Source organism: Pinus tabuliformis, chromosome 1_1, assembly GCF_031772625.1.
Source record: "Pinus tabuliformis cultivar Carrire ecotype Pingquan chromosome 1_1, CPIR1, whole genome shotgun sequence".
NCBI lineage: Eukaryota > Viridiplantae > Streptophyta > Pinopsida > Pinales > Pinaceae > Pinus > Pinus tabuliformis.
The window spans coordinates 234,352,421-234,424,509 of record NC_142297.1 but is presented as its reverse complement, the minus strand read 5'-3'; positions in this window follow the sequence as shown (position 1 = coordinate 234,424,509).

Sequence of the window (72,089 nt, the reverse complement as noted above, 5' to 3'; positions counted from 1 at the left end):
AACATGTTTTATTTTATGAGATTATCAAGTGCTATTTAATCGTTTGATTGTTAGTGAATGCAGGTTTCAAAGTGAAGTAGGAGCTCATCCGGATCAGCGAGGCTGGACTACTACAACAGCGTTGGATTACAGGTAGGATCTAAATACTTGATTTCTTATATAGTAAATGCATGTTTAGAGAAGGATTGATCTCGTTTGTCTTGTTTGTCACTAGAGAGTCTTCGGCTCCTAGGGAGGTTGGTTGTGTCCGCACTATCGACTCTTTCCGCCTGACAAAATGGCGACTCCGCTGGGGACTCCATGAAGGTGTTTGAGTTCTTTTTGATTTGATATTTTGGTCTGAGAAAAATTGCTTGTTTTCTGATTTTTGGTTGTCTAGCTGTGTATTTGGGTGGGTTAGCTTAGAGTCAATTTAGTTTTTTATTTTTCTTAGCTTTGCCAGCAGTACGCAGTCTCTGGGTTTGACACAGTGCGTGCTTGTATGCACTGCGTCTTTGTGCACAGTGCGTACCCGCGCCTGTGTAAACGGATGACTTGCGTACCCCTGTCAATTTTGAGAAAATTTCAAATTTCGCCTTTTTGCTCTTTAGATTTTGTTTTTAATTTGTTTTTACTGCCCAGATCCACTGGTTACCTGCCATAAATCTTCACCTAAGCTTGTTTCATTGGCATCCCTGCTTTAAGCTTTCATCAATTGGGTGTTTTGAGCCTCTTTTTTGAGAAATTATTGATTTGATTTCCTTTGGTCATTACTTGGAGGTTTGTCTCAGTCCTTTCACAATTTTGCATCTTTTTGCTTTCGTTTTTGCAAAAAAAATTCCCCCTCATTCGCCGTCGGGGGCTAAATTGTGTATGAGTATTAATCGCCTTTGAGTGTTTTTATGTTTTGATCTTTGGAACTCTCACCCAATTTTCTTGACTTGCACTTGATTGGTTCTTAGATTACATTAGAATCATCTTGTGTTTGGGAATTCTCTTGCATAGATCACATTTGCATAATTAGAATTCTCATTTTCAGAATATGAATGGAAAATGTGCATAGATTACATTTGCATACTTTTCAAGTGAATTGTGCATAGATTACAATTGCATAGTTTACATTCTGAAAAAATCAATCGTAGATTTAGATCAGTTTTCTTTGATTTGAATTTACACAAAAATAAAAATAAAAAAATGGTTTGGAATTGATTTGCATTAGTTTTTCTTGATATAATTAGTGCATTAGAGAATTTGTTATATTTTCTCTTAGTGATCAATTTTTTGCATTGTTGGAAGTGAATGGAAGCTCTCTCCTTACTTTAGTTAGGATTCATCGAATTGAAAAGATTACATTATCATATTCAATTGCATTCAGTTGAGTCGGGTCATAACACCATTGGTTTCATATCCATTTACCCATTTGAGTAATAACAGCCTTAATAACATAGCGCTTAATTAAAATTCATCTAGTAATTTTTACATTTCTAGGGCTCTGAAACACCAACATAGATCAGGCTAGTGTCTTGGAGTAGGAGAGTAATTAACTCTCCAAGACAGCAAAACCAAACAAGTAGCTCATCTCGTGGTAGGATAAATCCAACTGTTACATTTATGCTCTGGGAAAGCTCCTCTTAAAGGAGAAGCACGAGACCGTGTCTGAACCAGTGAGGGGATCAATCCTCCTTCATTGGGAAAGACGCCAGATACGCACGTACTACAAATGGTAAACCTCGGATTATTGTCGAGGAGCCTGGGGTCACTTGTCGGTAAACCTTGGATTATTGTCAAGGAGCCGACAAGGGGATTGAGCTTGTTACTCTGCCCTTGCGTGCTATCGGGTCGTAGACTGTTCCCCCAGGTGTATTTGTTGTTGTTGGTGACCTTAGTGACCATTATCTTTAGGGTTCTACCCAAGGTGACGGTGGAGAGAAGATCCCACTGTACCTGGAGGAGACGTCGGCTAGACTCACTTGGATTTTCTGGGGGGTTCACTTCACTCGAGACGGTTAAAGTGGAGGAAATTGGTCCAGTCTATTCATTAAGCAGGTTGCCGGGGTAACTGTTCCACCCACCACTTCTGTACTGAATTCAGCGATGTTGGGCTTCATCACCAACTAGTGTTTTCAGTCCGGAAGGCTACTGTTTGTGTATGGTTTGACTCCTAGATTTGATAGCGCGTGTTAATTTGTTTGTTTTTACTTTTAGAGACCATAGGTGTGAATTGTGAATTGTTAATTTTAGTTATAAATTGTTAATAAAATTCACTGAAGTTGAATATAATGGCAAACGTTCCGGAATTTACCAACCTAGGAACCCCTCCTAACGAGAATCCTAGTACTTTTCCTTACTTTGGAAATGTTGGTCCTCCTTATATGGCTACTTTGTCATTACCTGGATTTACAATAGGATTACCAATATGGTTATTTTCAACTTCGTTGGCCCAAAGTACTCCAATTGTTCCATCTCAACCGGATGCTTCACCTCAACAGAGTTCACCATCTCAACATCACCAACCTTCTGTTGACCCTTTACCTTCTTCGCCTAATTTTTCTTCCTCCATTTCTTCCTCTTCGCCTGGTAAAAGCCTTGCTACTAGTAACCAGGAGGCTAAGAAGAAGAAGAAAGGGAAGAAGAAGAAGAAGAAGAAGAAGAAGCAAGATAAGAAAGAAGTCAACCAACCAACCGTGGCTATAAGTGTTAGTTGTGTTGAGGAAAACTCCAACATGCATCGTAAACCCAAATACCCTTGCAGGCTTTGTAAGGGTGACCACTTCCTTGTCAATTGTCCTGGTATTCCAAAGGTCTTGGAAGTATGGTCAGAAAAATCTCATCAACTTTCCATTGATCCATCAACCAGTGATAGTCAGGTTCCTGGGAAAAAGGGTAAAGTTAGGTTTCCTTGTAAGTTATGCAAAGGGAGTCATCAAACTCACATTTGCCCTCACATGGATGAAGCCTCAACATTGTTGGAAAAACTTACTGTTCCACAACAAGAATTTCCAACTAGTTACCGTAAACTTTCTCCCAACCTACCGTCAACTGACGGAGTGATTGATCTAAATTCAAGTACAGTCGATCACACTCTCCCATTGGAGAGTGAAACTCATGTCACTCAGGTTGATGATCCATTAGTTGATCAAGTGGTCGATTCAATTTCACATTCGGTCGATCCCACTTTCCCTTTAGAGAGTGAAATTCATACCGCTCAGGTTCTTCTTGTTACATCAGATTCTTCTATGCCGGGGGGCATTTTACCTGTTTCTACAGAACCCCCTCCAAGTACTGAGGTCTTTTCCTTTGATTGGAATAGACTGACAGAACCTCGTCTTCCTTCCTCCATCCCTTTCCAAATCATTGTCAAGGCTGGTGGTAGGGACATACATCGTACTCAGGTAGATGAAGGTGCTTCTGTCAATATTTTATCCTCAACTGTTTGGAAAGCTTTGGGTTCCCCTCAGCTTGCGCCTATTACGCAGAATCTGAAAGCTTTTAACAGAACCATTAGTGAACCTTTAGGGATCCTTCCTAATTTTTCTATTACCTTGGAAGGTAAAACTGTCTGTATTGATCTTATGGTAGTTCGAGGTCCCTTGGATTTCAATTTACTCCTTGGGTGAGACTATGTTTATGCAATGAAAGTTGTCATATCGACACTCTTTCGCGTGATGTCTTTCCCTCACAATGGCAGTATTGCGACTGTAGATCAGCTTTCATTCCCTAGTCTTGTTTCAACTACCAATAATATGACACCCCTAAATGTTCCTGATTCTGAAGTGGTATCTACCCTGCCACGGGTTAATTATGTGGCAACTGGTCCCATGTTTTCAGTTACCGATGTAAGTGAGCCTCTCACTATTTCCTCATCTTCCTTTGATTTAGATCTGGTAATTGACATGGAAAACTCTATGGGATTACTTGAACACGATGTTCTAATCCCTTTTGAGTCCCTTGACATGTGTTCCTTCCAGAGAACAATTCTTCCTTCTGATGAAGACCTCTTGGAAGCCATGATCAAGGTGTGTCCATTGACATGTCTTTCTTCCAGTTGGAAGCCATGATCAGTGCTTGAGGAAAGTTCCTTTTACTGTGTCAACCTCGTTAAAAAATGAATCAGTGTGTAATGAGGATAGTTCCTTTTACTGTGTCAACCTCATTAAAAAATGAATCAGTATGTGCGAGGACAGTTTTGTCCCTATGTCAACCTCGTTAAAAAATGAAATAGGGTGTACGAGGATAGTTTTTTCCTGTACCAACCTCGGTTAAAAATGAAATAGGCTAGCATGAGGATAGTTCTTTTACTGAGTCAACCTCATTAAAAAATGAATCAGGTAGATTTTAGGATATGTAGGTAGATTGTAGAAAGTAGGGTTTGAGGATAGTTCCAGTTACTGAGTCAACCTCGTTAAAAAATGAATCAAGTATGAGGATAGTTCTTTTCTTGTGTCAACCTCCTTAAAAATGAAACAACTCCCTTTTCAAGTTAAATATTGAAAGTAAACCTTCATTCCATCCATCTGGTTGAATGCAATGAAACCTGGGGGGCATGTACCTCGCTTTGCATCATTATCGTGAGGGCATGCGAACTTCTTGAGCATAGTTCCTTGTCTTGTGTCAAGCTCGTTAAAAAATGAAACAAGGGTAGGTTAAGTAGGTAGATTGTAGAGCGTAGTCATGAGCATAGTTCCTTGTCTTGTGTCAAGCTCATTAAAAAATGAATCAAGGATTTTAGAGCACAGTTCCTTGTCTTGTGTCAAGCTCGTTAAAAAATGAATCAAGGTTTTTAGAGTAGAGTTTTTTGTTAGGTAGATTGTAGAGAGTAGTTATGAGCATAGTTCCTTATCTTGTGTCAAACTCGTTTAAAAAATGAAACAAGGGTTGTGAGGAAAGTTCCTTTTACTGTGTCAACCTCGTTAAAAAATGAATCAGTGAGTACGAGGAAAGTTCCTTTTACTGAGTCAACCTCATTAAAAAATGAATCAGCTAGATTTTAGGATATGTAGGTAGATTGTAGAAAGTAGGTTATGAGGATAGTTCCTATTACTGAGTCAACCTCGTTAAAAAATGAATCAGGTACGAGGATAGTTTTTTCCTGTATCAACCTCGTTAAAAAATGAAATAGGCTGTAGCGAGGATAGTTTTGTTCCTATCTCAACCTCGTTAAAAAATGAAACAAGGTGTTAGAGGATAGTTCCTGTTACTGAGTCAACCTCGTTAAAATATGAATCAGGTATGAGGATAGTTCTTTTCTTGTGTCAACCTCCTTAAAAATGAAACAACTCCCTTTTCAAGTTAAATATTGAAAGTAAACCTTCATTCCATCCGTCTGGTTGAATGCAATAAAGTTTGGGGGGCATGTACCTCGTTTTGCGTCATTATGCTGGGGACATGTGAACTTATAACAAGCATAGTTTTTCGTTTCAAGCTTGCGTAAACATGAAACCGAATCCGAGCATAGTTCTTTTCCTGTGTCGAGCTCGTTAAAAAATGAAACAAATCCTCCTCTATTTGAGTCGAGAGTTTGACTAGATCTCATAGATGTTAAGTTGTATTTTGAGGTTAGTTATTTCCGTTTTTTGCATAGTTTTCTTACAGTTTTAGGTCAAGTCTTTCAATGATCTCGTAACTCAGCCTTCATTTCATTCAACTGGTTGAATGGAATGAAGCTGGGGGGGCATGCGCTCTAGCAGTTATGCTTAGGGGCCATCAAGCACAGTTTTCTCTCTGTTTCAATCTTGTGTAAAAATGAAACTACTTTGAAGCATAGTTTTTCTCCGTTTCAAGCTTTTGTAAAAATGAAACCTATCTCGAGTCAATTTCAGTTATTTTCAAGACTCATTAAACTCATGAAAATCCCGAGATTATTTTGCTATCTTTCATTCTCGTAAAACAAATGAAAATGCCGAGTTCTTTCCGTCTTTTCTTGCTTGTAAATTAAATTGAAAGTCGGCCATATGAGTACATTTTTATCATTTTTTCAAACTCATTAAAACTTACGAAAAAGTGAAAACCATGAGTACATTTTATCCCTTTTTCGAACTCGTTAAAACTTACGAAAAAGTGAAACCTCAGAGTCATCTTTTAAGCCCTTTTCTGACTCCTAACACATGAAAAGATTGCCGAGCGTTTCTGACCGTAAAAACAGGAAAAGATTGCCGGGTTTTTGTCGTTTCAAACTCGATATGGAAATAAAACGACGTGTCCTTGATCGCTTTTTACTTTTCAAGTCAGAGACTCTAATCATGAAAGTACTCCTTGGTCGCAAGATCAAGCAGTTCTCCCAGGTATTATTTTATACTTTTTCGGGCTTGGGGGACACAAATTTATGAAAAAGTTCAACCTGGAGTCTTCTTAAGTTTTTCAGACTCTCTAAAATTGAAAAACGCCGAGTTTCTCCTATACTGGGCTCGTTAAAATTTCACAGTAAAGGACCTGTTCAATTACAAACAGGAACGAACCACTCCTTCCTAGGGTTCGAATCAAAACTAGGTTGGACTCGTCCGAAGGATGAGCTTATAATCAAGCATATGTTATCCTCCTCAAGCTTGTTAAAAATAAAGAGGTACTTGCCAGAAATGGTGGGGGAAAAAAGAGAAGAATGAGCCTATTTGTTATCCTTTGTCTCAGAAGAAACCTTATTACCACTCTTGAACACGACACTTTTCATTCACCTGGGTTGGGAAATCCTTTACCTCACAGTTGATCAAACCACATTGAAAGTCTTCAGCCGGGTTCCGGGGATTAACTTTGAGTCGTTTATCACCAAGCCATCTGTTGTGTCGTTATGTGTTCAAGAGGTCTGCAAGCAAAACTTTCATCTGCAAAATACTTGTCATCCATTTGACCATCCCTGAGTCAGTCCTGACAGCAACATTTCTTCAACTTGAACAATGATTTCGTGTTGTGGGCTTTCCTGAAACGGGTCGCTTTCTATCGACATCAGCACATTATCTAGAGAGATGACTTAGAAATCGTCAGTACCTTGAAGTCTGCATGCATCAATGGCAGGTTTCTCGCCTTTGACGACAGTTTACATCATTGACTTTCGATCAAAGGATTCCGTGAAATGTTCGACATCAACTCATTCATTCACATCTCATGGATTGTACTGGGTACTTTGAGAACCATTGACATTACTGGTGGTTTCTCTCACACTTGTTAACAGTTTACATCATCGACTGGTAATCAAGTGGTTTCTACCATGTTCGACATCAACTCATTTATTCGCATGGCTAGAATCGTACCAATTCGGGAAGCAGAAATGAAGACCCTAGATCTAGTTTCCACCATCCAGGCTACGAGGAGTTTTGTATTCATTATCTAAGTAGACGAATCATAAACAGATGGTTGTGCCCATACTGTGTCTACAAAAGTCTATAATTATGATGTACTGCAAGATCATTCCTGTATCAGAGTAGTTAGTCTGTTAGTTAAAGTTTTGATCTAAGCATGGGAATGCCTACCTCAGTGATGATATAATCTTATACATGTATTTTGTGTTGAAAATTGTAGGTTCTGACCAGGCTCTCCACGAGATAATCCTTGAAATGATAAAGCGCTTCACCCTTCCTAGATAATACAAAACCCTAATCTACTACAGGCTTCACACTTTAGGGGGCAATCTGTTACACTAAAAAATGTCACCATGACTATTTACAGTTTGTATGACTCTATCAACAGTCATGCTATCCTCCTGGGCAAGTCTTATGCCTCTGCTCTCCATGTCAAACTCCAAAAAGAGAGAAAGTCTTTATAAATGTATTTATCTCTGGGTACGCAGGTTCTCTCAACCTTACCTGTGGATACGCACCTAATGTTCACCAAAGCTGCGTACTTGTACGCTCTGTATGTAAAGGGGCAGGTGCGTACCCCTGTAAAGGTAAAAATGCGCAAGTTTCATCTTTAAAAAGTTACTTGTGGTCATTTCTAGAGCATTCTAGAAGGTTGTTCGACGTGTAATGAGCGCCTCCAGATGGTTCATGTACCCCTACCAAAGAGGAACTTATCCCATCAATAAGGGAGCTATCCCATCCAAAGAGGGGATTATCCTATTGATGGTGGACCTGAATAACTTCCTCTAGACCACTATAAATACAAGCATTGGGCCAGAAGGAGGGGAGGTTGGAAGCTAAACATTTCTAAGGGTAGATGTTGCTGGAATTAGGACTCCCATTTAGAAGCTTGTGAGGAGAGATTGCCATCTTTGCTTGTTCTATTTGGAAGTGGGTGAGCTTTGTCAAAGTAAAGGAGAACTCTTGATGGACCCTGGGAGGGACTTGCAAAACACCAAGGCTCAGGTTGTAATTGTTCCTTTTGTTTCCTATTAATGCAAATGAGTCCATTCTTCTCAATAACTTGTTATTTATGAGTTATTTCATGTACTCCTTGGTCTATGTGTTAAACATGTTTTATTTTATGAGATTATCAAGTGCTATTTAATCGTTTGATTGTTAGTGAATGCAGGTTTCAAAGTGAAGGAGGAGCTCATCCGGATCAGCGAGGTTGGACTACTACAACAGCGTTGGATTACAGGTAGGATCTAAATACTTGATTTCTTATATAGTAAATGCATGTTTAGAGAAGGATTGCTCTCGTTTGTCTTGTTTGTCACTAGAGAGTCTTCGGCTCCTAGGGAGGTTGGTTGTGTCCGCACTATCGACTCTTTCCGCCTGACAGTATACCCGCATATATGTCTTAAAACACTTAAAAAAAATTAATCTCCTTAATTTCGGGCAGAGATCACGGGTTTTACCTGTTGATCACCTGTTAGTGCCCGTGGCCCAACTGTTCCCAACGAATTCCCAACTAAAAAACTACTTTGGGAGAAGTATAAAAAGGCTTCAATGGGAAGGCCTAAAGGAGGAGAGAAGAGAGAGAAAGGTTATTATGCTGAGATTTCCCTGACCAAGTCTGAAGATCCTTGTGCCTCCTGCACTTCCCCCATTTTTACAGGAAACCCTTGTTTCCTTGTGTGATGATGTCCATTTGCTACTTGTGATATCATGGAGTAAGTCATGGAAGGAGTTTGTTAAAGGCTTGAGACTGGATGAATCCGGAGGACAGTTCCGCTTGGAGCCTGCGAAAGGATGACTCAGGTGAAATTATTCCTTTCTGTACTTTATTTGTCTATAATAAAAGAAACACATGTCTTTGTTCCTGATATAAATCTTCTTCATGTTTATGATATTCATGTTAGAATTCATATGTGAATGGTTGTTTAATTGCATAACTAACTACCTTTCTTTATAATATGAAGATGGTTTCTTTATAATGTTTAGTCCATATACTGTTGTACTTTCTTGAATTGGTTGTTTTGCAGGTCAAAGGAGCAAAACGAACTCCAAGAAGGGTTTGGACCCTATAAGGACCTTCTCAAATGTAGGACCTCAGGTACACCCCTTATCGTAGAGTTTGCTTATATTAGCATTATGGCTGTGTGGAATGTGTGTTTCTCTGCATACACAACTTTCAGTCTGCTAGGGTATCAGCCCAAGACCCTAGGGGAACTTTTCCCTTAACAATTACTCCCAAACTCTTTCATCAACTCATCAATCGGTATGAGAGTGGGAGGTTGATTCTAAAGGATATGGTCAATGAGATCATCTTCATCAGGTTGCCACCCTCCTATAATAATGTCCAGAGTGAATATTGGGTGGGGGGTGGTGTGATATGGTTCATCTTCTTCCTCCTATTCTAACCATAATGGTAACTCATGCTCAATAGAAGGTTGAGTAGGAGGATACAATCTCAACTGTTTAGAAAAAATTTCATTCTTAATGGTCATATTCTGAGCCCTACAACTAATGTAAGAATCATCAGTGGCTAACCATGGCCTTCCTAACATGAGAGGATATCCATTAAAATTGGTTTTGGTCTAGAGAACTAGGAAATCAGTAGGATACTCCCAATAGTCAACGGAGACCATAACATCTTCAACAACTCCCTCAAGAGCTATTGTGGATTTGTCTACAAGATGCAACACTCTGGTGGTATTTCTCAACACCCCTTGGAGGTTTAGCTTTAGCATGGTTTCCTTATTCATCAAATTGATTGCAACCCGAAGATCAATCAGGGTGTTAAGGACTATAAGGCCATCAATGTGCACATCTACTACAGGGCTTCCAGGGTCTAGATATTTGGGGAAGATCACCCTCCCAAGCATCAAATCAAATAATTACCCAACAGAATTTATGGTGGGGTATCCCTTTTACTTATCCCTAGATTTTTGAAACATTTCTCCTTGATGAGATTATTAGATATGGGAACTCTTTAATAGCCTAGATAAGGCATATTTTAATACACAAATTGTTCAATTCTCCCAGAAGTTCAACCGAGTCTTCTGGGGTGTGTTTGCTAGGGTGGATCAAGCTCTCAGGAAAAGGAGGTGGATTGACTTGAGGAAAACTCTCTTCCTTATCTTCTTCAAGTTGTTTAGGGGGATACAGTGGGTTTTTATTTGGAAGCACTCTCCCAGACCAAAGGTTGATCTCCTATATTTCCATAACATAAGTAGGATAAGATGTCTCTCCCTTATAGATCTGTTGTGCTTGCTTGTTGTTCGGGTTAGAATTTAGTTGAGCAGGAATTCGATATTTCTTAGGTTGAGTAGTATGAGTGAATTGTGGTTGAGGTTGAGATGGAGGTAGTAAAGGAGGAGGTTCGTTAAGTTGAGGCCTATACCCTTGTGATGGGTTGCCCCATTGAGAAGATTGGGGTGGATATGGTTGAAAAGTATGGTTGACATATTGAGGAGGATATAGAGGAGCATAAGGCCAAGAAGGAGGTCTCGACCAAGATGGGTGAGTGGAAGAGTGCGAAGGTTGCATGGGTGCATTCTGAATTGGATTATAATAAGAGTAGTGTGCACCTTGCATGCCTTGTTGATATGGTCGAGGTCCTTGGGGTCTTCTTTGATTGATGAAACAAAGTTTCTCTCACCCCCCTTCTTCTCCTTGATATAAAAATTTTAGTCCTCGCAAAGAAGGGAACTTGTCTGCTGCATGATTTTCTTCACGGACTATGCATACCTTTATGACATTCAATGGGCACTCCTTCCTAGGATGTCTTTTGGTGCATCTAGGGTAGAAAATACCTAGTTACCTTTCTACTTCCACCTGCTTCCTTTTGATTTGCATGGTATCCATTTGCAGTGCAAAGGTATGTAGCATTTCACTCTTGAAATCCTCCAACATATTACCTATCTCATTATTAATGGATGTTGGGGAGGGAGAGGAACTGGCGAAGCCTTGACTAGCCCCACCCTTCTTCCTAGAAGCCCTAGAGTGATTCTTAAACATAGTTTTAATGTCATCATTGGATAACTAATAGATATCTCCTCTAGGCAACATGTTGAGAGTTTCCAACATATCTTCCCTAATCCCTCGAAGAAGAACTAGTTTGAGTGATTCAGGATCAAGGGTGCAACTAGCCCTCCTATAACTGAGTTTAAATCTCTCCTCATAGTCTTCTAGGGATTCATCAAGTCCAAGAGTCATCCTGAATATTTCTTCATTGGTTTCCTTGGACCTACAGTAGTCCATATACTTTCTATTGAAGGCATGTTGCATTTGGGCACAGGTAGTGATGCTACCCCTAGGAAAATCCATAAATCATTGCAAGGCTACATCTTTAAGGGTAGAGGGGAATAACTTCAGCTTCTGATCATCATAGCATAGCCATAGGTCGTACAGACAACAACAAATTCAAACATGAAGGTATCAAGATCCTTAGAGGTTAAGCCATGGAATTTCAGATGGGCAGTAGGATTATGTTCTTCATTCTAGCCTCTCCATTGGTCTCTCTGATAGGGAAAACCTCATTGTCTGTTTTTTAAGTGATGGTTTGGGTAGGTGAAGTGGGTTCTTCTTCTTCCCCAATAGATTCTTCAAAATTTTTAGGTTTCTCACCTATAGGGTCTTGTAACTCCCCTGTAGTCATAGAGGGAAGCTCACTGATGGGCCTCTAAATTAGACATAAATTAAGGCTCATACCTCTAAATTAAACAATAATTTAAGGCCTATGACCATCCTTTGGCACATTAAACCTCTCTTTCTACATTAGATCATTTATTTTTAATTTTAATATATTCATTAGGAAGGTTTATGAATAATTGGATATTTGTGCCTAATATTATTTTTTTTGTGGAATATTATGAGAATATTGGGAAAATTATGAAGATTTGGAGGAGGAGATAATTTAGGGACTTGTTCCCTACTATAGGAGGATCAATAATAAATAATAAATCAACAGTATATTATGTAATTATGGCACAAATTGTGGAACTCCAATGATTGAGAAAATCTAGGAATGTGTTCCACTAATCAAGGGACCAGATCCACCAATCAAGGGACCAGGTCCACTAATCAAGGGATTTTGGTAGGGAAAGCTTCCTCCATTTATGGGGAGTGATTCCTAATCATTTTTTATAAGTACCAAGTCGAATTTTCCTCTAGGCATGGATTTTTATTAGTGTTATTGTGGAGAGAACTCGTATTTTTGCATCTCCATTGTATTTTCTTGCAGTGACGTCATTGTATTGATGAAAATAATGAAGATTGGTGTCATATTCAGCTTCTAAATCTTGTTCCCCTCCATAGATCTCTGAGTTTCCTTGGTTTTGTCCATCCCAGGAGCCTCAGATCCCTTTTGTATCATTTTCTTTCCTTCTTTTCAGTGCTTATTCACATGCATATCTTGTTTTTATCTCTTTCTATTTCTGCATTTAGTATTAATGATTTTTTGCTGTAGGATTGAGTTAAATGGTTGATGTAAAATATTTTGCAGGATCACTAAAATTATTTCATCCTTAGAAAAGCTTTGGAATTTCATACTAATCATTGAGCTGCTTGGATTAGTCTTCTTATTCCCAAATCTAGATTGTTGGAAGTCCTTTTTATCAAAGAACAATAAATTTCTGCTATTTTTTAGAGCATGCTAACAAGCTTCAATCAAGTTGGTTCCACTTTCATTAGATCACAAAAATATTCTAGTCCGTAAAATAAATTACTCCATTGCTTTTGCACTTGATTTGGTTAGGTATTTTTTTCATTTACTAGCTCACTAGTTCTCGAATTTCTAGATTTTCGACTAGTAATGTTTTTTTTTTTTTTTTTTTTTTGCATAGGTTAACAGAGGCCTTTTTTAGTGATTCGACTTAGAATAGGGACCGAAGACATCCTAGTTAATAAAAAAAATTGTCCCATCCAATTTGGATTTGATTTTCTTGGTCATTAAACCCTTGCCAATTGCATCATTTGAAAATGAAACTTCTCCAAGATTTTTGAGCAAATCTATCCATCTCCCAACTTTGGTTTTGAGTTCTGAAGTGATCCTAGGCACTCCCTTGACTCATTCCATCCACCAACCACCTTACCTAAGCTTTCCATCACCTTCAACATCCATTCTTTTTCTCTCAGCTATATCATGTAGGTTTTCAGGGGATCATGTAGGCTTTTAGTACATCCTGTAGGCTTTCCTATAGTGGCCTGTTTTGAGGCCGAATTGAGGGAAAACCTCCAGGAAACCACACAAGGTCACCTAAGGGTCTCCCAAGCCTTCCAACCATCCACCATCATCTCCAAGCCACTTGCCACATCACCAAAAGAGATTAGCTTTCACACTTGTTTTTCCATAAAAAGAATAAAAAGAAAAAAACAGATTTATTTCAGTCCTTTACATGCACAATAGTGATGTTTGATGTTTTGAATCTGCATGCTTAGGACAGTAGGATTGCATACATGTTAACTTAGCATTATTTTGAAGCAAATCCTCTTAGCAGTTAGTTAGAAAATGGTGTGTTTTATCATTTGATTTCAGTCTCTTTCCTAGTACTTTCTTTCTTGAAATAGGTTAAGGTTCCATTTCGAACATTTCATTTTCTGCAATTAGTTTAGGATTTGACTTCAGTACATGCACTCCATTACATCATGACAGCAAAGGAAGGACACACTGTATGCCACACATATAGTTCCGGTACCTCTTAAGTTTGTAAGAACCCCAAGTTGATAATTAAAGTCGGTAGCCTTGGGAGTTGCAACATTCTTGTTGCAATAACGAGGCTCATCACTTTTTGGCACCGTTTCCAGGGAGGTGTCAAAGTATGCATTTTTTTCTTCCCCAGTTGATTCATGTCTTTTCACTTTTTGCAAAAACAAAATATTTTCATTAAGAATATTTAATTTCAAAAGTAGAAAATTGCATTGTATTATAGTTTTGATTCGGTCATAAAAACAAAAACAAAATTTCTCCAACACCAACCCACCCCCCCCATTCGATCACGTGGTGTAGTAAGAGCCACATCACCATTCAGTTTTGCAGGTAGAAGAATAAGATGACAAAGAATGTAGAAGAAATGGATTGAGATGATGACAATGAAGAAGATCCTCTCGGATTTCCCATTCAAGATACTGATGGTAGTGTGCACATGAAGAAAATCCCTCCATTTTTTCTTTCAAAATTTCATGGTCTAAGGTTAGAGGATCCAGAAACCTTTCTCTTTGAATTTGAGATTATTTGTAGATCTTATGGTTACTTATTAAAAACTTAAAAACTGAGTTTGTTTTCGGAAAATTTGAAGGATAGAGCTCTTAAATGGTTCATGAGTTTAGGGACTAATTCAATAAGATCATGGAATGATATGCAAAAGATATTTATAGAAAAATATAAAGATCATGATCTTAAAGAAGAAATCTTTAGAATGAATCAAAGAGAAGATGAGAGCCTTGAGGATCTAATAGAGAGGTTCATGTACAATGTTAATAGGGGAAAACTACATCATTTAGGATCCGACACACTAAAAATTCTCTTACTTAGAACAATTAGGGATGAATGGATTGATATCCTTAATATCATGAGTAGAGGTGATGTATATCAATTATCATTTGAGGAAATTTGTGAAACATGCAAACACATATCAAGAGGAAAAGCAAGAGTAGGTAAATCAGCATCAAAATCGGTAAGTCACGCTAAACTTGGAAATTTGTTTGATGACTTTAAAACAAAAATTCATAGCAATCTAACCGAACGTAAGAATACAAAATGAGAAAAAAGAAGATGTTTGTGTTGTCTATGAAGAATAACATGATGTTAAATATTGCTCCTCATTACCAAGGTTTAAGGAAGTTCACCAGGAGGACAATGGAACAAGTCGATTGCCAATGTAGCTATGTTATGTAGCTCCAAGAGGACCATGGTAGCCTTTTCGGCCTGATATGATGCAAGAGCCTAATTCACAATTTCAAGGTTATGCATATCCACATCAATGTAATTGGAACACACCCTTTCCTTGGCAAAATTGGCCATCACAACCCCAAAACCAATCTTGGAAACAAGGTTGGAAAGGAACTTATGGGAGCCATCCACAATATCCTCAGTGTTTTCCTCAATATCCTCCATACCAAACTCCATGTTATCCTTACCATTCACCTCCACCACAACCACAACCCCATCCACATCCATCTCAAATATACACTCCCACTCAACTACCTGTACCACCATTTCCAAACCCACACATTGAAGTACCTCAACCCACTTACAATTCTGAGGTACAACACTTCCAAACATCTCCTCTTGAGATCGATGGTATTCGCCATAGATCAGGAAGAGTATTGCAAAAAAGAGATTGTCTTGATATCATTAAAGGACCACATCCAAAAGAAGAATATTCAAATGTGAAGACCACAGAACCATGGGCTGTGCTTGATGAAGATCAGACATCAAAATCAAAGATCGAGAGAGCTCCCTCATGGTTACCATCAAATCCTCCATGTATTCAAGAGAACAATCAAAAAAAAGAGGAGGATTTGAAGGGCATGGTAGAAGAATACATGAAGAATGATCCAGATCAGCAAAAGGACCAAGGACATCACAACTATATTGAAATATGGTTCCAGACAGTCACTAAGTTGCAGCATCACTCTCTTCCTCAACTATGCTTGATCCTTTCAAAGTCAAATCATTTGGTCTTTGAAATCTAGGTACATGTCAAATCATACATTTCAAGCCTACACATCATTTTGTCTGTCATCTTGATGTGCACATGGCTCCATTGGAAGTATTCTTATACTTGAAAGTGATTTTTTTTTCAAGTAGAGTAGGGTAGAAAAAAAATAAAAATTGAAAAATAAGATAAAATAAAAATCTCAGGTGAAAATCTCTTTTGAGGCGCCTCAAATTGGCTCATTGATTGAAAACCTCCATGAGGTGGTCAATGGGTTGGGAAAAAGGAAAAAAGATGAAAAAAGAAAAGATCCTAGGTGAAAACCTCCTTTGAGGCGCCTAGGTAGACCTACTAGTTGAAAACCTCCTTGAGGCGGCTAGTAGGCCTAGAAGAAAAGAAGAAAAAAAAAAAAAATCTTTGCTTCATGTATCTCTCTGATGAATGCATGTACTCTCCAACATCTGCAAGCAACAAAAACAAGTTGGTACCAAAAGGAAAATTGGTCAAGCCTAGTCAAAAGAAGTCAAATTTTGACTTTCTCCTCCTTTTCTCAAATGCTCCAACAAGGCCAAGGCCATGCCAATCCATCACCCTCATCTATTTTCACCATCCACCCATCATTCTCAAGCTTCTACCATTCAATTTGCTTGTTGTCCTAAAAAACTACAGGATGCTCTGTTTTACTACAGGATACAAAAATACATAGAGAAGAAATTTGTTTTTTCCATAACTTGAAAACCATGCATCCATTTTCCAAGTTGTTTCAGGGGGAGATGCATATGGATGATGGTAACATGCTCAAGAAATTTCAGCAAATTCTAGTGCACAGTTTTCAAGAAATCAGCCTCCATCACCTACAACCATTTTTGTATTTTCTCGATATCCGTGCATCCATTTAAAAATTTGTTTCATGGGGAGATGCATATGGATGATGGTAACATTCCCAAGCAATTTCAACAAATTATAGTGCACATCTTCCAAGAAATCAGCCTCCATCACCTTTAGCCATTTTTAGTTTTTCTTAAGATTCGTGCATCCATTGACCAAAATGTTTTTATGGGGAGGTGCATAATGATGATGGAAACATGCTCAAAAAGTTTCAGGTCAATCCATTCTACCATTTGGCAGATATGGACAAAAGAATTAGTTGTCCTGAAAACCTATAGGATTCCCTGAGATCCTGTTATCACTCAGGTTGTCCTTAAGCTCCTAAAAGGATACGGCCGAGGTAACCAAAAACCAACTTTGGACTGCAGGTTCTAGCCCACCTGCAGTCAGAGAGGGCTCTCTCTTTCTGATTTAGCTTTGTTGACAATGATTTTATGCTAGTTATTGGGTTCAAGGGGTTTTGTTTGTGTTCTGGTGGGAAGGATAATGTTTTCAAGTAGAGAGGCAAAGCATAGAGTAAAGGTTTCAAACCATTGGGCATGGAGTCAAAGAGTAGGACTGCTGGTGCGTTTTCTTGGTCACAAGACAAACATGGAGCAAGATAACTGCATATGAAGCAATCTTTCAAGCTAAAAGGATGGAGTGAGAGCTAAGGCATGAGAGGCAATAAAGAATCTCTCAAACAGGTTTAGCAGAGGGAAGATGAATGAGCTCTGCCTAGGAGCAATTAAGAATTCCTAGTTAACAGTCATTCATATGTGAAATAGGTTAAACATGAGCCATAAAGGAATTCATATTCATGCCTAAATCAAGAGGAAAACATTAAGAAACCACAAAAACTGAGCATAGAGTGCAGATATGCAAATTCTAAACCAATCCTTCGTTCTGTGATTTGAGCATATATGAAATGGAAATAACAGAGATAAGGAACACTTATTGATTCATACAACAGCGCAAGAATTCCACATTCACGTCTTCAAACCATTAAACACAGTGCAAACAATCATTCCTCCAAGCTTTTTAGCAGTCTTTGATTATAGAAAATATTCAGGTATACAGTGCGAGTCTCTCATGAGTACATTAACCAACCAACCCTTTAAACAATACAGAGGGTGGTATATATAGGGAAATTTTTTCAAAAAATATCTATTACAGCTGCCTAACAGGTCTGAAGGAAATGATGTTTTTTAACCTAATCTTATCCCAAAATATATGCATAAAAATATCTAAGAGTTGTGCTGAGGGCAGCTGTATCAAAAGGAGTTAATGTCTATCCTGGTGGCTCTATGCTGTTCATCTAGCCATAACTGTGCCTTGGTCTCCGCACCATTACTGTTCGGCGGCATTAAATGTTTTAGCTGAGATTTGAAAGCTTTAAATGGCCTGTCGTATCTTTCTTTGACTTTGTTGGGAGGCTCATCAATTTTTAGCTGCTTTCGAGCCCCTAAAAACTTCACTGATACTCTTTGCCGCTTCTTCGATGTGCTGTGTGTCCAATCAAACTTTAATGGCCACTGTTCGGCCCTCTGTTTCCTTTAGAACTGCTTTCTGCCCCTTCCTGAATGCTTCGCGAAGAAAAATGGGTCAATCTGCGCCTTTCGGGCTTGCCGGGTGCTGCGCGATGAGGGGCTTTCCATTTTGGCCCATTTCCCGTAGCATGAAAAACTGCCTCAGAATTTGAATTTGGGCTTCCAGAGTCGCGATTTTGCCTTTCGCGGCAAAAATTGATGATGACATCAGCATGACATCAGCGGGTGGGACCCAGTACGGCAGATTACATTAGCATGATGACGTCAGCATGGTGATGTCAGCATGTACGATGGGTGACGTGGAAGATGACATGGTGGCAGATGATGTGGCAAGGTAACTTGGTAGGAGGCTGACGCAGGCAGATGACGTGGCAGATGACATCAGCGGGCGGAACAGTGGTAAGTGGTTTCGAGCGCACCGCCTTTGAGCAGGGGCGGTTTTGGGGGAGGGGGCTCCGCCACAGCCGAGAAGGTGACGCGTGGCAGGAGTACGGCGGCAATACTGCCCATCTCCCGGACGCTAACCTTCGGCGTGTTGGATTGGGAAAGGGCCCGCCCACCGTTGATCTAGGCGATGGAGGATCGGATGGCTGGCGGCAAGGGTAAGGCGGTGGAGGAATAAGGACGAGGATGCGGGAATATTCGAAATTTAATATCGCGCATCGGGGGGGTTTAGACTTAGGAAATGCGGGTTTTGTAGGTTTAGGGTTAAGGGAAAGTTTATTAGTTTGACCAGGCGTCAAACTAACTCCTGTTAGGACTTGGATGGGCTAAAAACAGCCCCAGATGGCCTGCTTTTTCCCGGACTTTTAGAAGAGATATTGTTATAGTGCCAGGGAGGGGATATTTAATATTCTTAGGGGATTTATATATTTTTCAGAATAGGGGATAAGGGAAAAGACTAGGGAGTTAGATAATAGAGTTAGGAGTAAATATGGAGATGATAAGAAAGCGCTAAGGTAGGAAACCTTAGGCTATTTTGGGGGAACAATGACTCATAGAGGAGAAATGAAGGATCCTTGGGTGAAGCTGATTTTCACCAAGGCAATTGATATGGAAAATGATGAAACTAAGAGGTGTCAAGCAGGTCTTGACCTCTTCAAGGAAGTTAGTAAGTGCTTTGGGAAATAAAAAGAAAGGGGAGTTAGTGATGACCAGCTTGAGCTCCTCCAAATGGAAACTTCTTCATGACTGTGATCTGAAAATATATGCAATTTTGCAATACAAAATTGATCACAACTCAACATTCTGCAACCACACAACTACCTACCCTGCCTACCTTCCTAACATTTTTTCTTGTTTTTGGTGGGTGCACTTGGACTTACAGACCCAGCTTTACAATTTTTTCTTTTTTCTATTTTCCTATCTATATCTACACTTATTTCTGCCAAGGGCCCAGATTAAGCAGTTGCGCTCCTTTGATTCTCTACCTATCTACAAATCTACCAAGTTTAAGCTGTTTGGATATACAATGATTCTCTATATTCTAAAGCAAGTAATTTAAACCTAAGGAAACCAAGCTTAAGCTGTTTGGCTTTCCTTTAACTGAGAAACCTTTCAAAAATGGAACTTTTGCAGCCTGAAAAAGATGAACATTTTTGGTACTTCCACTGTCAATCATGAAATATGAAACCTGTTGCAATAGGAGGCTAACAGTGGCTCCACTTGGGGATGGCTTTTCCTTGTGAAAAGCCAAGAACAGTAGGCCAGACTGCCTTAATCTTCAATAATTTGTTGTGTTAAAAAACTTTCCCTTCGCTGGCTGCTTTATTGTATGTACATGGCAGCATACTTGAGGAGCTTAGGGCCTTCACTTCAGGCTTCAACTACAATAAGCTGCTATCCAAACAAAAAACTGAAATCCTACCTACCTACCCTAATCAGCACTTATTTGCTGGTTACGTAAAATGAAACAACCAGTGCAACCATTTAAGCACTTGTAGAAAGAACAAACTGTCTGACTGACAGTTGGTGAGATCAGAAACATTGTTTGGTCATGTGCTCCCATAATCACAATTTTGATACATAAAGGCCACTGTTGATATACTTGGTCTGCATGGAGAAAACATGTTACAAATTTTTATTTTAGAAGGGTCTCCATGTAATCTGCTACAGGATCAACAAAAGCATCATGTGGGATAGTTTCTTCTGAATTTTCTTTGTCTGATGGAACAGCTGCATCCTCAATAACAAACTCTTCAATCAAAACTTCAGTCTTTGCCTTGAAATCAAGTTTATCCTCAATCTGTAGGTTAGAGGATAGTACTATTTCCCCATGACTTGGAGAAGGGAGTGCTTGGAAAAAAAAAATTGGATCTTGAAAATCATATGACTGGATTTGAGAATGCAAAAGTTCAATCTCATTCTCATGTTCTTCCACAACTAAATCAAGAAGACACATTTTGATTTGAGGCTGTTGTATTGCATTGATCTTAATCAACAACAGTCTAAAAAGATTTTCATCAAGCTCATATTCTGATAACAACTTTCTGAATTCATTTACAGCTTGATCAACTTCATCTTCCACACAGCCGGTCATTCTGTCTAACTATTTACAGTTTGAAATAGGATTATTTGGTTGCAGAACTTATTCAAAATCTCTGAAACTTTCTCTTTCAGGTTCGCTCCTCCAGTGGAGTCTTGATTGTGAAGATGATGTGGATTCGCCAGGTGAATGATCAGCTTTAGAGTGCCTGATCTTTGTCCACCATTAAAGATCAGAACTAGACTTGTAAAAACGGTTGTGAAGGTCAGTTTCTTTCTTAGTAGAGCTTTCCAACTTGATCTATGAAATTATCTGAGGATTGTCCCCAGTGGAGTCACCATTATGTTATCACTCAGGTTGTCCTTAAGCTCCTGAAAGGATACGGCCGAGGTAACCACAAACCAACTTTGGACTGCAGGTTCTAGCCCACCTGCAGTCAGAGAGGGCTCTCTCTTTCTGATTTAGCTTTGTTGACAATGATTTTAGGCTATTTATTGGGTTCAAGGGGTTTTGTTTGTGTTCTGGTGGGAGGGATAATGTTTTCAAGTAGAGAGGCAAAGCATAGAGTAAAGGTTTCAAACCATTGGGCATGGAGTCAAAGAGTAGGACTGCTGGTGCGTTTTCTTGGTCACAAGACCAACATGGGGCAAGATAACTGCATGTGAAGCAATCTTTCAAGCATAAAGGATGGAGTGAAAGCTAAGGCATGAGAGGCAATAAAGAATCTCTCAAACAGGTTTAGTAGAGGGAAGATGAATGAGCTCTACCTAGGAGCAATTAAGAATTCCTAGTTAACAGTCGTTCATATGTGAAATAGGTTAAACATGAGCCATAAAGGAATTCATATTCATGCCTAAATCAAGAGGAAAACATTAAGAAACCACAGAAACTGAGCATAGAGTGCAAATATGCAAATTCTAAACCAATCCTTCGTTCTGTGATTTGATCATATATGAAATGGAAATAACAGAGATAAGGAACACTTATTGATTCATACAGCAGCGCAAGAATTCCACATTCACGTCTTCAAACCATTAAACACAGTGCAAACAGTCATTCCTCCAAGCTTTTTAGCAGTCTTTGATTATAGAAAATATTCAGGTATACAGTGCGAGTCTCTCATGTGTACATTAACCAACCAACCCTTTAAACAATACAGTGGGTGGTACATATAGGGAAATTTTTTCAAAAAATATCTATTACAGCCGACCTAACAGGTCTAAAGGAAATGATATTTTTTAACCTAACTTATCCCAAAATATATGCATAAAAATATCTAAGAGCTGTGCTGAGGGCGGCTATATCAAAAGGAGTTAATGTCTGTCCTGGTGGCTCTGTGCTGTTCATCTAGCCATAACTGCGCCTTCGTCTCCACACCATTACTGTTCGGCGACATTAAATGTTTTAGCTGAGATTTGAAAGCTTTAAATGGCCTGCCGTATCTTCCTTTGACTTTGCTGGGAGGCTCATCAATTTTCAGCTGCCTTCGAGCCCCTAAAAACTTCACTAATACTCTTTGTCGCTTCTTCGATGTGCTGTGTGTCCAATCAAAATTTAATGGTCGTTGTTCGGTCCTCTATTTCCTTTAGAACTGCTTTCTGCCCCTTCCTAAATGCTTCGCGAAGAAAAATGGGTCAATCTGCACCTTTCGGGCTTGCTGGATGCTACGCGATGAGGGGCTTTCCATTTTGGCCCATTTCCCGTAGCATGAAAAACTGCCTCATAATTTGAATCCGGGCTTCCAAAGTCGCGATTTCGCCTTTCGCGCCAAAAATTGATGATGACGTCAGCGGGTGGGACCCAGTACGGTGGATTATGTCAGCATGATGACGTCAGCATATACAGTGGGTGACGTGGCAGATGAGGTGGCAGGGTAACTTGGCAGGAGGATGACGTGGCAGATGACGTCAGCAGGCAGAACGGTGGTAAGTGGTTTCGAGCGCACCGCCTTTGAGCAGGGGCGGTTTTGGGGGAGGGCGCTCCGCCAGAGCCGAGAAGGTGATGCATGGCGGGAGTACGGCGGCAATACCGCCCCTCTCCTGGACGCTAACCTTCGGCGTGTTGGAGTGGTTAAGGGCCCACCCACCGTTGATCTAGGCGATGGAGGATCAGACGACCGGCGGCAAGGGTAAGGCGGCGGAGGAATAAGGACGGGGGCGCGGGAATATTCGAAATTTAATATCGCGCATCGGGGGGGTTTAGACTTAGGAAATGCAGGTTTTGTAGGTTTAGGGTTATGGGAAAGGTTATTAGTTTGACCAGGTATCAAACTAACTCCTGTTAGGACTCAGATGGGCTAAAAACAGCCCCAGATGGCCTGCTTTTTCCCAGACTTTTAGAAGAAATATTGCTATAGTGCCAGGGAGGGGATATTTAATATTCTTAGGGGATTTATATATTTTGCAGAATAGGGGATAAGGGAAAAGACTAGGGAGTTAGATAATAGAGTTAGGAGTAAATATGGAGATGACAAGAAAGCGCTAAGGTAGGAAACCTTAGGCTATTTTGGGGGAACAATGACTCATAGAGGAGAAATGAAGGATCCTTGGGTGAAGCTGATTTTCACCAAGGCAATTGATATGGAAAATGATGAAACTAAGAGGTGTCAAGCAGGTCTTAACCTCTTCAAGGAAGTTAGTAAGTGCTTTGGGAAATAAAAATAAAGGGGAGTTAGTGATGACCAGCTTGAGCTCCTCCAAATGGAAACTGCTTCATGATTGTGATCTGAAAATATATGCAATTTTGCAATACAAAATTGATCACAACTCAACATTCTGCAACCACACAGCTACCTACCCTGCCTACCTTCCTAACATTTTTTCTTGTTTTTGGTGGGTGCACTTGGACTTGCAGACCCAGCTTTACAATTTTTTCTTTTTTCTGTTTTCCTATCTAGATCTACACTTATTTCTGCCAAGGGCCCAGATTAAGCAGTTGGGCTCCTTTGATTCTCTACCTATCTACAAATCTGCCAAGTTTAAGCTGTTTGGATAGACAATGATTCTCTATATTCTAAAGCAAGTAATTTAAACCTAAGGAAACCAAGCTTAAGCTGTTTGGCTTTCCTTTAACTGAGAAACCTTTCAAAAATGGAACTTTTGCAGCCTAAAAAAGATGAACATTTTTGGTACTTCCACTGTCAATCATGAAATATGAAACCTGTTGCAACAGGAGGCTAACAGATCCTACAAGATACAGAACATCACCTACAGGATTGGCAGTGAGTAGTGTTAATGGGAAAAACCAGAGGTTGGCTTAATCAAACAATGATAAGGAGACATATACAACCCTCCACATCCATCAGAGAAACATGACAAGGGGATTTAACAAGAGGGAACCCACCAGCATAGTGAGGATTTATCACCATCACCATCCAGTACCTGCACATCAAGGAACAAAATCAAAGGAAAAAAAAATAGGAAAACACATGCAGCAAATACAAGCAAGGATTTCACTCTCCAACAAACAACATCTACAGGAAGGCCATCAGGTAGGTACAGGTATGCAATATTCTTGACCTCTTCTCTTGAGCATATTATAGTTAGAAATTTATTGTCAATGCATGAGAGATGAGGTTTTATAAGCTAAGGATGGGTCAGCAGTCTCAGCCGCCTTCAACTAGTTAATTGTAGCTCACTCCTTCACTCATGCAAGGTTGAGAAGTCAAATTATGAAGGGTGATGATTTCAAGGAATGAGGACAACAGTTAAAAGAAGAAATTTTTGTAAAGGCCAAATCACCACAACACTCCAAACCATCCATCCACTTCATAATCACTATCTATTCATCATTCATCCATCCCATTTCATTCTTGAAAAAAAAACAAACAACTCATCCTCTCCATTTTCACAAACCTACACTACTCCCTTTCAGCCCTAGCATCATCATCCAATCCCTATTCATCGTTTCTCATCACTCCCATATAGTTAGAAGACCCTAAAAGAGGAGGAATGACTACTACAGGAAGGAAGATTGTTGCTACAAGAAGGAAGAAATGAAAAAATTATGCTAAAACCCAAGATGGCAGAGATTTTTCAGAGAACTCCAAGGCCATTAGGCAGTCATATAGGCCACAAGAGAGAAGAAGAAGGCAACAAAAGGAAATGCGGCATTCAAGATCAAAACAAAACTCAAACTGTAGTGATGAAAAGATGCTTTCCAAGAGGTCTCCAATCTCTTTCTAGCTTTTGTCCAAGGCCTAAAACTGGGAAAAATGAAAGGGAGTCAAGTTGAGGGCCTGTCCTGGGCTCAAACTATCATTTATGCTAAAAAAGGTTATCATGTAGTTTTAACAGGGTTGCCTGTAGGTTTCCTATAGTTTTGACAAGAATTACTACAAGATGTCCTAGTTCTCATCTAAAGGCAGTTTGAAGGTTTTAGAGGTGTCCAAATGGCGGAAGAAGGTAGAAGAAGGTTGATAAGGGTGTGGAAGACCTTGCAAAACTAAAAAAGATTCAAGAACCCATCTTGAATAAGGGGAATAAGGCAAGATAATGGTCTCACAAAACAATGATTTTTCTTTGCACAAATATGTTTTTGGCCTTGTCCTTGCAAACGTTCCAACCAATATTCTTAATGCACAAGAGAGAGGCCACCAGGGCCATGGATGAGGCACAGTGAGGTCACTAAGTTGCTTATAGGATGAGCAACACTTTCAGCAGGGGGGTATGATGGGCCTCTAAATTAGACATAAATTAAGGCTCATACCTCTAAATTAAATAATAATTTAAGGCCTATGACCATCCTTCAGCACATTAAACCTCTCTTTCTACATTAGGTAACTTATTTTTAACTTTAATATATTCATTAGGAAGGTTTATGAATAATTGGATATTTGTGCCTAATATTATTTATTTTTGTGGAATATTACGAGAATATTGGGCAAATTATGAAGATTTGGAGGAGGAGATAATTCAGGGACTTTTCCCTACTACAGGAGGATCAATAATAAATAATAAATCAACAAGATATTATGGAATTATGGCACAGATTGTGGAACTCCAATGATTGAGAAAATCTAGGAATGTGTTCCACTAATCAAGGGACCAGATCCACCAAACAAGAGACCAGATCCACTAATCAAGGGATTTTGGTGGGGGAAGCTTCCTCCATTCATGGGGAATGATTCCTAATCATTTTGTATAAGTACCAAGATGAATTTGCCTCTAGGAATGGATTTTTATTAGTGTTCTTGTGCAGAGAACTCGTATTTTTGCATCTCCATTGTATTTTCTTGTAGGGATGTCATTGTATTCATGAGAATAATGAATATTGGTGTTGTATTCAGCTTCTAAATCTTATTCTCCTCCATAGGTCTCTGAGTTTCCTTGGGTTTGGCCATCCCAAGAGCCTTAGAGCCCTTTTGTATCATTTTATTTTCTTCTTTTCATTGCTTATTCACATGCATATCTTGTTTTTTGTCAGGCCTGGTAGTAACTCCACAGATTAATTCATATTTTATTCCTTCAAGTTGGTCTTTATTATATACATGAGGGAGAGACTGTTCACTTCATCTCCTGATGACTGTTCATATTTCTTATTATTTATTTACATTAATTACATTCACCCAATCCTGATGATTAGGTGTCAACATTCCCCCCCTTAATCTGAAGGGAGTCCAAGCATCATTCTGAATCGTTCAAGCTTTTCTCTTCCAAGCGCTTTGGTGAAGATGTCTGCAATATGCTCATTAGTAGAACAACGATGGAGATGGATTGTTTTGGCCTCAACATGATGTCAAATAAGATGATATTTAGTATTGATGTGCTTTGTTCGATCATGGAACTTTGGGTTCTTGGCCAACTTTATTGTAGAGGTATTGTCGATCATGAGTGGAGTTGATTGTATTTGTTTTACCTGCAAATATTCAAGAATTTTCCTGAGCCACACAATTTCTTTTGTTGCCTCAGTCGCTGCCATGTATTCTGCTTCTGTTGTGGAATCTGCTAGAACTGATTGTTTGCGTGATCTCCAGGAGACAACTCCTTATCCAAGACTCATAGCATATCCTAAAGTAGATGCCCCAGTTTCTTTGTCTCCATCGAAGTCTGAATCAGAGTATCCAATCAAGCTGAAGTTGTCCACCCGTGTATACTTGATTCCAAAGTCTTGAGTTACCTTCAAGTACCTTAGAACTCTTTTTGCAACAGACCAATGTCCCTCACAAGGCTTTTTCATAAACTTGGAGAGGATTCCAACAGCAAATGAAATGTCTGGTTTGGTAGTAGTTAGGTAGTTGAGACTTCCTTCAAGCTGTCTATACTTTGTTGCATCCTCAAATTCTTTTCCTTCAATAGATGTGAGCTTTAGGTTTTGTTCCATTGGGTAGTAAGAGGATTGCATTTTGTCATGCCAAACTTGTTCAACAGATCTCCAATGTACTTCTTTTGAGAAAGAAATATGGACTTTGGATGTTGAGTTACTTCAATACCAAGGTAGTAATGAACATAGCCCAAAACAGTCATTTCAAAACTTTTCCCCAATTCCTTCTTTATGGATGCAATGTAGCTTTCATTGTTCCCTGTTGGTTGAAGGGAAAGTACCCCTAGGGTCCTTTGGGCTAAGACTCTACCAGACTGAAAATTGCTTATTCAAAGAAACCCACACACACAGCCATCATTTTTACTTTTAAGCAAATTCTAATGTTTAGGGCACATACCTAAGGTCCTACGTTCGAGAAGACCGTTAGGGTGCAAACCCTTCTTGGAGTTCCCTTCTTCTTTCTTTGACCTGCAAGACAAACAAATCAAAGAACACAACAGTACCTGTACAAATACTTATGTATAAATCATCTTCATGCTATAAAGTTAGTTATAAAAGATCTTTAAGTAACCACTTTCATAAGAATTCAACACAAGAATTTCATAAGCATAAAGAAAGATTATTCGGGAACAAAGACGTGTTTCTTTATAAATAAAGGCAAATAAAGTACATATATCGGAAAGATATCACCTGAACACCTTCAGCAGGCTCCAAGCAAGCTTCCTCCCAGATTCGTTCCAGCCTCAAGCCTCCGACAAGAGCTCCTTCCAAGTCCTACTCCAATGATGGTATCAAGGATGAATGATCACCAATACACATGGAAACAAGGGTTTCCTATGCAAGATGGGGGAAGTACAGAAAGCACCAAGGACTTCAGACCTGGTCTAAGGGGAAAATCTCAGCATAATAATCTTGCTCTCCTTTCTCTCTCCCCTTGGCCTTCCCATTGATGTCTTTTTATACCCTCTCCAAAGTAGTTTTTTAGTTAGGAGTTAGTTGGGAACAGTTGGGCCACGGGCACTAACAGGTGATCCAGCAGGTAAACCCGCGACCACCGCCCGAAAAAGAGGAAATTATGTTTTTTTAAGTGTTTTAATAGATACACGCGGGTTGGGTATGACAGACCCGCGTGTACACGCGTTTAACTCAGGGCAATGTCGCGTATAGGGAATAAAACACTGTTTTTTAAATTTTTGGACCAGGTATGGAAGGAGGGGTTGCCCTAGGCCATGAGTGCAGCATCACAAACCATAAGAGTGAGATTTGGAGCTATAACAGATGCCCCCTAATGTATGAGGTCAGAAGGGGAACATGATGGCCGAAATATATTAAGTAAGTACAAGGAAAGGAACTCTGCCGAAAAACCGAGGAGGACTTCACCAGAATTCAGCCTGCCAAGCCACCGAAAGGAGATCAAAAAGAAACACCGTCTGAGGCGGGCATACCCATGCTCAAGAAAAGTAAAGCATGTCCGCATATCAAGTACAAGCGGATCCACTAAGTATACAAGTATAAATGACTGGAAAATACATAATGGATCATCTGATCATAATGAGTAAGTACATGTCTGAATATCACATATAAGACTGTCAATGATGCTGAAAGATGCAACGGATCACTGATATCAAAGACTGATCCCAAAAATGGTACCAACTGAACATGATGGAATAGGATGGTACTACACTGCAAACTCAGGTGCCAGCATATAGGATGTCGCCGTGACTGACTGCAACATATAAGGTGGAGTGGTATCAACTAGCAGTAACAGGAGCAACTGTCAAGTGAACCAATGAATGCTGATACAACCTGAGGTCTTCACCGACCGCCATGGTACATTTCTACACCATGGGAATAAATGATCTGAAGTCGACCATGTGAGAAATCGTTTGATTACCGGTCATTGATGTATACCGTTAACAAACGCGAGACTACTCACCGATAATGATAATGAGCGTCAAGGTACCCAGTACAATCTAACAAGTGTGAATGGATGAGTTGAAGTCGAACACCTGTAAGAATCTATCAATCAGGAGACAATGATGGTTTCCCACTGTCGATAGCGAGGAATCTGCCACTAATGACTGCAAACCCCAAGGTACTGCCAAATGGACTCTAGATCTTTGCCCCAGAGCAATGAGTCGGAGTCGATAGGGAAAGATCCGCTAGAAGGAAGGCATTAAGGCATCCTCCATCAATCTAGCGCGAGTGTAACCCGTAGGCCAATAATGTGGAAGGAATCGGACGAAAAAAGATGTAGTAACCCAACCGAAGTACGTTTCTGGCGTACACAAGATGTGGCTAGCGCACGGCAGAAACCCTCTGAACCAACCAATAATGAAAGCTGACACAGAGGCGAGGTATCCACCAATAGGGTCAAATGGAAACCAAGGTACTGCACGAATCCCAATGTGTGATAATGTATGCTGACGTCGAACACAAGGGAAACCACTCAGTCAAAGACCCATGATACTGATCGATGCTGAGCACAAGGTGACCTATCAATAATGAAAATAGGGCCAGGGTGTGGCTCTAGGCTTGTCCTCAGAGCAATGTGTCGTCGTCGATAAGGACAAGACCCGCTAGCAAGAAGTCAATGGGGACCTTCTCAAACCGGCACGAGTACAGGACCAATATAACTGATGTGATGATAGACATGACACTGACAACCAGGGATGGCCGACTGAAAAATGAGTCAAGAGACACCGTAGAAAGGCCGACTCAGGCTAACTTCCCTTGAACAAAAGCACGACTCAATATGACTATGTGGCAGCATAAAATGAATCTGTATAAGTCCGTCATGTAGGAGGCATGAACGAACCCTCCATATGATTGGAAGAGATAACCAATCGGGGGAGAACTGACTCGATAACAAGGTTATGGCGTACCTAAGTCAAACTAAATCCCACCCATGCGGAGGAGACTTTGCTTTGAGTGCTTTGTTCAAGGGCGACACGACTGACTCTAGCTGCCAACAATAAATGGAAATAACGTCCCTGTTCCCGCTCTTTTTGGAATATTTAATTTTTTTGTCTTTTTCTGATAAGCCGGAAAAAGAATAAAAGAATGCTATGGTACAGTGGAAAGAACGAGTGTCGGTGAAACAGATGATCTAGTTCCTGGGAAAGGAACATTCCTATGCTCAATGCAGGGAGGTGAAAAACTGGTCAGTGACACTCAAAGGTATGTTCCTTCCACGGATCAAGGCATGTCAAGCTGCAGAAGTCAAAGGTATGCAAGGTTGATTTTGCAGACGTCATGGTCAAAAGTTGGCTTAAACACGAGTCCAAATGAAGCCGGCTATAGGCCACAAGGTGCAAATGGTCAACATGCAATGCAGAAGTACAACTCAACACACATAGGAGCCTCTAGGGTATAAGGCCAGAACGAAGCGAGGAAGCAAGGAGGAATGAGTCTTCAACGCATAAGTCATGGCGGGACTACAGAGGACTCCCGAGCCTACTCAAAACGAAGCAGCATGGGCAACAAATGTCAGTGAGGTGCTAACTAGGATGCCCATGTAAAAGGATGGCTCTACCATCATGTCATGATTTAAAGAATCGGCGAGTGAAAATGGCTTACGAACCATAACATGACGGGGTCGACCCTACGGCAGATGTATCGGTCAAATGGAGGCTAGTATGCATAATGCAATGGAAAAATGGTGTCCCTAACCTATATGCCAGTGAGAACACGATACCTACCATGACGGGTCAGCAGTCATGGAACCGTCTCGAATCGTCGAAAAAATGTCCAAAATGTCCTGAAAAACAACTCAATCTCGACATTCCAAGCTCCCAAGTTAAAAGTGACATGAAACCAAACAAAATAAAATTTTGAAAAATTTTTGCATTTTCAAAACTTATAAAAAGAAATTTTGGACTTACCATTTTCACTGTTTGACTTGGAGAGAAAATTGTGGAGCAAAAGGAGCAAACTTCCCCATGACTTATTCAACCGTTCAAACTTGCCGAAAACTTCCAGGTAAGCACTAAACTTGTCTTGCAATCAATTTTGATAGTTTTTAGGAAGTTTAATTGATGTTTCACCATTAGATATTTGCAAAAAATCGCTCTGCGGCGTACACGCGGGTTGGATGTATATAAATCGCGTATACGATGGCCCTACACGCGACTGTGTATAGGGTAACCCGCGTGTGCGCAGCGAAAATTTTTTATACATAAAACTAATGGATGGAAATGATTTTTTTTTTCCAGGATGACTCTCACATGGCGTGAAAGAGAGCACTCAGCCGTAGATAATGAATTTATGGACAATGATGAGGCATTAGCTGCCCTACGGGGATGCGGATTGCTAAAATTCTTCAAGTTGCCAAATATGAAAGCAAACGTGCGTCTGCTCGAGAGACTCATTGATTATTGGGATGTCGAGGAAGAAGCATTCATGATTGATCAGATGCCACTCAGGATAGAAGTGGAAGATATATATTTTATCACGGGCCTTTCCCGAAGGGGAGAGGTAGTACACTCCCGGGGCAGGACCCGGAATAGCCTCAGTGTAGATGACTATGTACAACTTTACTGCCCAGGTCATCGGAAGGTCGGGAGCCAGATCTCTATCCCACACGTGGAGAGTTTGTCACTGCGGATAATCTTGTTCACCATAGCTCGAGTGAATGGATCATCCTCACTACATCAGGCATCACGAGTCAACATGAGCGTAGCAGTGGACTGTCTCACCACGGTGTTTGACTGGTGTACTCCTCTACTTGCCAACATGAAGGAGCAGCTTGCTTCTATCAGGAGGGGACAGACCAAGAACTTTGGGTACGGAACCATTTTATGCACTTTTTTCTTTGAGAAGGTTCCCGCACTCCGCCCCAGGGTAGCAGTTCCCATCAGTAGTCCATGTGATCCACGCATGGGCCGGTGGTTTGACTTGATGAAACGTCTGGGGGGTGGGGAAGTGCCCAGGAATGCATTTGACGATGACTTTTTTGCTTGGTGGGAGCAACAGATCATCGCCATAGACGACTACCCCTATGCTGGACTGGATTTCCGAGGAGATCCTGACCTAGTGTTACCACCAGATGCAGCATGGGGCGAGATCGGTAAGATTTTTTGATTTTTATGATTTTAGGATTTTTAGGATTTTAGGATTTTTAGGATTTTTCAAGTATAATGATGAACTTTGAAAAATATTTTTTTTTTTTTTTTTTGATGAGATTCAAATGACTGATATGATGATCATGTTCCAGACATTGGGCCCGTGCGACCAGATGGATTCCCACGGCATGGACGGCGTGGCCGAGGAGCCGAAGAGGAGGCTGCGAATGCGGAAAGGACCCTCAACAACGTCCAGCGACACTTGGCGAGATTGAGCTACCAAGTACCGATGGCCGAGATAGAGGACCTTCCTCCAGATATGCAGCGTCATGTGGTTGGGATGCCACGTGACTGGGTTCGCGTCTTTCGGCGCGTGGCCACTGCTATAGTTAGTTATTTAGCTGCTCATCCAGAGCCGAGGCATTACATATGCCTGACATGATTATGAGCATTTGAGTCCCAATTTTGTATATTTTGGACACACATATGTACACTCGAGATGCTTTGCGATATATATATATATATACAGTTTGACTTTTTGATGCATGATTTTATGATGATGAATGATTGATATGCCAGTCTAATGCTTGATTAGTGATAGAATCAGCTAACCAATTTTGAGATCTTGGAATGTGCAAATAATTAATGTAAGTAAATTATCTTTGCAACAACCTCACCCTTAAATATTGGCGATATAATGATGGATCTCTAACCCGATAAATGTTATTTAACTGAGACACTATCAATTGAGAATCAAGATACACTACCAACGAGTCAATCCCATAAGAGATTGCCTCGGATAGTAAATTGATAACAGCTGTATACTCGGCCATATTGTTTGAAGCAGGACCGATACACACGCCTCTCGATGTCATCAACTGACCAGTTGGGTAATAAAGTACCCAAGCTGCGGAAGCAAGATTCCGAGTGTGCCGACTAGCACCATCGGCGAATCCAAAATAAACCAAATCATCCATCAACACCTGCCAAAGCAGACCAAAAAGTGCTGATATCAGAAAACGCTCGATAAGATATGTACAAATATACATAAAATACAAAGAAGCCATTGCCTGGTAAAACTAAGCAAAATACTTCTTTAAATAGAGCCCATTTTGGGGCTCCGCCAGCTTGTTTCCTTTGAAATCAATTAACTCATACGATCCTTTTTCTAAGACTCGTTTGATAATGAAAGGACCGTACCACATAGGCTTGAATTTGCCTGCCCCCAAGGCGTCCTTATCTTGGTCATAGACCAAGACAAGGTCACCTTCAGAAAAGACACGAGGACGGACAGACTTATCATACTGAGTTTTGACCCTTTTCTTATGGGCCTCATTCGTCGTGGCGGCATCTCGACACTGCTCATCGAGATGTTCCAGGTGAACTAGGCGCTCCTCGAGACTCGAAGTCTCAGGAAGAAGCTCGACAGCCAATTTCAGAGATGGAATTTCACATTCGACTGGAAAGATAGATTCCATCCCGTAAACCAACTGAAAAGGAGTAAAACCAGTAGCCGTTTTGACGGAGGTTCGGTATGCCCAAAGAGCCGGATACAACATAATGTGCCAATTGGACCGATTTTTATCGATTGTCCATTGGAGTATCGTCTTAAGAGTTTTATTGACTGCCTCGACCTGTCCATTGGCCTGAGGGTAGTAAGGAGACGAATGCTCTTGATGGAAACCTAATTTAAAAGCCAATTCGGACATTAGCTGATTTTGGAAATGACTGCCATGGTCAGTGACAATCTCTCTTGGGATACCGAATCTTGAGATAACTTGATTGAAAAGAAACAAAGCTGCCGTGTCACTGTCGTTCTTATAAGTAGGCATGGCTTCAGCCCACTTCGTGAAGTAGTCTACAACCACGATAATGTACTTGTGATTTTCCGCTGAAGGCGGATTACAAGTCGTAAAATCAATACCGCACTTAGTAAAGGGACCGACGGTGACAACGGGAAAAAGGGGAGCTGGATGCGCGCGCATCTTGCGAGTAAAAATTTGACACGGGTGACAGCGTTTGACCGCTTCCACACAGTCCTTAAAGAGTGAAGGCCAAAAGTAGCCGGCACGTAAGATGCGCTGGGCTGTAGCAAGCCCTGATAGATGACCACCACAAGCTCCACTGTGGCAGTCATTGAGAACAGACTCTGCTTCCTCTAAGGTTAAACAACGTCGAAGAATTGAATCAACCCCTCGACGATATAAGGTGTCACCAATGATAACATAGTTTTTAGCCAGGTGACGTAACTTGCGACGTTCATCCTTGGAGAAAGTAGAGGGAAACTTCGAAGTCTGGAGATAAACAATGATATCTCCGTACCAAGGGTCTTGTGAAGAGATGAGGAATATATGTTCGTCGGGTAAACTTTCCTCATAAACAGTATCCTCTCCACAAGGAAGCTCAGAAATTAGCTCCGCGAAGACCATAGATTTCTTAGACTTGGCGGACAAGAACTCGAGGTCGAATTCTTGTAAAATGACTATCCATCTATTATATTTGCCCCCAATCACTCGCCTACTGAGGACAAATTGAAATGGATTAACCGCTGCTAAGACAAAAGTTTTGCGTAGCAAAATATAATGACGGAGCCTCTGGACAGCATGGACAGCTGCCAAGGCCAACTTCTCAACCGGAGAATAGCGGAGTTCAGGGCCTATTAAGCCTCGGCTCAAATAATAAATCACGTGCTCGACGAGAGCATCGTCTTCCTGAACTAGAACCATACCAATGGTAGATTCTGCTGCAGCGAGATATAAAAGGAAGTCTCTACCATAATCCGGTGGACTCAAAAGCGGGGCAGAGACTAATGCCTTTTTCAAAGCATCAAACGACCGCTGCGCAAAGTCATCCCACACAAATGGAACTCCTTTCCGTAGCAAACGCATGAACCCTTTAGTGATCTCGGCATAATTTGCTATAAACCGTCTCAAGAAATTGGCCTTCCCTTGAAGACTTTGAAGTTGACGGATTGAGGACGGGGGAGGCAACTGAACTATTGCCTCTACCTTGAAGGGATCAACCTGGATCCCTTCATTGGACACAATAAACCCTAACAACCGACCGGATGTAACCGCGAAAACGCACTTATTGGGATTCAACCGGATTTTATAGAAACGACATCGCTCAAAAACTAATTGAAGATGACTAGGATGATCAGTCCTCTTTCGAGAACGAGCAGCGAGATCATCTAAGTATGCTTCGATGATATGTTTGATGTCGTGGAAAGCGTAGGACATGGCCCGCTGAAAGGTGGCTCCAGCATTTTTAAGACCAAAGGGCATCTTTCGATATGCAAAGGTACCCCAGGGACATATGAAGGTAGTCTTATGCTGATCCTCAGGACGAATAGAGATTTGATTATAACCTGAGAAACCATCCATAAAGGAGAAAATCTCATTACCCGCACACTCGTCAATAATTTGATCAATAAATGGCGTGGGGTAATTGTCTTTTGGACAAGCCTTGTTTAAGTCCCTAAAATCGATGCATACGCGGATTGTTCCTTGCTTTTTGTCCACAGGGACTGGATTCGAAACCCAATCCGTAAGAGGAACAGGGTATATAAAACCCGCCCTTAGCAGCTTTTCAACCTCAGCTTTAATAGCCGCTGCTTTCCTAGGGTTAACCGGTCGAAGCCTTTGACGAATTGGTTTTACGTTTTCATACGTCTTGATCTCATGTTGGACTATAGAAGGATCAATGTCGGGAATTTCCTCATAAGACCAAGCAAATACATCGCGATATTCCTTGAATAGGTCGGTATAAATTTGAATTTCTTCAGGGGAACACTCAATTCCGATGAAGATATTCTCTATGATGTTAGGATCCTTAGAGATGTTTATAGGTATCGTCTTTGAAATTACCGACATATTACCTTCAGCACGTGTGTGTGTTGGAGCCAAAGGGTTCGATACCGTACAAACATCACTACCAACGAGCTCGGAGAATCTAGATTCCACTTCCTGCAATGGAGGAAGAAAATATGAACGATGGTGTAAGTCTTCCCAAGGTCGATCTATACCCATCATCACTTCGAGGATTGCTTCTTCAGAAGGTAGAACCAATCTAAGTAGTCCATAGCATAGTTAGAATCAAAGCTCCAAGCGGGGGCCACATGACCATCTAACTCCTCTTCGGAAAAAGGAGTAGAATGGTGATCTGCAGAGTCTACGATATACTGATATCTAAGCTCAGCTGCAGATATAGGAAATGCCATTCCATTAACTTGTCCTTCAACTAATGTGGTCGTAGGTGAAGGCAAGGTCCAAGGGTCGGAAAAATAATGAGTTCGAAAGAACTCTTCTCGAGAATACTCCTTGGATGATGAAATAGCATTGATTCTTGCAAAAGGAGAGGGAAGATCAAACGTACCCATCAATGAGGAATACATCCCTACTCCTAAATTCTCAGTCGGCGGGCGAGGGTTATCCACCAAAGGAACCGTAGAGTCGGAGGTTGCTTGAGGATCAATTGGAGCATAGTCCAATTGATCAACCTTAACGATTTTCCCCTCATGAGGAAAGCAAATGACACGAAACAGAGTCGATACCACAGCTTCCATCTCGTACACCCAGTTCCTTCCTAATAGGAGATTATAATCTAGGTTAGCATCTACGACTTCCACTTCGATATTAATGACCTTTCCTCCAACACATATAGGAAAGGCCGGGATAATCCCATGCGGCTTGTGAGAATGGCCATCAAATGCAGTTAAGACGGTTGGTGAAGGAACGGCCGAAGGTGAACCAATAGCCTTCCAACATGACATGGACATGACACATGTGGAAGCTCCTTCATCTATAACGGTGCGAAAAATATTGATTTTCCGGTATGTTGACTTTACCTGGAAAGCCATATGATGAGGGAGTCTCTTTTTGACATTTGACATGTCGAAAGAGAGCACTAACAAGTTACCTAGATCGACTGCTCCAATGGCGGAGAGTAAAGCACTTCTCTGAGACGGACACGATTGGAGAACTTCCAAAGCGGACATAGCACACGGGCTTTGAGCCAAATCCTCCACAATGGAGTAATTTTGGGCGGCCCTAGCGTTAGGGTTAATCGTCGCGCGTTTGGCGGAACCTTTCGGTATCCTAGGTATAGTCTCAACAAGAGGTCGCTCAATATGAAGGTCATTACTTCCGGAAGCCATTTTATCCTTAGATGTTTCGGCTTCACCATAATCGCGTGACCGAGTAGTCACATTAACGTTTGAACCCATCATAAAAACATTTGATGCTTTTTCCCCTTCCTGGTTGCCCCCAGAGGAGGTCCCAGGATTCGAATTCGCGCCAGCAAGAAGTTGCTGCCCTTGGGGAAACGGGTTAGTTAACACAGCTTGCGAACTAGAATTCCCTTGCTGTCCTAACAAGCGCTGAGCGTCTTCAATTCTAGGGCAAAGATGAGTTAGATGGTCCCCACTGCACAACTTGCAAGGGAACTTAACTTTCTTTCTCGACTCACCTTTACCACCACCAGCGTTGTTGCCGGATTTATTTGCATCGGGCTTCCCTTCCGAATTCTTCTTCTTACTACGTCCTTTCATTTTCCCATTGGAATTTTGATTTCCTTTGGGGTTATCGGATTGGACGGCGTTAATGGAAGAATTTTGGGAAGCTTGAGGATTAGACATTGTGACTTGGTTGTTAGGAGAAGTTTGTAATGACAATTGCTGCAATTGATTCAACAAGTTCACTGTAGTCGAGTCTACTGACCCCACGATGCCATCCGCGTGCGGACCTGGCTTTGGCTTAGCTAAATCAACCTTAGATCCAGGAGCATCTGGCAAGTACTTTTGGAGGATCCCAGACTGAGAGTAAATCAGTTCTAACTGCTGGGCCCTGAAAATGGCTTGCTCCTCAGAATAGACCCCGGACATGGAGACATCCTTGGAGATCTCGGGTTGCAAAGACTTCAAAAACCACTCTAGATGGTACTCCAGAGGGATTTCGGCTTTAATGAGCCTCTTTCTCCGTCTCCATTCCTGAATGTGATCAGAAATGTGGGTTGCCTTATCTTGACGAAAGGTAGCCAGAAGTTCAGTTCCGGCATCATAGCGAACGGGCAACTGGAAGTGATTCAAGAAGATATTAGCTAAGTCTGCGAACGATGTAAAGCTACCCCCTGGCAACTCTATATACCATTTAGCCGCATTACCAGTCAAGGTGCGCTGAAAGAGTCTCAACCTAATCGAATCTTTGATGAGGGAGTTGGATGAGCACCACAAATGGAATGTGGTTACATGATCGCCCGGATCTTCACCACTCTTCCCTTCGAATTTTGGAATGTCCGAAGGGAGTTTGGTTGGGACCGGAGGCCAGGCCGGATTGTATCTGATAGGGTCGTTCGTTAGCTTAGTGAGATCTGGCAAGTTTAACGTTGCCAGAAACGGAAGCCTAGGAGGACCTAGGGGATTCCACCCAGACTGGGCAGAACTCCCAAAGTTCTGAAAAGATTGTCCTGGGATTTGGGAGGCACCAGGCTGCCCGAAGTGACCATTAGAACCGGCTGAACCAAAAGGCAAACCTTGTGGTCCAGCAAAATTCGGAGTTTGACCAACTCCTGCCGTATAACCTCCATAGCCTGCAAAGTTTCCTCCTAAAGAATGGTAAGGGGTTGATAACCCCTGATATGGGTTCCAAGCCGAAGCGAGGGGAGGAATACTTTGAAACATGCTAACCGTGGAATACGGCCTACTTCCTTGTTGGCCAATAAATGGATTCGCAGTTCCTGCACTACTAACCCCAGGGTTATTCCAACCTTGGAAAGGATTGCTGCTCTGTCCTATTGAAGAAAAAGGCATGGATCCTATCGTCGGGTTGGAATGTGGGATATGACCACTTCCAAAAGGAAAACCCTGGAATGAAGCCGATCCGCCCATCATGGACGTAGCGGCACTGAACGGAACCGATGGAATACCCTGTGATTGGGTGCCAAAAAGGAAGGAACCAGTACTAAAAGCATTGGTTTGGGCATTTCCACTCGTGGACGGAATGGAGGTAGACCCAACCAAAGATGTGCTAGCAAACGATCCGAACAAGGAAGCGGAGGGGATGGAAATGGTTCCTCCCCCTTGCACCGATGTTGGGGTTTGCATAGTCGCAGCACTCGTAGAAGCCATGCTTCCAGTAGTGATCATAAATGATAAGCGCGTAGCGTAACCTGGACTCGCTGGCCTATGTAATGGAGTCCCAACGTATTGCAATACGTCCGGATAACTAGATGGTAGTGGAGAATTTGGAATCACTAATGATTCTGAAAGTTCTTCTACCTCTACGTTATTCTCCGCTTGAAAGCGAACTCGAGAAAGGACTGGAGTATCCCTCTCTTGCTCAGAAGTACCAGGCCTTGCTTGGCCGCTAATATCCCCGAGAGGAGGATCAATCCCCGATGCGTCAACCGGCGTGGGACGGACCCTACCGGTAGTATCTCCTCTGCGCCTTCTAGGAGAAGGCTCTAAACTAGGTGGCGAGAGACCACGAAGTCTTCGAGACCGTCTTGGAGACCGGTCAGCCACTTTGAATTTTTTGTTATGATCTAGCTAAAGACTCAAAAAATTAAAAGCTAAGCCGACTAGGAGCACAGAGCACACACTATAAAGTTCCTAAAGATACAGCCAGTCAAACAACTTTCAAGTATTTCCGCTCCAGGTGATTGAGACCGGACACCAAAATACGAGAAAGTGAATCAAAGGGCCTTCCGAAGATAGTCTGGGATGATGAGGGCCCAGTCCTATCAGCGAAGGTATCAGAGGAAGTTACGCTGACCTCCTAACAACAGCCTGCGCCGGTGCAAGCCCCCAAGCTTCGCAAGGGTGCCCTCCGGAAGTACTGTCGAGAGTGATACAACGTCGACCTCAGGTGCCACGGGATTCCCCTCCGCAGCCACCTATGCAGATCCCTAGGAGAGGCAACTATGGGTACCAACTCGTCGCAGAAGCCAGGCGGAACAGTTGTGAGGTAAGTTCGGACAAGTAGGAGAGGGGGTATCTCTCTTCCCTGTCTTCACAGACCCTCGTGCTTGACTCCCAGATCCGGAGCTTTCCTGGTCTTCCTAACACTATTGGATTTACTCTCTTTAATCAGACTCTTATGTTTGACGTTTTATGTGGCCTTGGAGAGTTAACTCTCCACTCGCCTATTCCAAGGCCCTAAATTCCTAAACTTGTTGGTGTAATAACTAAAACAAAAAGTTCTAGTGGATTTTAATTAAGCGCTTGATTTTATTAGGCTGTTCTTTAAGTCACAGGGTTATGGAGATGAAACTTGTGGTGTTTTTATGGACGCAAAAGAAATTAATAAAACTTAGCTACATGCACATGCACTTTTGTTTTCGATGAAAAGCAATTTCTATGAGGTTCAGAGGTACTTCTAATATAAACAAATTTTTTCTTTTTCTTTTCAGACTCCACACTCACAAAAACTAACAAAACTAAATATGCCTAAAAAGAGATGCAAATCTTACCCTAATGCAAGAACTAAATGTGGATGCAAGATTCAAAGACTACTCTAAAAACAAAGAAGGAAAGTTGCTGCTTTACCAAATTTTGTCTTGCCACTAAAATGCTTAGATAGAAGATGATGTGTTACCAATCATTTCGTCCAAACAATAAAAACAAGTTCTAAGATAAAAAAAAAGCACTTTCACTTCGCAAAAAAGGAAATCAAATGAGAAGCAAGTTTAACAAAGCGAAACTCAAAAACTTTCAAGAGATTTTCTTTCAATCAAACCAAAAAGTCTTTTTCAAGGGAAAGCTCTCAAAAACTGACACCAATGATTGATAAACAAGCAACCAAACACTTTTGTGAATTAACACCTTTCAAATGATGAAAACTCAACAAAAATAAATTGTGTTCGAAATCGCTTTTGACAATCAAAAGTAGCAATGAAAGTCCAAAATATCAAAAGACAAGTTTCAAGAAAAAAGGTAACAAACAAATTTCCCGAAACGAAGGAGCAAATGGTCACAAAAATGATTTCGTTAAGCAAACACAAATGTCATGAAAACAAGATGGACACAAAGATTGAAGACAATCTTCCCACTCTGCCGAAACAGAGCAATCAAGATTCTTAGACAGAAATCTTGTGTGTCAAAAATCAATGACGCTTGCAATCAACGAAAAACAAGACTAGCACTCCTTATAACTAGAGAGAGTTCAGAACAAGATGCCCCCTGTCAAACAGAGAACTGTTACTGGAGAAATAACTGCTTGACACTGACCCAAACCACCAGACAAACATTCAGCAAAAAGAAAATTTATCAATCTTGAAATTTATGTAGTATACGCGTCTGCAATTAAGTGCAGAATGCGTGTATACGCGACTGAAACTAAGGAAACCTGCGTATACGCGGGTTCACTTAGTGCAACTAGCGGATATACGCTTCTGTAATCCAGAAAAAGAGCGTATCTGAAGTCTTTCAAGAAAAATAAAAAACACAGACTGAAAAAACTGGAAAAGCTTGGATTTCAGGAAAAGATCAGACAGTCAGAGCCAACAAACAGAGGGGCTGAGCCTTGATTGGCTTGAGGACTACCCAAACTAGGAACAACAAGAGTGTTGTCCCCAGCGGAGTCGCCAATTCTGGTTGAAGGGAAAGTACCCCTAGGGTCCTTTGGGCTAAGACTCTACCAGACTGAAAATTGCTTATTCAAAGAAACCCACACACACAGCCATCATTTTTACTTTTAAGAAAATTCTAATGTTTAGGGCACATACCTAAGGTCCTACGTTCGAGAAGACCGTTAGGGTGCAAACCCTTCTTGGAGTTCCCTTCTTCTTTCTTTGACCTGCAAGACAAACAAATCAAAGAACACAACAGTACCTGTACAAATACTTATGTATAAATCATCTTCATGCTATAAAGTTAGTTATAAAAGATCTTTAAGTAACCACTTTCATAAGAATTCAACACAAGAATTTCATAAGCATAAAGAAAGATTATTCAGGAACAAAGACGTGTTTCTTTATAAATAAAGGCAAATAAAGTACATATATCGGAAAGATATCACCTGAACACCTTCAGCAGGCTCCAAGCAAGCTTCCTCCCGGATTCGTTCCAGCCTCAAGCCTCCGACAAGAGCTCCTTCCAAGTCCTACTCCAATGATGGTATCAAGGATGAATGATCACCAATACACATGGAAACAAGGGTTTCCTATGCAAGATGGGGGAAGTGCAGAAAGCACCAAGGACTTCAGACCTGGTCTAAGGGGAAAATCTCAGCATAATAATCTTGCTCTCCTTTCTCTCTCCCCTTGGCCTTCCCATTGATGTCTTTTTATACCCTCTCCAAAGTAGTTTTTTAGTTAGGAGTTAGTTGGGAACAGTTGGGCCACGGGCACTAACAGGTGATCCAGCAGGTAAACCCGCGATCACCGCCCGAAAAAGAGGAAATTATATTTTTTTAAGTGTTTTAATAGATACACGCGGGTTGGGTATGACAGACCCGCGTGTACACGCATTTAACTCAGGGCAATGTCGCGTATAGGGAATAAAACACTGTTTTTTAAATTTTTGGACCAGGTCTGGAAGGAGGGGTTGCCCTAGGCCATGAGTGCAGCATCACAAACCATAAGAGTGAGATTTGGAGCTATAACACCTGTCATCAAAATATCATCTACATAGACCACAAGATATAGAACTGTTTTGCCAACTTTCTTGACAAATAAAGTTGCATCATCAAGATCATAATGTTTGAAATTGAGTTTCAGAAGATGCTCAGTTAATTTTTCATACCAGGCTCACGATGCTTGTTTGAGGCCATAAAAGGATTTCACAAGTTTGCATACTTTTTGTTCATGTCATTTCACAGCAAATCCTTCAGGCTGGGACATAAAAACATTCTCTTTTAGATCTCCATTCAAGAAAACAATTTTTACATCCATTTGATGGACTTTCCAACCGTTCTGAGCTGCAAGGGAAAAAAGTGTCCAGATGGTAGCCCATTTTGTTGTGGGGGCAAAAGTCTCCTCATAATCGACCCATTCCTTCTATGCAAAACCTTTTGCCACAAGCCTAGCTTTGTGCTTGTCAAGTGAGCCACCAGCTTTATACTTGTTCTTGTAGACCCACTTGCAGCCAATTGGATTGGTTCCTAATGGAGGATCAACCAACTTCCAAGTGTCGTTCTTTATGAGGGAATCATACTCCTTTTACATCGCTTCTTTCCATTCATCATTAGAAGCAACTTCTTTGAAAGAAGTTGGTTCAAAATCTGTAGAAAATTTCAATTCACAATCGTAAGAAACATCCATATCAACAGGTGAATTAGAGTCATCTACATCACTTCCATTTTGTCAGTTTGAATTTCTAGTTCCTCTCTTTCCAACCTCATCAGGATGAACACTTTCAAGTGTCTTTGTGAGCCAATTTTGGGGACCTTTCTCAGATGGTCTAGGCTTCTCTGTTGATTGAGTTGGGACTGAATCAAGATTGAGTCTCCCAATTCTATCAATCACATCACTTAAAGCATCATCCATTGTTGGAGTTTCATGCGGGGCAGAGAGTTCTTTAGAAGAAGATTCCACTTGTTGATCTAGTATAGAAATCCCCCCTTCAAGATGTGGAATCTAATTATCAAATTCTTGAAATGATTTTGCATTTGCGAATGTATCCAAGCGATCGAGTTGTCGCTCAACAACATTGTCAGTTTTGGATGATTCAAGAAAAATTACATTTCTAGATACAACAAACTTTTTATTGACTTCATCATAAAGACGGTATGCTTTGGAGGTGTTTGAATACCCCAAGAAGATACACTTACAACTTCTTGCACCAAGTTTGTTTCTATGTACCTTTGGTATCAAGGCATAACAAGTGGAACCAAAGACCTTGAGATGCTTTACCGAAGGAACATGCCCATACCACATTTCATATGGAGTCTTGTTTCTAATAGAATTAGATGGACATCTATTCTTTATATATGCAGCACATAGAATAGCATCAGCCCAAAACATTATCTTTACATTTTTGAAGAAGAGCATGGAGCGTACCATATTTAAGATTGTCCTATTCATTCTTTCAACTACACCATTCTGTTGGGGATTATAAGGTATAGTTGTTTGATGTTTGATCCCATGTTGGCGAAGATAGTTTTCAAATTCATTTGATGTGTATTCTTTTCCATTATCAGTGACGATAGACCCAATATGAGATTGTGCATCATTTTCAATCCATTTATGAAAGTTCTTGAATGTTTGAAAAGCATCAGATTTGTTCTTCAATAAATAAACCCAACACATTCTAGTGTAGTCATCAATAAATGTCATCATATATTTATTTCCATTTGTAGAAGGAATAGGCATTGGACCACATAAATCTGAATGAATGAGTTCAAGTTTTCTATGTGCTCTTGAATGTGAATCATGAAAAGACTGTTTGCTATGCTTTCCTAGAATGCAAGCATCACATTGCTTAAATTTCCTAGCAATTGTAGGCAAACTAGCAACACCATTTTTCTTCAACAAGCGGAGGTTGTCATAGTTCAAATGTCTAAGTCTAGCATGCCATAATAAGGTTGATGGAAGTGTACCTTCTTCATGATGAGAAATTTTGTGCACGAGCAGAGGTACCTTGCATCTTGAGAAGCCTTTCTTCTTCTATTCCCCTCATGACAAGTGAGTGGTCAGATGCTTTTCTCACCTCAAGCTTGCCATCAAACATATGAATGGAGTGACCTTGCTGGCAGATGTGGACCAAGGATAGCAATTTTCTCTTCAATTGTGGGAGATATAGAACATGATGCAGAAGAAAGTCTGGAAGACTAGGCAATTTGAGCCTGATTGTGCCAATCCCTGATGGCTTGATTTTTGATTGGTCTGTAAAGTATACTGCTCCATCAACATTGTCAGTAAATTCTTCAGAAAAATATTTTCTATGAGTCATGTGGCAAGTTGCTCCTGAGTCAAGCAACCAATCATTTTTCCAAGAAGCAAGTGAATCATTAAATAAATCTTCATTTACTCCAATATTACATTATGCCACAACATAGTGAGCGGATTCAGGTGCTTTACCTCTTTCTGTGCCATTAGTTTTACCTTTCTGTTGGTTTCTTTGCTGCTCAATTCTGTCCCATGGTAACTTGCATGTAGAGGCATCATGTGATCCATTTCTTTTGTAGCGTATGCAGTGCAAATCTGACTTTTCTCCTTGAGAGTGTCTGCCCCCCCTACCTCTGAAATATCTTCCTCTTCATCTTCGACCACCTCTTCCTCTGGAAGAATCTTGGGCAAGTTTATTTTCTTTATGAGTAAGGCACACAGCCTCTTTAAAAGAAGATATGATTGAGTGCATCGTAAAATTTGTGTACAGTGGAAAAAAAATCGCTCTTCTACTGGTAAAACAATTTGCACTTGCTGTGTAAAAGAGAAAAAAAATGCACTGTAGTAAAATATAGTTCTGATGTATATATCAGAGGTACCGTGACAGTGTATGATACCAGAATATATGATAATGGCAGAGTCTTCAAAACACTTTACTATGGCGGAGTCTTCAAAACACTTTAAATGAAAATTGATTATTATAAAACATTTCCCAAAGAAATATTCAGATCAGCTATGAACTGTCAAAAAATCTCTTCCAAATTAGCGCCAGATCGATATGACATTAATAACATAAAATGCAAGTTTTTTTTCTCTTACATCACGAAAGGCCCATTTTAGTACATAGTGCACCTCAAAATTCCAGAGAGTACTTTAAATCCCAATTCTTCTTTCACCTCTAAAACCTCATTTAAATCCTGAAAAATATACAAACGCCATAAAACCTACTACATCCAAAATCCCCCAACTATAACAGATTCAGATGCTATAATGGATTTAGATGAAATAGAGGTGGTATGGTTGCTGCGGGTGTTATGTCAACCAGAGGAGCGGGGATACCGGAGTTCGATGGAGAGGTCGTTCGATGAGGCCGTTCGATGGAGAGGTCGAGGTATAGATGGACAAGCCATTCAATGGAGAGGCCAAGGTGTATTAAAAACATAACAATAACATTCAATGGACAATGTAATAAATGGGAGCGGAAGTGTATTAACCTGGAGCAGTGTATTAAGACACTGATTCAAAACAGGCACAAGTACCATTTCTATCAGCATATGGCATCTGGACAGAGTAATATTCTTTTTTGTGCATGATAGCGCGTGCAGTGAAGGGAGGCAATGTCAGGCATAAACACATATGCCAATGCCAACCTTTAATCTACGCAGCAAAGACTTCAAAAAAACTCAATTCTAATACCATGGAGACTGCGCACAAATAGACTTCATGCTTCAACGCATTTCTTGGGCTTCAACTTCACGCAATTCTCAACAATTTTCCACAACTTTCACAAGTCGGCTTTCATAACCAGCTTACATTCGAACCAGCATTATCCTTCAACCCTCAAATCTTCAAATCGCAAATGCAGCAATGACCAATGGACCAACGTTCAATATATTCTAGTGCACAACCTTCAAAACTCAATGCACAAAGAAACCGACTAGGAGTTTCAACGCAAAAAGATGTAGAGATTCAACGCTCCTCTTTTGGAAAACTGAGAGACGGAAGTGGGGTAGCGTATGGTGAGTGTAAATACAATGTAATACACAACGTTCAATATATGGTGAGTGTAAATACAACGTAATACACATCGTTCAATGTAACCAACGTTCAAGAAACTATCACCGTTCAAGAAACTATTCAATCTTCAATCTTTAAAACAGGCACATAAGGATTCAAAAACGTTCCTGCATAAGCTGCTATCCTCCCTCCACTGCCTAGCGAAAATGAATAGTCGAGAGATCAGTCGTTAGTCTCACATTGGAGAAATCCTTCCAATGATGATGGCAGAAAGCTCAGAGAGCGTAGAAAGGAGCGCAGAGGGTGCAGATAATGTCAGAGATTTGCAGCAGCGACTGTGGAGAGGGCAGTAGACAGACTCCACAGGCGGCAGTGGACAGACTGCAAGAAAATGGTAGAAGGGAGTTACAAGACTAGAAGGAGATGCCAAAAATGGAGTTGGCTCTGATACCATGTCAAGCCAGGTAGTAACTCCACAAATTAATTCATATTTTATTCCTTCAGGTTGGTCTTTATTATATACATGAGGGAGAGACTGTTCACTTCATCTCCCGATGACTGTTCATATTTCTTATTATTTATTTACATTAATTACATTCACCCAATCCTGATGATTAGGTGTCAACTTTTTTATTTCTTTCTATTTCTGCATTTAGTATTAATGATTTTTTGTTGTAGGATTGAGTTAAATGGTTGATATAAGTTCTTTTGCAGGATCACAAGCATTATTTCATCCTTGGAAAGTTTTGGAAGTTCATAGTAATCATTGAGCTGCTTGGATCAATCTTCTTATTCCCAAATCTAGATCATTGGACTTCCTTTTTAGCAAAGAACAATAAATTTCTGCTATTTTTTAGAGCATGCTAACAAGCTTCAATCGAGTTGGTTCCACTTGAATTATATCACAAAAAAATTCTCATTCATAACAAAAACTACCCCATTGAATTTTCACATGATTTGGTTAGGAATTTTTTAGATTTACTAGCTCACTAGTTCTTCAATTTGTAGATTTTCAACTAGTAATGTTTTTTTTTTTTTTGCATTGGTTAACAGAGGTCTTTTTGAGTGATTCCACTTAAAATAGGGACCTAATACATCCTAGTTAATAAAAAAAAAATTCCCATCCAATTCGGATTTGATTTTCTTGGTCATTAAACCCTTGCTAATTTCATCATTTCACAAGGAAACTTCTCCAAGTTTTTTGAGCAAATCCATCCATCTCCCAACTTTGGTTTTGAGTTTTGAAGTGGTCCTAGGCACTCCCTTGACTCATTCCATATACCAACCACCTTCCCTAAGATTTCCATCACCTTCAACATCCATCCTTTTCCTCTTGGCTGTATCCTGTAGGTTTTCAGGGGATCTTGTACGTTTTTAGTACATCTGTAGGTTTTCCTGTAGTGGCTTGTTTTGAGGCCAAATTGAGGGAAAACCTCTAGGAAGCCACACAAGGTCACCTAAGGGTCTCCCAATCCCTTCAACCATCGACCTCCATCTCCAAGCCACCTGCCACATCACCAAAAGAGATTAGCTTTCACATTTGTTTTTCAATAAAAATAATAAAAAGAAAAAAAAAAAACATATTTATTTCAGTCATTTACATGCACAGTAGTGATGTTTGATGTTTTGTATCCGCATGCTTAGGACAGTAGGATTGCATACATGTTAACTTAGCATTCTTTTGAAGCAAATCCTCTTAGCAGTTAGTTAGAAAATGGTGTGTTTTATCATTTGTTTCAATCTCTTTCCTACTACTTTCTTTCTTAAATAGGTTAAGGTTCCATTTCGAACATTTCATTTTCTACAATTAGTTTAGGATTTGACTTCTTTACATGCACTCCATTACATCATGACAGCAAAGGAAGGACACATTGTATGCCGCACATATAGTGCCGATACCTCTTAAGTTTGTACGAACCCCGTGTTGATAATTAAAGTCATTAGCCCTGGGAGTTGCAGCATTCTTGTTGCAATGTCGAGGCTCATCACTCACAATCACCAAAGAAGAGTGAAGGTTGACTATTTGAAGGTGTGGGGGTTTTCAGTAAGAATTTTCCCTGATTATCCCTACTCCTACGAGGCATGAAATAATTTTTTTTTTACTTTTTCAAAAATGTATGCAAAACATAAAACAATGCTTAAGAAAAAACAACATCCACTTAGAGACCTCTTTGACAATGACACCAAAAAGTGGTGAGCCCTAGTATTGTGCCAAGAATGTTGCAACTCTTAAGGGCTCTCAACTCAAATTATCAACCCGTAGTTCATACAAACTTCAAGTTGATAGTGCTATGTGCACAATAGATATGATTCCACTCATGTCGCCCTCAGTTATGACATTAGATCAAAAGTGCTTAGAGACCCTTCCTCCTACTGAATTAGAATGAAATCTTGTTGATAAAGGTACAATTGGAAATTTCTTCTAGCTATGAATATATAAATTCCAGTGACTCAACTTCTAAATTCTTACTAATCAATTCATGAAAGGAAAAAGGCTAATCTACTCGTAGAAAGAAATCTATGTTATCTTTTAGAATTCATCAAATTACCACATCTACTTGCATAAATGAAGCTAATTTATCGTTCATAATTCATCAAACTTCCAATCAAAATTTCATGTACCATCTAGCTAGTTCACACTATAAATCAGTAACCTACTTGCATGATAAAGAAACTATATTTAAGTTTTCTTTTGCAGTGAATAAAAGGAAGGGTTGGAGTGGCCTAGGATCTTTCCCTGATCATAAAATCACCACTCGGAGTAATTATGAATCTATTCTAAGTCAAAGTTGCAATGGGGGTCAAAACTGATGAAGGAAAATGCTACTACAGGTTTGCTACAGACGATTGCTATAGGAGGTCTGTAAGGCTACAGGAAGACCTGTAATGCTATAGGAGGGAATCTAAGTGGTTTTTGAAGGTGAAAACATTGTATTGAGGATATGGAGAGCTGGATGGAAGTTTATGAAAATGGAGGTAGGTAGGTTTTATCCCCTATCCAAGATCAAGACCTCTGGGAGGCATGTCTTGCACTAGAATGAGTGCTCTCGGTGTACTAGGCAAAATGGATTATAAAACAGGGTTTTGGGATAGAGTTTGGAAGTGGAAGGAGAAGATGAATAAGATTAAGATGGAAGTGGTGAAGGTTCCCTTCCCTGCAGGTCAACCAACCCTGCAATCAATCACATGCATGCATCCATTTATCATTAACAAGATGAAATAACTTATGATGGAAAAGATGAGTTGAATTTAAATAACATCTAATTCATGAAATACCACTGATCTAATCACTAAAATGACTTCTAAGCTATAGAAAGAAAATGTAAAATAGGACAACTAACACTAATCTATTTCCAAGAAATCATAAACACAATCTTTTTGGACTGTGGTTGTGAATCCTTCCACTCATTCTCCCACAAGAGAGGTGATGTAGAGGTTGCAACCACAAGATTTTATAGATTAATCTCTACTCAAATGCAAGAAACTATGAACTACTTGGAATCAATAAGAAACATAAGTACAAGAAGAGGTAACAAATCCTTTAGGTTGGGCCCAAACCCAAGGGTATCATCCCTTTGAAACTAACTCAGATGTAGCTTAAAATCCAACTTCTCAATATCAAAAAGTGGAGGTCTAATACATCACATAAAAGTTGAAAATAACAATGTCAATCTTGAAGCTCCATAGCTACACCTAGTTGAACAAAACATTTGAATCCTAATGAGTTGTTATTCTAGTTTATTTATACAAAAGGGAAGTTGAAGCAGCTCCCTTGAAAGTAGGAGTGGTTCCCTCATTGATCTCGAAATATGCATTTGGAATAGGAGTCATTCGACTACCACTGAACTCAAACTGGTGAGAAATGTTATGGTGATCCTAGTCCAAGTTTAGGGAGTTAAGGAGATGGACAAACCCTCTAGATTCTCTCCTATTTGTCTCCATCAAGCCCTTGAATAGTAATAGCCTAAACAATGCTTTGTTTTCCTACAGTTAAACCACATTAGGCCACATACTATGACAAACACCTTTTATTCCTATTACTAAGCATAATGTAACAAAAAATGTGAATTAATGTAAGATAAGGATAGTTTTAAGGCTAGAGGATGGCATATTGACATTCAAAATGTACCTATTGATCAGGTTCGTCAATGTGTGAGCAAATTTTTGCACCAACCTATTTCGGATTATTGGAACAAAGTAATATTTTCAATATTTGGAAAAAAAAGTTGTCGTGAATCCATTCGCGAGGCGGGTTCGTTCACACAATGCAAGCTTAATTCGACCTTTCCCCAGTCTCTGTGACTTCATGACAAAATATGAATCTCGAAACTATTGACACCATCTGGAACTTTAAACTTGTGTAAATAAGAAATGTAATAATACTTTACCTTCAATACATGGTTAATTGGGTGTTCTACAAACTCCAATATTTTTCCATTTTTTGACCACGTTCTTTCAACGAATTTCCAGTGTACTCAGATTTCAAATGCAAGGTCAAGTATCAACATTCACCTTTATAACACATAATTTGCACCTAATTCCAGGCTGGAAACTTTGTTATGTATTATACTCTAGATTGAATAAGGAAAAAATAATATTTGTTCAACCCTAAGGAACAAACTCTATCAATGAAGACCATCATACATATGACAATTTGAATGTGATTCCCAAAGAAATCGAATTTCTTTATGTTGTACTAACTAAGTTTCTTTGCATCGTCTGCATGCAAATCAACTCCTAACACTCAAATTATATGAATTAATGGAAATAACACACTTACCATTGAATGCAATTTTCCGATTTCAAATTCTAGGAAAAGAGGTTCACTTGGATACAAATGGTGATTTTTTTTCTTGTTCTAAAGCTCCACACTTAAATAGGTAGTCTTACTCTTTGTTTGACAGCCTTCCACACAGGTACTCTTCTCCACACATACATTCTCAATAGGTTTTTTACTTTTTTTCTTAGCTCATCCACTACTGCTCATCTTCCACTAAACTCCAACCCTGGATATTAATTTCACATTCATTGTTGCTTATAAATGTTTGAAACTAAGCCTTCAATAACACTAATTCTAATGAAAATTTTGGCGGTTTTTTTTTTGTTCCATGAGGGCACCAAGGGTACCACCATTTACGAGACCATCAATATGACAACCAAAACTATGAATTCATCAACAATATCGATCTTAGGTAATTTGTCATAACCTATTCCTCTAGCTATTTACCGTGTGGGATTTATCTACCTTCAAGCATAGATCACATGATCCTCTTTGAAATATCTTACATTGTCGATCTTGTTGTAGCTCCTAGAGACAGCCTCTGGGTTGAAAAGAGACTAGTGCCTAGGACATCTTGATGAGTGCTTCAGAGATCTACTGATATTTTCTATTACACTGAGTATTCATTGCATTTGAGATGGAATTGATTCATAACCTTCCTTAAGAGGAGAAGTATAAGATTTAATGCCAAACACGACTCACAGAAGAAATGATATCTAGTTCTAGTAGCCAACATCATATACACATGAAATTTCATAAGTCATTTGTAATATATCATATGGTAGAAATAAAGAGGAGATAAAACCAATGCACATGGCTTAAAACTAAGAATCATGTTCATTCAATTTCAACATGAAACATATGAGAAGGAGATTTTAATGAAGTGTTGAGATACATGGAGCGCATTTTAAAGATAACAATTCATATCTGTTATAGGCATATTTAATCAACATTTGACCTAGATGAATCCATAATTCTACGAAAAACATATCCAACAACCGTTATTACATCTAATTTGAGAAGAAGAGAGAAAACATATGGAACATCCACAAGAGGAAATACATATTGCACATTTATATGAGCTATAATTGCCAAAATGTTTTATTAATCTTCCACAGAGCATACATTTCATGGACAACTTGCAGAGCTTCTCTCTTGGAAAACCAAAATTCTAAACCCTTGGTTCAATATCATAAATTGTTTATATAGGGCCTCAGAGGGAGAGCCCATTACAAAATATTATTTCTTGATTTGGAAGTGAATCATCATAACAAAATTTCGACGTGCTCAGTGACACAATTGTACAAACCGAATTCTAACTAACTGACATAGTTTCCTCTAAAATAAAATATGTATGTAAAACAAAAAATCAATGTGTCATGATTGACACAATCAACAACATCCTTAGTCATGATAAACAAGTTCTGGAGGCAACATGGTTGGGTTAATGATATGAAGCATAGGAGTATTGACAAATTGTTGACATGTTTTCCATAGTGTTGGAGCAGGTTGAGGAGCGTGAAAGAATCGTTGATATGTGGTCTTGAGATTTGTGGCCCTTGTATAGTCCAACCTAGGGTGGAACAAAGTATTTATCAACCCTAACAGTTGGAACTCCATTCTAGGATATTTAACCACCTTTTTACCTTTAAGGGTGGAAATATTCTCATGGGAGGAGTATGCCTTTCTCTTGGCCTACACTAACACTAGGTTGTATTGTGTCCATGGGATTGGCATTCCCACAAGATCCCAACATCGAGGAAATCTAGATTTGACTCTTTCATCAAGTTCAGCATGGAAAACATCCACATCTTTATGTACCACCCTTAGGCATTCCTCAACTTTGACTCTGGCCTCCTCCTTATGAACAACTTTAGATATCTTCATGATAGAAAACACTCTATCTACTATATCAATAGGCCTCAACTCACTGAGTATCCTTTCATTCATAAACTGAATGAAGTTTTTGGCAATTTTGGATTTCATTTCCCCATATTCCTTAGTAGCAAGGATGAAAAAATCATAATCCTTAACCACAATCTTTTGTTCATCCATAAGAGTTATGTTCTCCTAATTGATTTGCATTTTTGATATGATTTCATCCCAGACAAGTTGCTTGGACTATAGGACATACATGTTTTCTTTCAGATTGTCTTTTAGCTCAGTAATATCTTGGTTTTCTTCCTATAAGTTTTTACCAATTATGCTTGTGTTGGTCCTGGTTGTCTCAAGTTGTTTTTCTTTTTTTTTCTAGGTTTCTTTGGGCAGTGTCCAAATCCTTCTACACTTTCTTAAGCTCCCCTTCCAAAAGATGGAGTTCGGTGAGGGTCTTGGTGAGCTTCTCTGTGGGATTTTGGAGATTTTGAGGCACCATCACTACACAAATGTTCATGTATATCCTCTGTTAAAGTTTTGTTTCCTTATGCTTGAGGGCCATGATCTCATTTTTTCTTTCTATCATTTTTTTGGCTAGGATCTCTTTCTCTTCTTCCACCTGTGGAAGCTCATTAGATTTCACATGTTCACTACCAGGAATCTTTAATTTTATCCTTATCTCCTGTATTTCTACTTGTGAACATTGGAGGAGGGCTTCAAATGTAGCTTTATCTTCTGGATTAACCCCCAACTTCATAATCAGCTCTTTGAAGCTCTCATTCTGCATGTGTAGAAATCTAGAGTTAGCTCTCTATTGTTTCAACCTTGTTGTTGCCTTCTCTAGTAGCTTCTTAACCTTGTTGATCGTCATTGCATTTCTATTTAGCTCACTATACGACATTTCCCCAAATTCTTTTGTACGACATTATGTATGGCATTGAATGTTCCAGAAAGCCGTGTGTTAAACACTCCAGGCCCAAAAAGTTCTCATCTTTATTGAACATTCAATGTCATACGGTACGGTTATTGAGAATTTTGTATGACATTGAATGTTCCAATAGACACTTCTGAGACATTGATAAAATATATTGTCTCTTTGCATAGTTATTTTTGCCATTCATTGTTATTACTTGAACCTAAGTCTCTTGATGAAGTTAATGTGAAGGTTGTACAGATTGAAAGCAAGGATAAGCATGAACAAGATGACTGCCCAAAGAGGACAGTAGCAGCTAAGAGAAGAGGAGAAAAGAACTCTTGTAAAAATTGTGAGAAAGAAGGCATGATGTGGAGAATTGTTGGAAATTGCATCCAAAATTGCGACCTAAGAGGAACGAAAAAAAAAGGAAGCAGAAGACAGTTGCAACCGTGCGACAAGACCAAGAATCTCAATCCAAGGATGATGAGAAGATCACAACTGTGGGATTTGTAGGTGGTGGACCAATTGACCTAGGATTAGACTCAGGTGACAAAATGAAGATCAGATCTTTAGGGATTGCAGCAGTTGGACCCATCGACTTGGGCTTCGATTCGGGTGATGAGACAAATATTTCAGCAAATGTTGTACCAAAGATGAAAAGGGCACCCAATGCGGCATGGATCCAAGAACTCAAAGAAATCAACCAAATAATTCAAACGGAGAATGCGTAACTAAGGAGAATATTACAAGAAGCAGAGAAGGAGAAACAAAGGTTGCAACATTAGTTACAAGCCAAGGAGGAGGCCTTAGAAAAGTTGTATCATAACAAGCCCGAGGCAAAATGTGATTCTTAAATTTCATGTACTTTTTATGATGATGATTTCATTGCTTTTGAGAGACATACTACAAGAATTCGATAAAAAATGTTGAAGAAAATGGGGTATCAAGGAAAGGGCCTCAGCATTAATGGCCAAGGAATCATGAACCCCATCAAAGTGGAAGAATTTCCTTGATATGCAGGACTTGGATATGTCAAAAACAAAGTTGGGGAATGCTCCAAGAGATCCAATGACCAACCATCAATAGGAGATGAGAGAACTTCATCACATTCTAGTGATGGCGACGGTTCCATGAGCACTTATTAGAGGTGCACCAGGAGAAAGTGTTCCAAGACGATCCATAACGTTTGGAGGAAAAAGTATCATTGTAGTTACTATGACGAGGATGGACACCAGAAATTCGTGTGTCAGACACTCTAGGCCCAGAAAGAACCCATGAAGAAACTAGCGGGCGAAGATGTTCAACAAACGAGTCCACTACATTCATGGTGGTCTACTTTATTGAGTAAGAGATGGTTTTGTTAGGTGTAGTAGCTTGCCATGGCCATAGTTTGTAAATCATGTGTTGCAAATAATTGTAAAAGTGATGATGTTTTTTCCATCACTTACTAAAAAAACAATGATGTTTTTGAAATTTTGGGAGTAGTTGGGATATTGGTTTCTATTATGTAAAACTTTACCAAAGTGTGTGTTATAAACTCTTGGAAAGTATGGGGTTGTTTGAGTCTTGTGTGGTTTTATATTTGATTGCAGAGAATGTACCATAATTTTCATGCAATGCAGATGTTGAAAGTGTGGTTTGACGAGGATGCAGGTAGTGTGTAGGATGTGGTCATGCTTTTGGAGGACCAAAAGCTCCTTAGTGGGGAGAAATGATCTAGGAGGATCTAGAAGTAAAAGTGCCCTACAAAATAACTCAAAAATCAAAGTTATCATATGTGAGTGAAAATAAGACCACATCATATTACTCGTCGCCCTAATTTCAATGGTGCAAATGAAACTCAAATCTGAGTTGTATAATTGAGTTATGGTTGGTCAAAGTTTTGGTCAAAGTTGGATAGGTGGAAGGATTAATGATGCAACAAATTGACTGAGACCCGGCACACGGAATCCATCCACCAGAATAGGAGAATTTGTCGAATGGTTAAAATGCCCAATAACCCTTATTTTTGGCAAATTGAAAATGACTAAGTGGTTATTAAAAAACCAAAAAAAATATAGAATAGGGGTGGCAGGCTGCCACCCCCGCCAGAGGTTAATATATTGTAAAATATTGCAAAACCAAAAAATGGGTCGGTGGGTCACCACCCTTGTCGAACCCCACCACATATTGCATATTATATTGTATTGGGCGAGTCGCTCGTCAGCGAACCCAAACCCACCTCCAATGAATGCCACTTGTCACATTTCAGAGGTGGTAGGGCTTGAACCCACTTGTCCCTTCTGGCTGGCCCACCTCCCGGGTGCATCCACATAACTAAATATGTAACAACAAAAAATACAATATGTTAAATTTACCGCCAGTTAAAACAAATATGGGCCAGGGTGGGGGGTCGGTGGGGTTGTAAGCCCCAACCTCCCAACAGTTATTCATAGCATTTCACCAATGGACCAAACATACCACATGGTAAAGTCCACCAAGCACCAATCACTTAAACCCCATTCATTTGCATAGCGGGAAGCGAAGCGGAGGTGGAGGTCAGAACCCAGAGCTATGGAACCACGATCCGGGTGGAGTGAGGAGTAGGCCCAGGGTTGGAACCCTGAGCGGGGCATCAACAAAGATTGTTTGAAGATTCCCTAGAAGGCCTGAGATGACATTATTAGAATTGCACAAGTTTATAGTCAATTTTTCACATTTTCACGTTACGAATTCAGTGGTGTCATTTGTTTTTCTAGCCGAGCTCACGATTTTCAGGCCATCCTTCGGATTAGAGGTATAAGGGTCATTTTTATAAAGTTTATTGTAACTGGTTTTTTTTATTCCACTTAATAAAAAAAGGCCTCCACATTGTTGAGTAGGGATCAGAGATGTAGCCCACATTGGGTGAACTCCATAATCAAATAGATGTGTTTTTGATCTCATGATTTCTTATGTTTTTCTGCTTCTTTCTCATGTGTTTTAATTTACTTGGTTAACATGCTCTGTTATCTATAATTCTAAATGCATCCTTGAAGTTAAAAGATCTGCATCAAGAAACTACTTAGCCTTGCTCATGGTCATTGCATTTCTATTGGGCTCACTGTACGACATTTTCCCAACTTGCCTATGAAATTTAATATTATCTGGAAGTGGGATATTGGTCAAGTCTAATGAAACGTCCAGGGCCTTGAACTGAGAGTTTGAAGGAGGCGACTCTGCTAGTGGTTGTTGTAGGAAGAAATTCATTTGATTCCTCTCTAAGTCCATGGAAGCTATAATTCTGGTATGATAGGGGACTGAGCGAGATGTCATTTGTTGTTGCATTTATCCCCTTACCTTCTAGTTTCTTTCTTCAATGGCCTTTCCAATAGGCCACCTTTGTTCAGTAATAGTAGCACTTCATTTGGAACTTTAAAACACTACCTCTGAAGAGGATGAGGCAACATTATGTAATGGGTCTTCCAAGGTCGCTTGGAAGCCTGGTTGATCTGGTCTGGTGTCTACCAGCCTGGAATCAATTTCTTCTTCCTCTATCTCTTGGGTTTTTTCCTTTTTACTAGGGTGTACATCTTCCATATCGACATCTTCAGCTTGCTAAACAATCATTTTTTGTGCCTTTCCCTTAGGTGCTTGAGTCTTAAACTCCATCTCTATATTAATAGGCGATGAATCAAGGTTACCTTTCCATTTGATCTCATGACTATCCTCATGTTCACAAGTCGAAGCCTTTATGCTCTCCCTTCTATTGGAAATGACACCATAAGGATCATAATGCCAGACTTCCTCTAGGTCAGAATTCACATGTCTAAGTAATTCCTCAACTACCCTGTGGGCCTTCCTAGAATTGAAAATAAAAGGCCCCACAGGCTTCCCCAATTTAAACATATATCCCTTCTTAACGAGGGCGGAGTTAACTTTGTATACATTAAGGGTTTTTTTGATGAATTCAATAGACAAAATCATCATGGGCATAAACACAAGCAAGCAGTAAGGAGGAAGCTCACACCCATAAACTCTGATTTCTATGAAGTCCTCATATAGGTACCAGTCCCCCACCCTAGCATCATTTCTAAGTTGGAGGATTGATTTTTATTGAGGGAGAAATCTAGGATGGGAAACACCATGAATTATTATGTAGGAAATGGCCATGTAAGAAGATATAAAAAAGGAATAACCTTCAGGATCTTGTATTTTCCTAGTAGCAACATCCTAGTCGAAAACAAACTTCCTCTGTTTTTTGCAAGCCACCAAACTTAGACCCATGCACTTGAATTAATCCACATGAGTGTACACAAACAAAACAAATAGCAAGGAGTGATACCCAAAATAGGAGGTGGTGGGGAAATGGTGGAGCTAGAATCTTATGGTCTCATCTAGGTAAGTAGGGATTTCAAACAGATGGTTAGGTTGCATCATTTGCCTTAGAAACCCTAGAGAGGCTTTAGAAGCTATATTTTCATCATCATCCCCAAACAAATGACCAATTAGGGATAGTATGGGATGAATAGGCTCTACAAAGAGGGTTATAGGGAAACTATCAGCAATAGGTAGAGATTATAGACTAAGGTCAAGAACCATTTGCAGAAAGGATTGTTGCTCATTAGTTGGAAGGGTAGTGTAATGGTAGACCAATGTGGTTTCTGTGAACTGCTGGGGTTCAGAGGAGCTTGGGTAAACTAGGGCCTTTGAATTAGCTCTGGGGTCACCTCAAGGATTTTGACCTCGGTTGAGGAGACAAAATTATTTTTCTCATTTATATAAGTTGTTGCTATCCAGGAGACAAACTCTAGAAAATGGTGCATTGAGGGTGCAATCTGGTAGTACAGGCTTGAGTCGACCACCTGAAATGGGTCTTCTCCTCTGACGTGGTTACCATACAAGTTGAATTGTAGGTATGAAGATGGTAAGCACTAGAGGGGTCTAAAATTTACACCTGGGTGTCCATGAGGTGCTCAACACTGGAGGAGTGTTTAGCCTTGCGGGTTTTAAAGGGCTTAGGGGTTGCCTCCTTCATTTTCAAATGAATAATCAAATGAATTTGTAGGTGAAAGGGACTAACTAGTTACATGTTTTCCTTGGAGGCTAAAACCAATGTTGGAAGGGGTATTCTGGATTGGTTGAATGGTTGGATGACGTTTGCAGAGCAGATAGAAGGTGGGAGGCATTTTCATAGGGAAGGAGTTTGAAACTTTGAAAAATTCTAAGCGGAAGGGTTTTTATAGATGGAGGATTGCCAATGGTCAGCTGATGTGGGGGTGATATCATGGGAGGATGTGTTGCAGAAGGGAATTGGGTGGTGACAGGAAATAGGTAGATGGGAGCGAGAGGAGGGCTAAGGTGTTACCGTTTGGATTTGAATTCCCTGATCGCTTTAATTGGCGCAAGCGGGCCGACTGTTGTTGTGGGTGGGCCCCACCATCCTCTAGAGGGTAGGAGGGTGGGACGTAAGATCCATCAGTTACCTCCTAGAATTAATTTGGGCCATTAGATCAGCAGGACAACCAGGTTTACTTGTCAACTCCGAGGGGTAACACTTGCTTATCACCCGTGTAGGTTACCCCCCCCCCGAAATGTTGTCAGGAGATGGTCGAGCATAAACAAATAATGATTCTCCCATTAACCTACTTAGACTTTAGCCATACGGGCACTTATGCTCCGATTTTCATTTTAGTCGGCTGCACTTACTTGGTGGGGGATCCTTGCGTGTGGATTTGAACTTTGGAATGGCTGCCATGGCAATAGAGTGTGAAAATCCCCCACCTCCCCAATCAATGATTTAACTAATTTTTTTAGCCAGGGATCTTGATTTTGACATCTCTCTCTCTCTCTCTCTCTCTCTCTCTCTCTCTCTCTCTCTCTCTCTCGCAAGTACTAGAGGGAAACAACATCGGCTCCAATTGGGGACAATCTATTGTATACAATGCATTGAGAACCTGTAGATTAGTGCCTTACTCCTTGAGTATGGAGCCATTTTATTTTAATCTCTATAAAATAAAAAGAAACAACAAAAAGCCACAAAACAATGTTGGTATTTACAATGGCTCACTAGTATTTACAGTGGATGAAAGTGGACTTCTTCAGTGTTGGAAGTAAGACTTGAGAAATTTCTCATTCACTGGAAGATCAAGCACTTCACCATCTAAATTCTCTAGCAGGAAGTTATTATTCCCTTTTTCTTTAGCAATATTGAAAGGTCCAAACCACAGCAGGTCAAAATTTGCATGTTTTCCTTTGTCTTCCCTTCTCACATCCCATCTAAGCACTAAATATCCTAGCTCCAGATACTTGTCTTTTGTGTTTCTATTAAACATGGACTTGATTTTTTCCTGGTAACTGATCAAACTTGATTCACCCGTTCTCTCCTCTCTTGAATTTCTACCAACTAATTTATCCTTTTGGTCAGATAAATTGGCTCCTCCTCAACATCTTGTAAGAATTTAGCTACCGGCATAGCTAACTGCATGGGGAAGATTGCAACCTTCCCATAAACTAATTCAAAATGGTATCTCCCAATGGACCTCTTAGTGGTAACCCTGTTGGCCCATAAGGAAAATTTCAGCTGTGAATCCCAGTTCTTCTAATTTTCCAATATTGTTTCCTTTATAATCCTTACCAAGGTTTTGTTGGAAGATTCATTCAATCCATTTTCTTGTGGGTAATAGGTGGTAGAATGGTCTGTTATGATGTTATATTTTTGGAAAAAAATAAATAAATTTGGTTAACTTGAATACTTGAGCATTGTCAGTGACAATATTCTTGGGGCAGCCAAACCTGGCAAGGATGTTTTCCTCCATGAACTTAATGACTACAACATCTGTTGCATTTCTGTTTGGGGCAACTTCTACCCACTTAGTGAAGTAATCAGTAGTTGTGAGTATCCACTTGTGTTGACCACTAGAAGGTGGATGTATTTCCCTAATGAAGTCCAACCCCCACTTCCTGAAAGGTTCTTCAACGAAAAAAAAGATTAAAGGAAAATGTGCTAAATTCTTCTTTTATGCAAACCTTTGGCACTTCTCATGGACCTCACCAAACAACTTAGGCCTATAAAAGCCTTCCTTGAGGATTTTGTGGGTTGTAGCTCTCCAGTTGTAATGTCCTCCAGAGACACAATTATGGAATTCATCAATCACTTTTTGCATTTATTCCTCAATCAAGCATAGTAGTAAAATCCCCACTAGGTCCTTCCAATACAATTGTCCATTTGAGATAACAAATTTTTGGGCTTGCAGCCTTAGGTCCCTATACTTAATTTTGTGAAAGTTCACTGGGCACCTTAAAAAATGTAGATAGTATACAATATGTTTATACCAATGGGACACAATGTATTTGATCTATATTTCAAGGCCTAAGCTTCAATCCCTTGTTGTTGCTCCAATTTTCCAATTCCCCATCTTTTCTAGCCAATAAGTTTATGCCCAATGCTTGGAAATTTTCTTTAGACATAATTTTGGCTAGCCCTTACACCTTGATCAACTTGGTAGGTTTGATATCCATATTATACTCCTATATTTTAGAAATCAATTTACCTCTTTTTCCCTCACTATTAACTTGCACTAGGATATCTTTCAGAGCAGTTGTAGGAACATAGACAATTATATTTGATTGCAGGGCATTCATTCTGAAAACGTTTAGGGATTTGACCAAGGCATAGGCTTGTTTCTCCAAAATATTGTATTTTAGCTTAGCATCTCTTAGCACCTGACTGAAAAATGCAATTGGTTGCTCGTGCCCTTCATCATTCTTTTACAGTAAGACAACAACCACTATGTGAGGGGAAGCAAAAGAAAAAATGAAAAATGGTTTTAAATAATCTGGGCTGACTAATACAGGAGATTCTGCGAAGGCCTTTTTTATTTTGGAAAATGATTCCCGAGCTTCTAAAGTCCACTTCACTTCTTTATCCTTCTTCAACATCTCTGTAATTTCTTTGACTATCTCAACATAGTTTGGTATGAACCTCCTTAGAAAGTTGATTCTACCCAAGAAAACCTGGAATTATTTCTTATTTCTTCGTAATGAGATGTTGTTGATGGCTTGCACCATTTTGGGTCCAATCTTCACCCCCTCCTTTGCAACAATGTGTCACAGTAGTTTTCCCTCACTTAGAGCGAGCTGAGATTTCTTGGGATTTAAAGATAACTAGTACTTTCTACATTTATGAAAAGTGAGCCTTAGATGTTCAATGCGTTCTTAATCTATTTTTGAAAAAACAATGATGTCATCTAGGTAAATTACCACAAATTTTTCATGTTCTCCGACAAATGCTATATCCATGGCTTTCTGAAAAGTCACTCCTGCATTTATGAGGCCGAAGGGCATTATGGCATACATAAATGTTCCCCAAGGTGTGGCGAAAGCAATTTTCTTCCAATCTTCAGGGTGGACAACCACTTGATTGTACCCAGAAAAACCATATATCGTAGATGATCCGAAATTGATCAATGGATAATCAATGATCTAGAAAAAGCCTAAAAGTCAAAGTTATTGGATTTGAGTGGAAGCAGCATCATTGCGTAAAGCTTGCAGAAACGACTCCAACATAACTTGAACGGGTGCATTTGGCCTTCGGATGAATAAAAAACTGCTTGTTGAAATTTATGACGAATCAATGCACATCACATTTTCACTGCTCGACACATGGCATTTACAAATACAAGTGCAACATCTTCGGTTTGAGTGCAGGTCTTCATTACATGGTGAAGGTATAAGTCTCATCACAAACATATGATTTATGAAACATATAATATGTGGTGTAGAAAACATATGTCATGGTATTAAAATCATACATATATTAAGCAACATAGCACATATTAAACATGTAGTGGTGGCAAATAAATGGGAGCGGAATTCTAAAAGTCAAAACCTATGTTGAACGTATATCATATATGGTGGGCACATTATATATGGTTGAGAACCGCATAATATACATATGTTAACAATATTAAAACTATGTATTTAACATAGTTTATGAATAACGATATGGTGCCGAGTTTATGATATAGTTTATGGTCCAAACGACATGCACTGCTCCAAGCCACGGGATCCACCGCTCCACCGTGTTCACGTGCCACGGAATCTCTGCCATATCATACCATACCACCATACCTCCGCCATGATCTCCGCTAAAAGAGATATTTGTTCCAATTAAACTCCTCCATATTCATCCGCCAACCTTATTTGCTATCCACGCGTCAACAAGGTTCATGTATATTCGAATGTTAGTTATAACAGATGTTTAATATAGATGGTACATTGCGAAGGGAGCTGGTGGTGGTTAGGCCTAAAACCCCGCCACCAAATCCTAATTCGTATATATGTTTAAATACATTTTATAAGGTTGGGTATATGGTTACGTTGATGTTGAGTGATAAGGGTTGGATAATGTATTCAAAAGTCACGTGAATTATGATTTCAATCAACAAACTATACACCAAATATAAAATTTCATTTTTAATATTTAGTTTGGTTTTGTTAGAAATGGATATGGTGGAGAATTAATATGAGATTATTTTGGAGTGATAAGGATTATTAATGTAAAGTGGTTATAGGGATATTTTTGGTTATTAATGTAAAGTGGTTATAGGGATATTTTTGGTTACTAAAACATTATAAATATGGTGATGTAATGCTAAGAAATATATGAGAGTTGTGAGAAGAATTTTTGGAGTAGTTTTGGAGATTTAGAGGTAGAATTTTGCAAGTTTATTACGGGAGTTGTAAGAGGTCATTTTTAGTGTTGTTAGTTGCATCAGATTTCTAAGGCTGAGTAGATCACAGCTAGACCAATAAAAAATTCCATTGATGTAACTTTGATATGTTGTATGGTTTCTAAAGTTTTATTAATATAAAAGGCCTCCCCGTTGAAGACTGGGCCCAGAGATGTAGGCTATCTCAAAGATGTAGGCTTTGAGATAGCCGAACTCCATTAACAATTTCTTGTGTCCTTTTCTTTCGCACATGTTTGTTGTTCTAATATTTTGCTGCAACATTATTATTCAATTCTCCATGCTTTGCAGTTTATGTGTTAATTGGTGTTTTTAAGAATCATGCATTAACACTTTCTAACAGTGAATAAATCACAATTTCAATTAAAGATCTTTTTGGGGATCAATAGACATACAGGCTGAACCTACCATGTCCTGCAGATTGGATTCCATGTTAGGCAGTGGGTAATTGACTTTTAATGAAGCCTTTTTCATATTTCTAAAGTCAACACATAATCTTATTTCCCCATCATTTTTTCTGACAGGGACTAAGTTTTCCACACAGTTTGAATATCTCAAAGGTACAATGATTTTGGTATGGAGAAACTTCTTTACCTCTTTTTCAATTGATGGGAGTAATAGAGGGTTAATTTGCATGAGATTATGTTTCTATGGTTTCACCCCACCTTTTAAAGGTACCTTATGTTGAATCAGAAGTATCAAATGTTTTTAGGCCATCACAAGACCAAGAAAACACGTCCATATAATGTTTAAAAAGGTCCCAATACTTCTTCTTGTACTCATTAGGGACTCCTTTTGCCATTTTTATCAACCTGGGGTCTTGGTTTGTACCAATGTTGCAATCTTCAACCTGCTCTTCCAACTCTTGCTCAATAGGTTTGGCAACCACATCATTTGGGTTAAACAACCTTTCTAATGGGACCAATCCCCTGGGGATGGTGTTTCCCTTTAATTGTAAAATCTTGTGTCCAGCAATAGTTTCTCCCCAACTGACTTATTGTTCATCTATTACCATCATCCTCCTGGTCAATCATCGAGTTTGAAAACTCTCTGATAACCCCCATGAAGTGTATTTTTTCCCCATCTTCAAACACCTGCCAATATTTGACATTGTTCGGAACTTAAGGTTTGTACCTGACTTCAACTTCATATCTAAGTAATCGGTGCTGAGGAGGCTTGAAGTTACTAGTAGCTACGACCAAGGAATCAACCATCTGATTTCTCTCTCTCGGAAGAAATGGGATATTGAAGGCTAAGAAGAAATTATCAATCATGTCCCATACCTCGTTTTGGTATGCTTTCAATCTTGGATGTTTAGCTTGCCATTGATTTTTAGCTTGGCATTGATGTCAAGCATCCAATGTTGATATTCCTGGAAGCTTGCAACCCTCACAAAAAAAATTCATACTCAACAACATTATTAGTGGATTCAAACTATAGTTTGAATGAAAAAGGAATCGGGTTGCCTTATGGAGACACCAACAACACACATAATCCATTTCCTTCCTTGGAATAAGAACCATCAATGTATAACTTCCATACTTTATTACATTCCAATGATTGTTTGTTTAGCTGGACAAAGCACTCCACCTATGTTTCATCAATATTAGATCATTTTCCTCTAACAATAAACAAGAGAATTCTTTCTCTTTACTAAACACAAGAGCATTATTTGAACAATCATCCCTTGTAGCTATCTTTACAAATATCGATTCTCTATACAGTCATCTTTATTCTCCACTGAACATAGTGGTGGTATCATATGCTAAATATAGTTTGATAGATCCTCCAATCTTAGACCCCGAGACTTGGATAAGAGCATACCAAACCTTGTAGGGATATCAACAACCATAATGTCCATTACCACATGTTTTATAGGAATCTAAGCCAAATTGACCACCAAATATTTAATCATCCCCAAGAACTTTACTCTCTTAGAGTTAAAAGAGTACAGATCCTTATATGGTTTTGTTATTTGTAGCCCCAATTTCTTCATCACAGACAATGGAATCAGATTGTGAGAGGCTCCTGACTCAAGCATACAATTATGTAAAATAAGTTCATGAATCACCAAGGTAACATAGAAAGGAACAGTAGAAGAGTATTTCTCCTTAACATGAGGTCCAAATACAACCATGGGCCTTTCTTCTTGGAGGTTTAGGCTATCTTGCAAAGGATTTGTGGTAGGTGGACACATGAACTAAGCTACTTGAGCTTTGTAATTTGGTTGTTTCAACAATTTAGTTAAGGGAACAAAGATATTGACCATCTACAACCTTTTTTGAAGATTAAAGGAAAATGAAGTCCTATCGGCTGTGGCAACCTCAACATGATATTTCTCTCTACTATAGATGGGTTTGGATGGTAAGGGCGACTGCTCTATTTTAGAAACTTCAAGCTTGTGAATAATAGGATCTAATGACACTTTCTTTGTTGGTGAGACTTGGTCTAGAGGCTTCTTTCCCTTCTCAGATAGTTTGGGAGACTTTGAGGGAGGGGGCTCATCATTTTGGTCCTACATTACTGACCATTTTCTGAAGGATCTGAGGTCATACTTTTTGTGTAATTGAGCCTCCATGAAGTCAACAAACTATCTGTAATAATTATCGATCTCACCATCATCCAATGGAGCATCCAACTCTTCTTCCTTATGTGCTTCAATTTCGTATTCCTCTTCAAAGAGAGAGGAGAAGTAATTTTCTTAAAATTCCATGGTCTCTTCAACATGCTCCTTTGGATCATATTCCAAATACAAAGGAGATTCAATGTGGTCTTGTTGATCTTTTCTTTCCCTTTGCAAGAGTTGTAAAGGTTGTCTCCTATAATGGGGATTAAAAATTCGATTAGGGGTTGGTTGGATTTGTCGAGGAGGGTTTTTGCTTTCTAATTCTAGTTTTACAAGCTTGTTAGATAAATTTCTTATCACTTTATTCATCTCCTCAATCTTCTCTTTTGGGGGTTCCTTCCCATGGCTTGAAGAACTCCCTTCCTCCTTTCCTCTTCTCTTTTCACCTCACTTAGTTTTCCCTCTCCATTTCCCGGTGGAGATGAAATTTGCTTCAACCTTTAAAGCATTAATTTGAATCTTGTCAAGGGTACGAGATTTTCTTTCTTTAAGAGTGAATACAAATTCAGGGTTGAAATCCCAAACAAGCACCACTTTAACAACAACCTATTGAGTTTTGATTTCAACTGAAAGACTATTGTATAATTTGTTAAAACTTTTTATGAATTCTGAAACATCTTCATTATGTTTTTTCTTCATTGCATTGAATTCAGTGAGGATGTACCCATGATCCATTTTTCTCCCCATTTTTTCATAAAATAATTCTCCATTTCTCCCAAGCAGTGATTGAGGTGTTTGGTAGGGCTTTGAACTATTTCCTTGCTTCCCCATCCAAAGGTTGAACAAAAAGTCTCAGCACCACATCCAAGTGTTCTACATTCAGATTGTATCCAAATGCACATAAGATTTCTATTAATCTCTATGTTGAGATATCATTTTCTCTAGTGAATCTTGGTAGGAGCTTAAGATAATATTGTGGCATACCATTTAGGGGATGTGGCAAGTCTAGCGGGGCATATTTATTTAGAATAAAACCAGGGACAATAATGTTTTGCAAAGGAGGTGGTAAGACGTTTATCAAAGAGATTTGTTGAGGAGTTTTATGAATTGTAGTTGACTGAGGCTGAGTTGGAAGTCTATTTACACTCTGTGTTGGACTGTTTATGAGAATTTCTTTAACCTCCTCAGGTTTTGGGAAGGTATGAATGATCTGGATTTAAACAGGAATGCAACAAATTATAGATATAACCATACATATAGAGATGCAGCAGAAATAATACTTCATTTCATTACTGTAAAATACTGAAATATGCTTACAAACAAAAATGGAAATAAACTAGCTAGGGCAATGGTAGCTTATCTCTGAGAAGAGATGTGGCGGCTACATGCCTCTGAACTATGTTACAATGAGGCTCGAAGGCATATTTATTGTTGAGAAACAATGGAAAACCCTAAACATAAAAAAACCTAACCCTAGAAGATGAAACGCCAAACGGTGGGCCCCGTTTGGGTAAATTGGTACATTAAATTCCCAGGGTTGTAACTTTGGCATACGATCTCTGTTTGATGTGCACAATATCTCGTTAGAAATATCTATTTGAGAACTACAACTTTAGGAAGAACAACATTGGTCGATGGCCCCATGTTTCTCCCAGTTTTCCCAAAATACGTCGTTTAGGGCCTCAAAATGGCTCCGGAAGTTCAGGACCTGAAAAACTGCTAAAAATAGTAAACTGTGCTACAATTAAGGAAACTGAAAAAGATGAAAGAAACAATGGTGGGGGTCCAAGTGTACTTGGCGGGTGGCCACCAATATCCAGCTGGATCATTCCTCCCCCCTTAGGAAGCAATGGTCCCCATTGCATTGAGTTCCTCCATGAAATGAGGAAACTTCTGCTGAGCTTGGTCCCTGGTGAGCCACTTGCCCTAGTGAAGGAGTTGGCCTACTTTGACAACTCGATACAGTTGGATATTCTGCTGGTGAGTGTGCTTGATCTGTGTGTCCATGATCTGAGATGATAGACTGTGGGATCCCAAAGTGTACCCACACTCGTTCAAAGAAGAGTTTAGCAGTGGCTTCTACTGCGATATTCTTCTTGTAGGTCGCCATAGTGGCCATCTTCAAGAACCTGTCGACAACCACAAAAACACAATCGTTTCCATGCTTAGTAGAAGGAAGGACCGAAATTTAATCCATGGAGATGGATTCCCAAGGTCTACTAGGGGTAGGCAGCGGCGTATAAAGGCCTTTCTTCTTGATGGTCAGTTTGGCAATGGCATAGGCAGTGCATGATCTGATGTACTTCTCGACATCCTGTCAAAGATTCGGCCAATAGAAATACTTCTGCAATACTGCCACCATTTTCTCGACCCTGAAATGCCCAGTAGCCCGACTGTAGTGTGATTCCCAAATCCTCTTGGCACACTCGCTTGAAGGAACACAAAGGTGACCCAGGTGGCATAACAGGGCATCCTGGAGTGGAACATGCTGACCCTCCAAGAGTGTCTGGTATGTGTGGCTGAATTCTGGGTCGCTTTTGTAGAGAAGTGGCCAATTAGAAGTCTTGTGCCCACAAGAGTTGAGCACGGTGGTTAACGCCATGATTGGTGGTCGACTGAGCAAATCTGAAACATTATTGGTGTTGCCCTTCTTATACTTGACATTCAAATGGAATTGTTGTAGGTATGTGGACCACTTCTGATGGCAATCATTCTACAACTTCCCTTGGGTTTGTATGAACTGCAGGGGTCGGTGGTCTGTGTGGATGACCATTTCCTTCCCTAAAATGTAATGCTTCCATTGTCGGTAGGCCTGCACAATGGAATACATCTCTTTGTCATAAGTGGGATACTTCTGGACTATGTCTGAAAGTGTCTCACTGTGATATGCCACTGGATGCCCATGTTGAGTAAGGACTGCCCCAATAGCATAGTCATAGGCATCTGTCTCGACCTCAAATGGTTGTTGCAAGTCTGGTAGTGCGAGCACTGGTGCCGAGCAGAGGTGATCTTTCAACTCTGTGAATGCCTTCTATTGAGATTCAGAACAAAATAATTTTTCTTTCTCTCCTCCCTTGGTGACTTGACTCAAGGGCCAAGTGATATGAGAAAATCCCAACACAAACCTACAGTAGAATTTGGCAAGACCTAGAAATCTGCAAAGAAATGTCAGAGTGGTTGGAGATGGCCAATTCTGAATGACTTGTATCTTGGCTGGATCCACATGCACCCCCAATTCATCAATAATGTATCCCAGATACTGAACCTGGGTCATGGCCAAAAGTGCATTTCTCCAAATTGGCACATAACTTGTGTTGCCACAGTGTCTGGAGAGCCTGTCGGATGTGCTCTTCCCAACTCTAGCTAAAGATCAGGATGTCATCCAAGTATACCACTACAAATGAGTTGGTGAATGGCAGCAAGACAACCCATTAGCCTCAAGAAAGTTGCAGGAGCATTTGTTAATCTGAAAGGCATAACCAACCATTCGAAAAGGCCCTCCTTGGCTTTGAAGCCAGTCTTCCACACATCAGAGGGTTCAAGTGGTACCTGGTGATATCCTTACTTCAAATCGATCTTTCTAAAATATTTTTCCCCCTTCTGTTGGTCCAGGAGGTCATCAATCCATGGGATCGGGTACCTATTACGAACATTGATCTTGTTCAGCGCCCGATAGTCAACACAGAGTCTCCAAGTCCCATCCTTATTTTGTACCAACACAATCAGGCTCCCACAGGGCGATGAACTTGGATGAATGTGACCTTTCTATAGCAGCTCTTGAATTTGCCTCTTGATTTCATCATTCTGCAAAATAGAGCGCCGATAGATTGGTCCATTGGGCAGCGACGCACCTGGGGTTAGATCGATGGAGTGCTTGACCTGACAGTGTAGAGGAACCCTATTGATCCTCATTTTTGTTCTTATTACTGTTGGATTTAATTCCCATTTTACCCTTTTTGTTACCATGGAACCCACTTCTCTGCTAAATCACTATCCTAATCCTATATCTACTCTCCACTTGAGGTAAACCTTCTCATGGTTGCATTTAGCTAGTTATTGGTAGATTTAGGTAAATAGAAGTGGCATATTCTCAAACGAACTTATTATTATTATCTAGTGTAGACTCTTAGCAGAATGTGTAGGTTGATCCCCAGAAGGAGCAGTTGATGCATGAAGACATTCTACTTTGGTACTCAAGGGCTATATGCAGATGGGCGATCAAATATCGAAATGGATAAGGTTGCAGCATGTTATGAACGACGAGAGGGCATAATCACAAGTAGCACACATCATGATCCTAAGATCCTCGTCCGATTTCCCTCGATTGTAGCATATAAAAAATTGGGAACTGGTTATGGATAGACCAATTCAAGATGCCTATTTGAACCAACTCACCTGAAAGGAGTAATGCAGATTCACTTGTTATTTTTAGTTTATGTTTAACTATTAGTAAATTCCTATAAAGGCGATTGAATGTAATATGTTAGGGGTCGTAGACCGTAGCACTGTGGCACTGAACTTATGAAGTAGTTTTGATGTATGATCGAACCAGTTTGAATACAATCGTAATGCTATTGTTCTGAAGCGATTTTCAAATGTGTTGATGGAATGAAGTTTATGTTTTAACTGTGCATCGAATCGTTTAAGCTACTGTAAGTTATCCAAACCCAGGTGTGGCCGGGCCCACCCATCTGGGATTGTTTTTATTTTGAAACATCAGTGACACTCAACTCTAGATTTGCTTAATTCCCTTTTACAGTTCAGTTGTGTGAGTTATTATTTAGCTTGACTGATTGTTGGTTATGATTGCATAAGTTTTTCCACTTTTATGAATTGCAATTAGATTTTGGTGTGATTTCGTGCCTTTCAAACCAAAGCCACCCCATCACTTTGTTTGCCCTCACCTGGAACACATTATATGGTCATTAATATATTGATTGGAATTGTCACCCATAGTGGATATCGAAGTCCCTAACTCTTTCAAATAGCTTTAGATGAAAATGATTTCAATCGAACCGAATAGGATTTGTCTATTTTCCCTAAATTAACCTCTATTTCATTGAAGAGAATCGACTTAAATCAATCCCAATTGTAGCATTACAGAGGCGTTGAAGATAGGTTGGCACTAGTTGGATCGTTCGAGAGACTCAATGAAATTAATTCAGTTATCGAACTGGTAGTTTAAATACATGTATGTATGAGTTTCACAAATGATTAATTGACTGTTTTATTGTGGATTGATGCACTGTGAACCGGTATAAACATTCCAGGGATGCTCCCAAAAGAACCATTCTATAGTTACTATTTATATCCTCTGCTCATTCAATTGCTAATACCAGTGGTAAATTGAAACGATCATCCTCACTTCTATGTAAAATACAGTCTCCTTTGAATGAATGACTCCTTTCTCATATGTTAGGGTGTTTACTCCATGAATAGATCATCATTTTGATTTACAGCAGCATAGTGATTTATTTGATTGTAGCATAGAATTAGGTATAGCCTTTAGGATTGATAACTGAGCATTAAGTGAGATAGTTATTT